Below are 60,948 nucleotides of genomic sequence, written 5' to 3'. Positions count from 1 at the left end.
TAGGAAAAGAAGTGAAAATAGCTGGGGCTGCAGCATGAGCAACTCAGGATAGACTTTAGGAAGCACTGCTGACAGAGAAGACTGCCAAGGAAGGGTTTGAGTTTTTCTTCTCCGGAGGCAGGCCCTGTTCCCTTCTGCAGGGATGGGATTGTGTGCTGGTCAGTGGGATCGCCTGGATGCCTCTTTGGCCTGTCTAGCTCAAGGAGCCTGGATGGATGGGTCTTAAGCCTCCTGTGCCATTCTTGGGGCTCACTTCCTCTGGGTTGGCTGCTATTTTGCCTTCCATTAAGTCTTTGTGGTCCAGATGCCTCTATCATGGGGATCTCTACTTCCCCCTCTGGATGGCTCAGATCCCCAAGTTATTTCCCGTTGCTTAGGTGACACCTCTAATTGGATGCCTTTTAATCTTCCCTTCTTTTAAAGGAATAAACCTGACACTGTCTCTAGGTCCTGTGAGAGGGCCCTGCCCTAGAGAATGTGTGCCTCCTCAAGCATGCAGTCCCTTCAGTGTGACTGCAGCCATTGCCCAGATGGGGGCGGGGGTGGTCCCCGAGCAGACCTGACTGACAGTCACCATGGATCCGAGAAGTGTGGCTCTCTAGAATCCCACCCTTCAGAATTTAGCAAGACTGACCTCTCTCCAGGCCAGCTCTGCCTCACTGGCTTCACCCCCAGATTAGGGCCTGCTTTTACAATCGAATCCCAACCCGAAGTAGAAATTAACCCCCACTGCCCAAAAAAGAAATGATCCAAAGTAGCTGGAGGGTCACTCAGATCCCAACCCATTTTTTCCCTCCTGCCATGAACTGGAAGGGGAAAGGGGAGGCTGACATTCAAGCCTGACTCGTAACGCTGTGTGTGCGCGCGTGTATATGTTCCAGGCACATTTCCTTCCCTGCCAGGGAGGGGGATTTCACGGCTCTCCATGCCTCTCGGGCAGACCGTGTGAGGTGTCTGGTGCTTTTCTAGACTTCCCGTCAGAAGCTGCGTAGATTGGTGGGTCACACAGTGTATGACTAGACTCTGGCATTTGTCCTTGGGATTGTCATCTTTTTGGAAAAGGAAACTGGGCCCAAAGAGTGTTCCTTTACAGACCAAGACCCCCATCCTTTCAATTAAGGCGGCGTCTGGCCTTCTTCCAGGTCAGTGACCCCTACGCTGCAGAGGGCGTCTGGGAGAACCTGTCCCTCAGCTGGAGGATCATCCAGAGCAAAACTTGAATCCTCAAATTGCTTCCATCCACCAGTTCCCCCAGCTCCCACCCTCCTGCCTCCCTCCACCTCCAGCACAGACTGTGTGTGGAAGAAACAAATTCACTTGATTCTCAGCGGGGACCAAACAGGGTTTAGAATGGGATGTGTCCCAAACACATCACGGGCTCTGCAGCCAAATGCTCTGACATTTGCAGGATGGCTGCTTTGGGTTCCTGGCGCTACAGGGCCTGGTGCCCCAAGGGCGTAGCTGGCAGAGCCCTGACGCAGGGGAGGAGGAGGGGAGGCTGTGGGGGAGTGGGCTTCACTCTGCTCCCTCAGTTCTCTAAAAGAGGAAAAAGTTGAACTGATTAGCAGGAGTTAAGAAAAAAAAAATCCACACTGCCACCAACAAAAAGTCTCGTCTGAGAAGATTCAGACATTCCTGATTAATAATAAAATGCATTCCCGTGGATGACGCTGGTGAAAGAAAGGAGGGTTGGGGGATCCAGAGATGTGCCCCAGTCTCAGAGATCAGCCCGCTGAAGAGCAGGGCTCCCACAACGGAGTGCTCCCCTGCCTGCAGGCCCCCCTGGGCTTTCCCTCCTTAAAAGTAGCTGCCCTGTGTGCTGTGCTAAGCAGACTAACTCCAGGCTGAGAAAGGCCAGCTAAGCCCCTTACCACTGCAATTTCCAGATCTGGGGGAAATGCCACAGTCCGTAAGTTGGTGCCATGTTTCATCTCATTGCATAATACTACACCCTTCTCAGTGTGTAGCGGCTGTTCTATATATATGCATCGGGAGGCGACATATGGCTCTCCCCACCCCCACCTGTCAAAACTGTGACTATATCACTTCTGACGACCAGAAGGAAGCTGCTAGGCTGGGCCAGGATTCTAAATGCTGCGGAGGTAATTCAGAGCCATGAAAAGTTGCACCATATGCTTTGGGGTTGCCGGTGGCTTATGTGCATGGAGAGGGGGTTTAGTGCCAGTCTACAAAACCCAGGGGAGGCACTCTCTTCACTGCGGTATGCACGGGGTGAGGGTCTGGGGTGCCACTTTTTCTCTCCCGGGAGGAGAATCTGCTGGGGCCACGGTTCTCCAAGAGGGGACCCACAAAGAAAACAGGCTCCCTCAAAACCTGCCCTTGATAACATCAGGCCTGGCCAAATAGTGTTTCTTTAAAAAAATTTTTTTTTGGTTTCATTTTATTGGATAAAGATTAAGAAAGCGCCAGCGTCTGAGAGAAGGAAAGCAAACCACGCCCAGCGGCACGCCGGCCTGGTGAGGGTCCCTGGCGCGGCCGGGCGGGCGGGCGCGCGTCTACCTGGAGGCGCTGGTCTCGGCCAGGCGGTTGTTCATGATGCCCAGCGCGCCCACGCCGCCCGAGAAGCCGTTCTGGCGCGTGTTGACGCACACGCTGCGCGGGTAGCCGTTGGCCGTCTCGGATAGCTGCTTCTGCAGCAGCGCCAGCGACACCTTGTTGGAGGCCGTGAGGTCGCGCATGGAGATGAGCTCGCCCGACAGGCGGCGGCCCTCGGCGTCGCTGTCGCGGGCCCCGGGGTCGGCGCCGAGCGCGGCCAGGCGGCGGCGCAGCCGGGAGCCCGGGGTGATGGCGTTGCGCCGAGCCAGGGGCGCGCCGGGCGCCGGGCAGCAGCGCGCGCAGCAGCGGCAGCTCAGCTTGCGCAGCATCCAGTTGAGCACCTGCTTGATGAGGATGGAGATGACGTTGAAGAGCGAGTAGATGCAGCACACGCCGAGCAGGATGAAGAGGAAGTTGCCCAGGCGGTAGAGCCCCTGGTTCCGGTAGGCGGCGTGCTGGCTGCTCACCAGGTCCCCGAAGCCGATGGTGCTGAAGGTGACGAAGCAGAAGTAGAGCGAGTCCACGTAGTCCCAGCCCTCCACGCTGGTGTACATGGCCGAGGCGCAGCACGACAGCAGCACGGCGAACAGGCCCAGGATCAGCAGCACGTGGTACACCGAGGGCTTCCAGCCCGCCAGGCAGTCGGCCTCCGAGAGCGCCGAGCCGCGGCGGAAAGTGGCGGGCAGCAGGCCACTGCGGCGCAGCTGGCGCTCCCGGCAGGCGCGCATGATGAAGGCCAGCAGCGAGATGATGCGCTCCAGGAAGAGGTTGAAGAACAGGATGGTCCCGGCACAGCCGAACAGCCCGTAGGCGATGAGGAAGGCCTTCCCGCCCACCGTCGCGGGGGTGGTCATGCCGAAACCTGTGGAGACAGGGCAAGGGTCAGCGAGGTCCTGACAGGGCAGGTGGCTCCTACCGGGCGGGGAGGTGGGGAGGGCAGGCGTATGCAGGTGCTGAGATGGCTCCTCTCCTGAGTGGCATCACTCAGTGAGATAGTACATAGACATATCTCCCGCTTGGTGTGCTAGACATGGTTCCTGTTCTTGGCAACCCCTAAACTGACAGGAGACGCGGCCCCTCGTCTTGGGGATCTAGAAATCAATATGGGTGGGGCAGGATGGTCACTAGGAAGGACCCATCAAGACATGAAACAGAAACCCGCTGCACAGGGGCAAACCACTGAGACCCACAAAGCAAAGTGTCACCTGCTCTCCTGCCGCTCAAATCGGTTTTTATGTACCAGTGGCACACCTGGGCCTTGTGAGGACAGTATTCCATCAAGGCTTCGTTTTATCCGGGATCAGGTGGTGTGTGTTCATCCAGGTGGCTATATTTAATGGTCTCTGAAAAGGGCTTGCTGAAACTGACAAAAGGATTATTTGGGAATGAGTCCACAACCCTCCCAGAGTGAGCATGGCTCTGCCATTGAGTGTGGGCTTCTTCTCACCCAAGGACCACCATCACCCTTCCTCAGACTTGTGGCCACGGAAAGGTTTTGGCCCAGCTGTGTCCTCTGCTGCCGTGTGTCTGGGTCACTTTTATCCTAGGAGGTCTGCTCTCTGGGCAGCAGCCTATGCTTTGAACTCATAATTAATTCTTAACTTTCCCACTTGTTCAATGCACAGTCTTTAAGGGAGATTTTTTTTTTAATTTTTTGTTTATTGCAGTAACATTGGTTTATAACATTGTATAAATTTCAGGTGTACATCATCATACTTCTATTTCTGCGTAGATTACATCATGTTCACCACCCAAATACTAATTACAACCCATCACCACACACATGTGCCGAATTATCCCTTTTGCTCTCCCTCCCCCATTCCCCTCTGGTAACCACCAATCCAATCTCTGTCTCCATGTGTTTGTTTATTGTTGTTATTATCTACTACTTAATGAAGGAAATCATACGGTATTTGACCTTCTAAGGGAGATTCTTTATCAACTGATTTCTGCAGAAGGCTTGTCTTCCTGCCTAGTGTGCCCGGCCCATGCCATCCAGGGCAGCACCACTCTGTCCCTCCAATGGGAGCTCTCAGCCTGCTGCTGGCTGTGGCGTCTTTGTGGGGCCACGGTTGCCTGACTCTGGTTATGGGAGGAGATTTAATATCCTGGCAGGAAGAATTTCTGCTGCTTGGAGTCTGAGCTGAAAATGGATCATGTGTCTGAGCAGCACCACGGCACCTTTCAACACCTCTGCAGCAAAAGTTCAGGGGTGTCCCTGTGTCATTCATGCCCAGTGGCAGGATGGTTACCTGTGTGCTGCCAGTGGGGTGGGGCCAGCCCTGGGAAAGCAGTGGCTGTTTCCCTAAAAAAGCCAGAGGAAATATTTTTTCAGAGTAATTCTTTAAATTTGCATGCTAATCATTTTCTGGATTCCCTGGAGGAAGTCCCCAATTGCCTGACATGGTCTTCATCTTATGCTTAATGACTGAAGTTAGGAGAAAATCTTATGACAATACCTATGTGGAGGAAGATTCAGAATTTGGCCACAAGAGTGTGAAAAAACTAAGCTAACAGTGTCACCAGGAACTCAGTAGAGGGATTTTGCTATACTTTAAAGCCAAAGTCAAGTTCTTGAGTTCATAAAGAAATCAGCTCTGAATCTACATGGCTATATGTGGAGTGGGAGAGTGTGTGTGTGTGTGTGTGTGTGTATATTTATAAAAAGTCCTAGACTGATAACCCAAGTGTCCAGCAGCCTAATTCATGGTCTCTTCCTACAAGGAATTACTAAACAAGAACGAAAAGCATGAACCACCGCTACTTGCAACAACAGGGATGAATCTCACAAAAAGAATGTTAAACAAAAGAAGCTGGATGCAGAAGAATACACTATGTTATTTCATTCACATAAAACTCAAAACCAGGCAAAACCAAACTATGGTAATTTTTTTAGGGATGCATACTTGGTAAAATTGTAAGGAAAAGTGAGGAGGTGATTTTGATAAAAGTCAGAATTGGGGGTTCCTCTGGGGGTGGCTGGGGGTAGTGACTGGGAGGGGACATGGGGGGCCTCCGGGGTGCTGGAAATGTTCTGTTGAGCTGGGTGGTGGTTACATGGGTGTTAGTTGTATAATAACTTGTCAAACTGTGTGTTTTATGGTTTTTTTGTACTCTCATGATAAGAAAAGATTTTTAAAAATTCCTAGACTGTTAGAACTATAAGGGACCTTAATTCCTTTTTTTTTTTTTTTTTTGCTGAGGAAGATTCGCCCTGAGCTAACATCTGCTGCCAATCTTCCTCTTTTTTTGGTATGTGAGCTGCCACCACACCATGGCCACTGACAGACGAGTGGTGTAGGTCAGTGCCCGGGAACTGAACCTGGGCCACCAAAGCAGAGCGTGCCGAACTTAACCACCAGGCTACTGGGGCTGGCCTGGGGACCTTAATTCTGATCTACCCCTCACTGTGAAGGTGAGGGAGCAGGGGCAGAGGGGACATGACCACTAGCTTGTTGGGGGCAGACACCATACCTGTGTCCTGGCTTCTGGCTGGTGCTTAGACCATTATACACAACACTGCTTCTACTCATGTAGGGAAACAAAATCTCTACTAGGGGGATCATTTTGCTAAATTCCTAAAGAAATGGAAAAGCCTAAGCCTGGAAATTAATACTTTGCCTAAGAAAGTATTGAATGGGATTTCCCTATTGAGGATTTTCAGCTAAAGTCTCAAAACTAAGAGTGACATGTGGTATGTTATCCCCTATTCTAGACAGAAGTTCTGGATACATCTATGCTGGATTACTAAAACAGCAAAATGGGTCCGGCAACTAGCAACACCCACTATCCACCTCCAGGCTGTTCTGAAAGGCTAGAAATTATCCAGGGCTAATGGAAGAATGTCATGGAGTTGGAGAGCTGTTGTAGTGGAGGGTGCTGTGGCATCCCCCATCCACCCTCAGGCCAAGTGATGGGGGAGGTCGTCAAGAGAACTCAGGCTGCAGCAAGAGCAGAGCAGGCAGCTCATTCCCCGGCTGGATGCTGGCTGAGCTGCAGACACTCGCAGGCCCACCCAGGGCCACTGGATTAGAGCATGGTGAGAGCTCCAGGAGAGCCAGGGGTGTCTCCTGGAGTCTGAAGCTGTGCTGGAAAGTTCTCTGGGTGGGAGGCTGACTGGAGCAGCCACACAGGCAGGGGTGGGACGAGGACAGCAGTGGGAGCAGCTTGTACTTCTAGGGCTTGCTGCATCAAGGGTGTGCGAGAGTGACAGGGGTCCAGTGGACACTGCAGAAAGCAGCTAGATCTGAAGAGACTCTGCCCCAAGAGGGCTGCCTGCTGGGTGGAGCAGCCCTAGCAATAAGAGGCTGAGGGGTGGAGGGCTAGGGACAGCATGCGAGGTAGTCACGGGGCTACGATGGCGAGGGCACCACCCACTCAAGGAATGGTGCAGAGCAGTGGTCCCTGTGGGGGGTCTCCAAAGACCCACAAATGGGCCCCATGAAAGGGCATGTCTGTCCCAACAGTGGGCACTGCAGCCCCACCAGCAACAGCTAAGAAAGGGTGACAGTGGCACCAGTGATGTCAGACCAAGGGCAAAGAGACAGAGTCCCCCTCTGGCACCATAGGTCCCTGAGCCTCGGGGCAGGCTAGAGCCAGAGGAGAGGCTGAGCTTTGATTAGAAGTGAATGTGATTAGATTTTGATTTAGATTGGATTGGACACCTGAGAATGCGTCTCTATTTTAAAACTGCTGTTACTTTCTCTTTTTAAAAAAAAAAAAAAACTATTTGGAAAACCCTATCCAAGATGCTGTTAAGGGATCCAAATGGGAGTTCTTCAAGAAAATAGAAGACAAAGCCATTTCCTGTGTTAGCACATTTAATAGACTGGTTCCACCTGGATTCGCTCTCCGCTGTGGTGAAGGTCCACACCTAACAGTGCCAGCCCGCACGTGCCATCTCGCTTCATTCCCACAACAACCTGTGAGGGAGGCATGCCCCCATTCAACAGATGAGGAAACCCCGGGTCAAGGGGTTAAGCAGTTGCCTAGGCCCCACAGCCTAGAAATGGTGGAGCTGAGACTGAAACCCAGGTCTGCTGGCATCTAACATCCATGTTCTTTCCGCCACCCCAGACTGTCTTCCGAGAGCACAACAGGGCCTCCATTGCTCTTAGAAAACCAAATTACCATCCTCCAGGGCGGGCAGCCAGGAGAGCACTTTCACGTGGGCAGGGTGGCCGAACCTTAGTCATGACTCCTGTGCCCAAGAGTCCTCTGTCTTCTTGTGGCTCTCTTTCCACTGACCATTGCTGGGAGAGGGGCCACTGCTCTTCCCTGAACGTGAGCCCATGGTGGACTCATCCCCCTTCCCATAGCACAGCTAAGACAAGCAAGGCTATTTAAACCAGACTTGACTCAGAGCTTGGGGACAGCAGGAAGAATGAGACACAGAGGGGACCACTGCTGTTGCCTGACAGTCTGGCTGGTTGCCCAGAGGCAGGGTATGCATCTGCCCTTTGGGGTTCCCCCAGAACTGCCCCTGCCTAACCTACCCCTCTGAGTCAACGGCCATGTCCTCCACTTTCTGGCATCCTCAGATTCTACCCAACTCCTCTATGTTCCAACTCCTGGCTTCTGCCCAAGGCCCTCCTTTGGAGTCTGAATTTCATACTGAGGATCTGCCTCTCTCTTGATGATGGACCCCAGAACGAGACCTGTTTCCCCATCTACCGTTCTCCTTCCCCACAGGGCTGTGGCCTCATCCTATGGCCTCTATAAGGCAGCATCACCAGGTATGCAGCTGGAAGCCCAACATCCACCCATTCATTCCCTCAGCAAACATTTTCTGAGGACCTAGTTTGGCAGGCCTCGTGCTAGGATCAGGGATATGGTGGGAAACCAGACAGTCATAGTTCCTGTTCTCAGCGAGTATCTGGGCTGCCTTTTCAGAGGTTTTGTGTGGACCCCCGTCTCTCTGCTGCCAGCAGACTCACTCCTGGGCCAGGGCACAGCTTCTCCCCGCTGCCCCCACATAGAGGCTGGGCCAGAACGTGTCCTGGGGCCTCCTCGTGGCCGTGACTGCAAGCCCAAAATGACGCCGAATGCTTGACCGGCTGTGGCACTATCTGCGCAGAACGAAGGGGACTGGCAGGTCAGCAGGTTCTCTGACAGCACAGCGGGCACCTGATGCAGGTGTCCCTCTCACCGCCCTGCTTCCTGAGGTCTGACTCCTGTGCCCGCTTCACCTCCCTTTGCCTTCAGATCGCACTGTCAGCTCAGCTCGGGAGACAAGGCGGAGGGGGCACGGTCTACCCTCCTTCCCCATCAACACCAGCAGGCTTAGGGCTCTGGGGTGCGCTGAGGCCCTGGGGTCCGGCCTCTTGCTGAGGGCAGGGGGGGCTGCTGTGCCTGGCGCCGCTGCCTAGCCAGATGCTTCCCAGAGTGAAGAAGCAGTCCCCAAGCTCCAGCAATCTGCGGGGAGCCAGGCTGGCTCCGGAGAGGGGCCTTGAAGCTTCAGCCAGAGAAAAGGCAAACCCTGCTACCCTGAGAATCCCCTCCTCCCCCACTCACACCCTGCAGAGGCGTAATCTGTCCCCAGGTTCGCACCAAGCTTGCTATTTTGTTTATGCCACAATTGATCTGCCATCCCAGTTTGCAAAGAGCAGACACTTGGGGCTTTATTATGCCACTTCGACAAAAGCTGTGAAGCTTGTTCCCACAGCCTGTCTGGTGCCGCCTTCGCAAATGGGGCCCTGGTGACAGGGCCTCTGGAGTTCAGCTCAAAGAGCCTGGAAGCGAGAGGGGGAGGCCAGCATCGATCTGTATCAGGCGGCCCTGGGTGCAGCCTCTGTGCCCGACACTGGACACTCCAATCCCCCCAACCACCCTGTGAGGGAAGCACCCTCAACCCCAACAATGCAGGCAAGGACCTGGGCGAGGGAGGTGAAGGTACTCAGCTGAGTTACCATTTGTAAGTGGCTGAGCTGACTCTGACGCCTTTTCCACTGTGCCAGACAGATGGGGATTCTTGGCTCATCACCTCTGGGACCTTTTCCGGCTGGCTCTGCAGTGTCAACTCAGAGGAGGGGAAATATAATTTATAGTCCAATCCGGGATACTTTTGAGAGTAAAAGAGGCATTACTAATAATTACCCCAGGACAGCACGTATAAACCAGGGTGAGCCAAGCAACTGGGATGTGATTAAATGCAGATTCCAAGGCAGGTCCCACTTCAGAAGTTTATTTAGTGGGTCAAGAGAGGAGCCCAGGAATCTGCATTTTAACAAATGTCCCCTGACGATTCTGACCCAAATAGGCAAAAACCCTTCCTTTAAGAAATAATGTTATAATGTATCCCTGATGACCCTACTGGTTGGAATCTGCCCAATTTCAAATATTTTGGTTTAAATTTCAAGCGACCTAAAACCCTGGTGGTGGATATTGTACCTGTCTCCTCAACGAACTCACACACACACACACACACACACACACACACACACACACACACAGTGTAGCAGCCAAGCCTTTTGGAAAACTGACCCAACTCCAGGGGTGGGCTTCATAGTCTAAGCCAATCAGGATAATCCAGTCCCTTACTATGATTGGCCCAAGGGTGGGTAGGCCTAAGCCAATCAGTGCAGGGCATTTCCGTGGCTACAGAGATTGGCTCAGGAATGGGCATGTGACTCCATTCAGGCCAATCAGATGAGAGAAGAGTTTCTCTGATAGTTTTTGGGTTAAAAGGTTCTCACTCTTAATTAAAAGAGCTGTCTTGGATGTGGAGGGAGCAGGAGGTGGCACCAGGGGTGGCTGGCAGCCATCTGTGGTCATGAGGAGGAACCAGCCTTAGGATGAAGCTGACACTACAGACGACTGAGTGGAGATAGCTTGAAAGAAATGAGGTCTTGATGGCCCTAATGAGCCGTCAGGTCAAGTTGGCCATGCTGCCCCATCTCTCTTTGGACTTCCGGGTGCCTGAGCCCATAAATCCTTTTTCTTGCTTATGCCTTCAGTGACATGCAACCAAACACACTGCAACTGGTGCCGATGGTGAAGGGCCTGGTTAAGCAGCCCAGTGTCCAGGAAATAGTACCAGACTTGAACTCAAAGCTTTGACTTCTGCTGTGGCCTCTATCAGCAAGTGATTGAAGGAAGTCACTGTCACTAACTTCTCTGAGCCTCGATTTCTTCATCTGTAAAATGTAAACCTCCCAATGTGAACCCACTTTGTAACTCTAACATGCTGTGCTAGAGCGTGCTCCTCAAGATGAGAAAATAGACTTAATGGAGGGTGGGGAGAATTCCCAAGATTAAAAAAAAAATGAGTTAAAGTGGAACAAGCTGATTTACTGTGGGACTTTTCAGAGTGTTTCCTGTGTTAATGTGATGTATGAATCCAAGGGGCCTATGCCAACACTGTCCAGTGTTCCCCAAACTAATTTGACCACAGATTGTATTTAATCACCTCGGGTGACTTGAGTGTTTCAAAGAATAATCTTTGGGAAATGCTGCACTCTACCCTCATGATGAATTATGGATGGGACATTTTAAAAAATGCTTGAGGATTTCCTACATTTTTCAGTAGTCACCATGACACTGCAGTGCCTAGAACACTGCCTGGTATGTAGAACGTGCTCGGGCCAAGTTTGCTGAGTGAATGAACAGACTCACACTGTATTTGTTTGGAGTGGTGATTCTCAGATGAGATTGCCTAGGACCCACCTGGGGATCTTGTTTGACTCTGGGGCAGGGCTCCCAAGTCTGCATTTCTAACCTGGTCCCAGGTGATGCCACTGCAGCTGGTCAGGGAACCTTAGTTTGAGTAGCAAGCACAGATGACTTTGAGTATTAATTACCTTTTGGGGCTTGTCTCTAAATGAGATTGGGAATCCCCTATAAGTTGGGGCCACATCATATTGACTATTTGGGAACTAGGCTGCTCAGGTCTGAATCTTAGCTCCACCACTCCCTAGCTGTGTGTCTTTGAGCAAATTAATTAAGCTCTCTGCGCCTCAATTTCCTCATTTCCTGTAAAATGGAAATAATATATACCTACCTCAATAATTTTTGTATTAAATTGAGTTAATATATGCAAAATACTTAGAACAGTGCCTAGCACATTAATAAACCCTTATTAAAAGTTTATTATTATTATTAATCTTTCTATTCTCTAGAGTGAACAAGGGAATCTTGTATAAAGTAGGCACTGATGGTTATTTTTTGACTGAATGACTGAAAGGAAAAATTTCAAGAACTTCTCAAGGGTGAGAGTTAAATACCAGAGAGGATGGGAAAGCCGAGGTGCGGGGTCAGTGGGCAGGGAATGGGAAAGGACTCATTAGGACTCAGCAGATAAAATACAGGACGCCCAGATATATCTGGATTTCAGATAAACAATGAATCATTTTTCAGTTATAAGTATGTCCCAAACATTGCATGGGACATACACTAAAAAATGATTTGTCGTTGGGCCTGGCCTGGTGGCATAGTGGTTAAGTTCACGCACTCTGCTATGGCATCCCAGGGTTCGCAGGTTCAGATCCCGGCGCGGATCTACGCACTGCTTATCAAGCAATGCCATGGCAGGCATCCCACATACAAAGTAGAGGAAGATGGGTACGGATGTTAGCCCAGGGCCAATCTTCCTCAGCAAAAAAAGAGGAGGATTGGCAATAGATGGTAATTCAGGGCTAATCTTCCTCATCAAAAAAAAAAGGGATTCGCTGTTTATCTGAAATTCAAATATAACTGGGCATCTTGTATTTTTATTTGCTAGATCTGGCAACCCTGCCCATGACTCCTTTCCTAACATCTCATCTGATCCTTCCTGACTGGCTGCAGGAGGGACTGACAGCTTCACTTTAATAATCAAGGAGCTTGAAGCTCACATGAGGCTGGGCCCTTCCCTCTCCGAACAGGGAACAGTGGGAGATGTGGGGTGTGCTGTGGGGTGGAGGGTGGGGCTGCCATCGGGCTGTCTGTGGCTGGAGCCGAGACACTGACTCTCGGGGAGAAGGCAGGCAGCTCCTGACCATGCTCCATGGAGGAGGGCTGGACACTTGAGAGGGCATCTGGCCAGAGAGACTTCCCTGGGACATGAGCCCAACCCCGAAACCTCACCATGTCATCCTTCTCCAACCACCCCTGGGGAGGACATCCAGCCAGCCTGGATAAGCCCCGAACTTTGGGAGAGCTGGGGCTGAAAGAATGGCTGGGAAAAGTCATTAAATCATGCAGTGAGAAATGGAAACATGGAGGGGCTAATAATAGCTGACATGTACTGAGCCCTCGCTGCTCCAGGCACTGCGCCAAGGCTTCATGCGTATCGGTGCATTTCAGCCTCACAACTCTACGAGGCACTGGGTGTCATTCATTCTAAGTCACAGCTTCTTTCCTCGAATTTTAACATCCCTGAAATCAGGATGCATCTTACAATCAATGGCCTGACATAATTTATTTGGCAGCATTTCAAATTCTTAATGGTACACTATAACGGTGCATTTGTAATCGATGGTATCTTAGATTTGATGAACTACAGTGGGAACGATTATCATCCCCATTTGTGAGATTAGTAAGTGGAGCTACATTTAATAGATAAAAGACACTGAAGTTAAATAACTCGCCCAGATCACAGAACAAGCAAGCGGTGGAGCCTGGATTTGAAGGTGGGGGAAGGAGCTTGCAACGTGATAAGGGAGACAGTCAAATGCACACGAGTTCAGAAGAAAGAGAGGTAGGTTGCTTTTGGCTGGAGCAGCAGTTCTTCACTCTGGCTGCACATTAGAATCACCTGGGAAACATAAAACTGTCCCCAAGGTCCAGGCGCACCCAAACCAGCTTAGGTCAGAATCAGGGCTGAGATCCCCCTGGTGGAGTGACTGGGAAACTTCTGAGGAAGAGGTATCGGTGTTCAGTCTTGAAGGGTGGGTGGGATTTCGAGAGGGAGGAAGTAGAGGCCCGGGTTTGAGAAAGGCGTGCCCCACTGGGAGAGTGCTGTGCACAGGGCCGGGGCGTGTGAGGGGCTCAGCCTGGCTGGTCCCCACATGCAGCTCCGTGCCTGGCCCATAGACAGCGTCCAGTAACTCTTGCTCATGGAGGGGTGAACCTGTGGAAGAAGTAAAGGACAAGGCTCCCATCCACCTTGTACTCGGGCTGAACTTACGGCTTTGTGGGAGTCAGAGTATCACTGGCACCTCTAGAAGCTTCTCCAGCATCTGAGCCTGGCATCCGGCAACATGCCCTGCCTTGTAGAAACTTACAAGCTGTGGAAACCTCAAGCTGCATAAGATACACTCAGCGAGTCTCTGTTCCCGCAGGCTTGGGAAGGGCCAACATCGCTTTTCTTGGAGAGGTGAGAGCAGAGGCTGGGAGCAGGGGCTGTAGCGTCAGGCTCTGGGGCCTCCACTTGCTAATGGGTGACACGGACATGTTACTGCTCCCTCTGAGTTGGCCTGATGACTGCCTACCCTGTAAGGTTGTTGTGGGGAGTAAATGAGGTGGTTCCCACATGGTTCCCAGAGTGCCTAGGACGTGGTAAGTGCTCAAAAAGGAGCAAGTTGGAAAACACCAGGGGCGAGGCCTGGCCCTTACATCACAGCTGAAGTGCATCAGTGAACATGCCAGGGATGGGCAGCCATGACTAGGAATGTCAGCGGCAAGGAAAAGCATCCGTGTACACACTCGAGACCGACTCTACCCTTGACTCGCTGTCCTTTCACCTCGCTGGGCCTCAGTTTCCTCCGCGGTTCCAGGTGAGTGGCAACCTCCCCTCTGGGCTCACTTCAGGCTCTGGCCCCGGAGCTGGGTGGGAGGCCCCACCTTCTCCAATCCCAAAGTCGAGTGCGGCCGCGGGGCGGGATACTGGGAAATGGGGCTGTTGTGGCAAAGCTGAGACTGTGGGCTGCTCTATTTGTGGCACTTGTGGATTTGTCTACATCGCAAACTAGGGGGACAGCACCCCGGGAGTGGCAGCTCTGGGTTTCCTCCTCTCCACAGCCAGGTGCGGGTGGGCTCACACTGGGGGCTCGATGACCAAGGACAAAGAGGCACTGCCTAGCGGGACACACGGAGAAAGTGGGCCCTCCCCGTACTCCTGTTTGCTTTTGACTTTTCTGTGGGGGTCTTTGGGATGGTCCTCTTTGTTTGATGAGAGCAGGAGGGCAGGTGGGGGTGGCTGAGAGGGCAGGGGGCCTAGAAAAAGACTGAACCCCACAGGCTGCAGGCTGGTGATTTTTTTTTTTTAATAATTTTATTTATTTATTTTTTCCCCCAAAGCCCCAGTAGACAGTTGTATGTCATAGCTGCACATCCTTCTAGCTGCTGTATGTGGGACGCAGCCCCAGCATGGCCGGAGAAGTGGTGCGTCGGTGCGCGTCCGGGATCCGAACCCGGGCAGCCAGCAGCGGAGCGCGTGCACTTAACCGCTAAGCCACGGGGCCGGCCAGGCTGGTGATTTTTAACATTGGAAAAGTTTGGGTAAATTCTGAGCAACGGGCAAGTGGCCCCAAGAATCGGCTCTGAACCTCTCCTTGCCTGCGGGACGGGGGAGGTGCTGGTTGAACCTCCCCCACTTGCGCTTCATTTGTGAGATGAAGGTTTTCTCTCCTCACCAGAAGTCATTCAGCAAAATGAGTTATTAAAAGCCGGTTAACTACTCCTGCCTCGGGGTAGCTCCCGCTGAACAACCTCTCCTGGGGAGCAGCTGTCAAGCTCAGGCCCTGAGGAGCTGGAGGGAAGATGACTCATTTACATAGAGCCCGTCCTCCATCCTGCACCCCCAGATCCCTCCCTGTCTCTCTGATGACTAATCCTTCTCAGGGATGAGATCACCGCCCCTCCTGACCCCCACAAAAAGAGCCGAGCCCTAGCCTCAGCCCAGAACTGTGGGAGAAGACTGAATGAATCCAAGCCAGGGAAGGCAGGGACAGTCCTGAGGGGACAAAGCCCTGGCTAACAAGAGCTGGAGTCGGGGCAGCGAGAGGAGAAAAGCCCTGATGCCCGCCCTGGCCCCGCTCCTTGCTCCTCCCACCTCAGGGTCCCCACACAGGGCTGTGGTGCGGAACATGCCACCTCTCGGAAGGGCAGACAGATCTTGGAAGTGTCACTACAATGTCAATTGCATCAATTTCACCTCAAATGCTATATCACACAGGAGCGGATTTTTTAAAGGAAACCTGTGGTGGTTCCTATAAAGCTAAGACTCCCGTTCTCGGGTGGACAGTTCCACCTCCTCTCAGTCGATTCAGTTTTCACACACCCGGAGAAGCACGCCCTCATCTCAGCCCCTGTAGCTACAAGCCACATTTGAAGGTGGCCCTCTGTGCCCAGGCAGAGGGGAGACAGAGGGAAAGGGGCCAAGCCCCTAAGAAGCTAGGTTCTGAGCCCTGGGGGACCACTCATTCATGCACAGAGGCCACTCCTCAAGGCTCTAGGTCTATCCGAGGAGCTGTCCCCATGTCCCCGGCACTTGGCCTCCTCCCCCGACCTCTTCTCATAGAAGGCAGCCTGATTGGCTGCTCCAGAGAAGTGACAAGATGAGAAGGCATGATGAAAACAAACCCACCGTTTAAACTGCAGCCAGGGGAGTACTCTAGAGGGTCCTCATAGAACCCTGGGTGGGCCCTGCTGGCCCACTGACATGTCCCCTGCCCTACAGGCTGGTAAACAAGCACAAGGGGCTCAGTTAAGGCCTGGGCTAGGTCAGGAGGGACTGGACTTGTGGCCCCTGGACTGAAGTTAAGGGGTCAAGGGTGCCCCCTTCTCCAAATGGGGTGGGGGCTGGTTCCTACTGCACATCGGGCTCTCAGCCGCCTGCAGGGAAGGGAGGGATGGAGGGGCTGGATTTATGGAGCCCCCACCCCCTGCCCAGACTCTGCTGGTGCTTTCATGGATGTAGCCCCAGAGCAACTCCTGGAGGGGGGAGGTGCTTCTGGTCACTGTTGAGGTAAGGAAGCCCAGGCTCAGAGGTAAAGGAAAGAGTGAAAGACCACTACCAGCACGCGGGTCCCAACCCCCACACCCACAGCTCCTTCCATCCGACTCTTGAGGCCTGACTCAGCCGTTGGTTCAGAAAATGCAACTGTGATTTTGCTCTGAAACATGCAAACGATGGTACCATTCCGGGGGACTTGCTGTGGCCAAAGTGCCTGCTCCAGGTCTGTGGCTTGAGTCTGCACCAGATCCTGGGTGAAAGGAGATGGAGGCTGGGGCTCAGCGACGTTAAGGACTTTGTCCAGGGTCCCAGAAAACAGCACACCTGGGATTCCAACTCAGGTCTGCCCAACTCCAAATCCCTCATCCTTCCACCTCACCCCCTGGCCTTTGGCCCCTTGCCCCATTTGCACAGAGAGGCCCTCCTTCTGGTCTGTTCTGGACATTGTCTCTTCCAGATCGACTGCACTGAAGCACAGCTCTGCCGGGATCACTCTCCTGCTCAAGCCACAAGGAACTCCCAATTGACAGGAGGATCTGGAATTTCTTAGACTGGCGTTCAAGACCCTGACCCACTTTCTAGGGTCATCCCCCCTCCTTGAACGTTCTTCAGGCCCTCGGCTCCCCTGACTTCTTCACACACACATGTTCATCCGCCAGGTGTGTACTGAATGCCCGCTCTGTGTTAGGCACAGTGGGGATAGGGGGTGAGCAGATGCACACAATCCCAGCCTGACAGAACCTGGTGTCCAGCAAATGTACCACAAACATTCCCCCTTCCATGCCTTTGCACCTGCCGTTCCCCCACCTTCCAAGGTCAGCAACCACTTATTTCCTTTTCTCTTCACCGAGCTGAATCCCATCAGCACCTGGAAGCCCTTTCAGCTCATCTGGCATTTAGTTACGAGCTGCTTGTGACAGCCCCTGTACCACTGACTACTGCCCCAGAGCATCACTTAGCCCTCTGTGTTCCTCTGCGTTGCCCAGCCAGTGAGGGCACGGCCCATGTCTTAGCTTTCCTCTCACCTCTCTCTATAAAGCAGGTGTGCAGGGAACAGCTGCTAAATTCCTGATGGAACTGGCAGTTTGTCTAATGATCCCAGCAGGGACCGTACCAGAAACATGGTTTCCATCTTAGTTTTAGTTAATTCATCTTACATGTTTTTGAGACCTGGTGTGTGCCAGGCATGGGGCAGGGGAGGGAATACTGTGATATAATACTGTCCATGCCCGACAGCCAAAGGCCACCAGGAACACATCTGCAGCTGAACAAAATCAAGTTTATTGACTCATTGTGACAAAGGAGACTGCACACCATGGGGGAGCTCAGGGGCATTTCAGCCAGGGGGTATCAGAGAGGACTTAGGATTTGGGCTTGAGTTAGGTGATTGGGGGGCAGGGGCTCAAGGAAGCAGGGCTTTGCACTGGATTGGATGCTGCCAGGGAGCAGGGATAATTCTAGGATTGAGTATTTTAACAACTCTTACTAGAAGGTGGGAATAACGAAGGAAGGCCACAATTGCGATTGGTAAAGAAGCAGTGGTTGCTCATGTTAACCAGATGGGGGTGTTGGGTCATTTCTGTGGTTTGGGTGATGTTCTAATTTGGTCTGTGTTCAGACATGATTATGGACGAGTGGTCTTGTTTTCTCTCACTCCTTTGTGGTCATAAACTGGCCTTGTCTGATGTGTGTCCTGTGGAATTACTTCTGTTCCACATCAGAACACCCCAACCCAGCTGCGAGTGCCAGGCCAGCTCCTGGCTCTCACGGGCTGCTTTTGTCTTTCTCAAAATGGTTCTGTGCTCAGCGGGCCATGACAGCATTTTATTGGATGCCATTCATCATTATTATTATTTTTTTAAAGAAATTCCCTCCAAGTCTTCCAATTTATTTATAATAACTGGCTATATACATACGTATGCATGTGTAAGTGTACACACATGTATTTAATTCCATAAGTGGAGCACACCTCTAGGTTGTAGAAATAGGAGTGATTTTTATTTTATTTTTCTTCTGTATGCTTTTACAGATATTTCACATTTCCTATGGTACAAATGGGGTCATTACTACTTTTGAAACTATAACTTTTCTGCCAACAAGCATTGTTTTTAAAAAATTTATGGATAAATGAATAAGATAAGGCCCCTGTTCTCAAGAGAATGAGCATGAAACCCTATGAAAATGGGAGATGTCACAGGAAGCCAGGAAATGAGAAAAGGCCTAGGAGGGCTTTCCAGAGGAGGTGCCGCTGGCTGAGAAGTAAAGATGCATTAGCCCAGCAGGCAGACATAGTAGGGGAGAGACTGGGAGGGCTGGGTTGGGACATGGGTTCAGGGGGCCTGTGGATAAGACTTCCCAGGGAGGGGCGGCCCCATGGCTTAGTGGTTAAGTGCACGCGCTCTGCTGCTGGCGGCCCGGGTTCGGGTCCCGGGCGTGCACCGACGCACCGCTTCTCCGGCTATGCTGAGGCCGCGTCCCACATAGAGCAACTAGAAGGATGTGAAACTATGGCATATGACTATGTACTGGGACTTTGGGGAGAAAAAGAGGAAAAAAAAAAGACTTCCCAGGGAGCGGGTGTAGTATGAGGATGAGGGCCCCTGGGGAACGCCAGCATTTAAAGGGCAGAAGAGGAGCCTGTGAAAGAGGCCTTCATTCACTCAACAAATATTTACTGAGGGTCTACCACGTGCCAGGCATTGTGCTAGGCCCTCAGGAGTCATCAGTGATCCAAACAGATGTAGTTCCTGGCCCTCATGAGGAGATGGATAATGAACTACAAACATCATACACAAGTAAACTATGTGGGAAGTTAGAAAGTGGTATGTGCTATGGAAGAAAGAAAAAAAAGTTAGCTAAGGGGGTGGGGCGTATCGTGGGGTGGGAGGAGGCACTTGCGGCACTGAGTCGGGGGGGTCAGGGCCTCGTTAAGGAAGTAACATTTGATGAAGGACTGGGAAGAGGTCTCGTCTGGGGTGAGAGTGTTCCAGGCCAGTCAACAGCCAGAGCAAAGGCCCTGAGGCAGGGGAGCTGGAGGCAGAGGAGAAGAGAAGAGGGAAAAAGAAAGAAAACACGGAACAAAGAGATTAGTCAGCAAATCTCTCATGGACACTCTCAGGGCAAAGTTTAAATTGCACAAATGGCCCATTTATCCCTCTCATTTGATTTTAGCATGAGACATAAACAGATGAGCCAGTGGTTTTATAAAAAGAGGAAGAAATATAATAAATATTCAAGTAGATTTCAAGGGACAATGGAGATGCTGAATATAATTGATAACTGTCTTTTTTCTCTATCAGCAGACTCTCATGCCATTTTAGAAAGAATTAAGATTATAAGAACAACCATCAACATTTTAAATAGTTCTGGACAGTGTGTAGAGCACATTTTTATGTCTTATCATATTTAGTCATCTCTATAACCCAGGAAAGAGAGTGTCATCATTGTCCCCATCTTATAGACGAGGAAATTGAATCCATTGGAAAGAATGTGACATATATGGCATCTGACTTCCTCAAATCTGAGCCAGAATTTGTACCTCCTATCTCTCAGCCTCATCTCTCAAGCCTATAATCTTTTAACTATAACAAGGGAAATATTTCAGGGCATATGAGTTTGTATTTTGTATATAGTGTTTATATGCTCTCAATCAATGTTTATTAAAATTTTTATGTGACAGTAACAAAAAAAAAGTGTCTCTGGCTGCTGTGTTGAGGACAGTCTGAAGGGGCGGGATCAGGGAGTCAGTTCAGAGGCTGTGGCATCAAACAGGTGGAGGGGGCGCCCAGAGCAGGGTGGTAGCTGGAAGGGGACTAAGAAAGGGAGGGCACAAAAGCAGGAGAGAACAAAGTCACTGAAGCCAGAGGAGGCAGGTGACCTGAAAAGCACGAATGAGATGGCAACTCATTTCCTTCTAGAAGGAAACATCTAGGAAGATGGAAACCTAACAGCTCCCCTGAGATTTGGCATCTGAGAGGAAGTCGGCTCTAGGCATGAAAGGAGGGGACACAGCCTCATGGATGCCATGTTGTAGGGCGCTATAAAACGTGCTGAAAGGGGAAGAAATGGACACAGGTAGGGGAGGCTGCCTTTGAAGCCGCTTAACCGGGGAAGGCTAGGACACCCATACCTGTCAAGGCTCAGGGCCAAGAGAGGAGCTTCACTTACTCTACCTCAGGGAGTGTTAGGGACTGAACGTTTGTGTCCCCCCAAAATTCGTATTTTGAAGTCCTAACCCACAAGGTAACAGTGTTAGGAGGTGGGGCTTCTGGGAGTTGATTAGGTCATGAGGGTGAAGCCCTCATGAATGGGATTAGTGCCCTTACAAAAGGGATCTCAGAGAGCTCTCTTGCTCTCTTTCTGCGGTGTGAGGACACAGTGAGAAGGCAGCCATCTGGAAACCGGGAGGAGGGTTCTCACCACACACCGAATCTGCTGGTACCTTGATCTTGGACTTCCCAGCCTCCAGAACTGTGAGAAATAAATGCTGTTTAAGTTACTCAGTCTATGGTATATTTGTTATAGCAGCCCGAATGGGCTAAGGCAGGGAGGTTAAGTAACTTGCCCAAGTATCAGAGTATAATAGTTAAAATCTCAGGCCCTGGAGTCAGAGATTGGGGTTGTACCCAGCCCTTATACTCACTCAGAGCTACCTTCCATGCCTCTGTGTCCTCATCTATCAAATGGAAACATTAGATTAGATGGGACAGCCCCTGTACTCAGCAGAGTGCTTGGTGGAGTGAAGACTCAACGTACTCATTATTAAGGTTACACACTCTGCAAAGGGCAGAGAAGGGAGAAAGCCTAGCTGAGCAGACCTCCATCTTGGAGAAAATACAAACGATGGTCCTAAAATTTCATAACAGTGTGTCAAGTGTCAGATCTTGCTTTTAATGCATTTACTCCGTCTTAGTCCATTCAGGCTGTTATAACACAATACCATAGACTGGGTGGTTTATAAACAACAAATTTATTCCTTATAGTTCTGGAGACTGGGAAGTCAAGATCAAGTCACTAGCAGATTTGGTGTTTGTTGAGAGCTCTTTTCCTGGTTCACAGACGGTGCATTTTTGCTGTGTCCTCCCATTATGGAAGGGGCAAGAGAGTTCTCTTAGGGCACCAATCCCATCTATGAGTGCTCTACCCTCATGACTTAATTACCTCCCAAAGGCCCCACCTCCTAATACCATCACCTTGGGAGTTAGGCCTCCACATATGAATTTGGGGGGACACACACTCAGACCATAGCACTCACTCACATGTGCACCTACCTGGTCACTCACGTTTACAACATCATGAAGTGCCCACTACGTGCCAGCCATGAGGTGTGTTTGCTGTGCCAAACAACTTAGAGTCTGGAAGTGGGAGGGCACAGGCTCACCCCATTAGAGGTTTGAATAAGAGCCTGGAGACCCTAAGCAGTGAGTCACCTCTTGTGGGAACTCCAAATGCCATCCCTACGTTAAGTAAGGTCATCAGAAAATAGCAACCATGGACCATATTATCCTTACTCCCGACAGAAATGTCTTCATTGTGGTTTAATGTTTTACCTCTTGCCTTTAGGAAGGGATGGTAGAAAGATCCATTTGAAGACCAGGTGTCTTCTGCAAAACCAAAGAAAAAATATCATTGCCCACGTCCCTTACTTCAAGATCTGGGAGATTGTTTCTCCTTGGAAGCAGGATCTGAAGTACTGGTTTCCTAGGGGCACTTACTGTCTTTTCTTGAACGCTGAGTGCCCGGTTTGCGTGCTCAATGCAAGCGCAGAGCCAATGCAGTCATCAACTGCTGTAGGGCTGCGTCTAGCACTCGGTACCTCGCTCACCTCATTCAATTATTTTTTAGCTTCCTTCATCCCTCCCTCGTCCTCCTCCTCCTCCTGTCCATGAGATCTGCTGAGCAAGTGCCATGCTAGGACACAGCCCTGCCCTCTCAGAGCTTATGTTTAACTTATTCTAGTTTTATCACTTAAATTTCTTCAAATCCTTTGTGGGAGTAAGCTGGCTTTTAATCATATATAATAAGCAACAGCAAGTTCCAGAAATCTTCAAGTCACAGTAGTCCCACAAAATACAAGGAATCTCTTTCACTAAGGTGATCTTTAACATGCAGACAACTCTCCTTCACCCAGGAAGGTTCTGACCTGTTTCAGTCTGAAGGCAGGGGGATGGCCTCAATGACCTCGTCCCCCTAAAATTCACATGTTGAAGTCCTAACCCTCCAGTATCTCAGAATATGACTGTTTTTGTTGATAGGGTCTTTAAAGAGGTAATTAAGGTAAAGTGAGGTCACGTAAGAGGCCCTAAATATGATTGGTGTCCTTATAAGAAGAGGAGATTCGGACATGCACTGAGGAAAGACCATGTGGAGACCCAGGGAGAAGACGGCCACCTCATGTCAAGGAGAGAGGCCTCAAAAGAAACCAAGGCTGCCGACACCTTGGTCTTGCACTTCTGGCCTCCAGAATTGTCTGTGTGACTGTCATGGCAGCCCCAGCAGGCTCACACAGCTCCTGTTCCTGGGCTGCAGAGGCCCTGCAGTGCTGCACCCTTACTCATTCTGCTTCTGCAGCAGCAGCAGGGAGCTCAGATGTAAAGCTGAGTTTCTGAGCCCTGATCAGAAGGCTGTGTTTATATTTATCCTGCTAACCGCAGGGGACTGTTTATACCCAGAGCAATCACCTCCCGGGTGGGATGGGGCAGCCAAGGAACCAGCTGCTTCTGTCAGGCCTCCTGGGTTCCTCCGGCCAGTCCCGCACTCTCAGGCCCCATGCCTCTCCTGTGCCACCCCACCTCAGACTCTCTCTGATGCGGCTTTCCCCACCCCCACTCCAGGCCCGGGCTCCAGGGGTGGAGTCTAGTCTTCCCGCAGCACATGCGGACTGTGAGGGGGCTGACTGCTCTCACAAGCTCTCCGGAACACGCACAGCCCAAGGACTGGCACCTCTGCAACCGAGTCACGATTCTAGTCTCACTCAGATCCAGGTGTTTAGCAGGTGCTCAATAAACAGAATAAGGAGGGGGTTTTGGTTTTAAAAAATTAGTCTAGCCTCATACCTTCATAAACTGTAAAGTGCCTCTGCCACCCGTCTCCCCTTCTTGCTCCCCTTCCTGTGAGCTCTGAGGGGAGGGTCTCCTGGGAGACAGTCCCAGCCACCCTGGGCTTGTTCTGGGGTTTTGCAGCCCAGCTCGGCTTTCAGGAGCCTATGAGAGGTTTCAGCAGGACCCTGGCCACATTACATAGATTCTTGTTTTAGCAGAGAAATCACTGGTGCACTGTGACCCTTGAGGTCTTCAGTAGGGATAGTGTGTGACATGAGAGTACCAAAGCCAGGTGAAGGTGCCCAGGCTTCTACTGCCTGTGAAGAACCCACATGTAGGCAGCCAGTGCAGGTCACAGTGACAGGCAAGAAACACACAGAAAAGTGTACAGGTTTTCAGCGCTGGCTAGTGGAAACCCTTTATACTCCTGAGAGGATGAACACATGGGTCAGTCTACACATTGACATGTGATGTGTTCTCTGTCAAGGAATTATTTGAGGTGGGAACTTTAATTTACTTGAGCAGGAGCAGGTGTGTCACGTAACCATGAAAAAGAGAGCTGCCAGGGTATTCTATCGCAGACCCTGTCACAACCACCACCACCACAAAGAGCAACAACTCCTGCCACAACAAGCACAGATGACAACTACATTGTTTAGCTCCGATCCCTACACCGTGTGACTTTCCTCACTAGGCTTCTGTGGGGTTTTCGAGGTCATTTTCACACACAGTTTATTTACCTTTCCTCCCAACCATCTATGAGGCGAGTCCTATTATCCTCGGTTTTCAGATGCACAATCTGAGGCTCAGAGAGGCATGGTGGAAGGCAAGAAAGTGGCAGAGGTGGTGTCAGAACTCGGGTCAGTGACCCACAGTGGCTGACACTCCAACAACACCGTCCTGCGCTTTCAGAGCAGAAACCCATCGGAAGCTCAGCTGTCCTGCCAGGTGCTCCTGCCCCGTGGCTGGACGGACACCCCAGAAGGCAGTGGAGTGCATTCCCTCAGGCATGTGCTCTCTTGGCTCTTTGGGAGAAAGGACAGAGGGGGCTCAGGATGGTCATGAGGCCCTAGACATTGCCCATGGACTGGTCTTCTGGGAGCCAGGCCAGCAGCCTAGGGGTGGGGATGGGCCACTCTCTCCTTCTCCCCTCTGCCGCTGTCATTCTGGAGATCTGTAAAAGAATGTATAACATCTTTTAAGTCTATTTTCCATCCCTCCACCAATGAGTGAGGTGTCATCCCCCCAGCTTCAATTCTCATACCACATCTGCCACGGATGGGAGGAGGGCATGGGTTCTTTCCACCAAGGAGCCAGGAGGATGCCCCATCACTCTCCTGAGAGCAGGGGCACCCCAGATGTGGCACCGAGTCCCCAGGGCCTGCACTCCCTCAACTTTTGGTGGCAGCAAAAGGCCAAGCAACATTCTAGAAACACCAACACCAATTTCACCTCTCTTTCTTTTGGCCTGACTCCACTGTCTCAGAAGAGAGCAAAGATAGACCTCCACCCTGACGACAGACACACAGACATGCCAGGACCCTGCCTTCACTGTCCCTTCCTCCTGCCTGCCCCTCAACACACACACGGTGTCTCAGGGATAAAACTAGGCAGAGGAATTCTCATTGTATCAATTCTTTGTATAGTCTCAGCCTGTCCTTCAGCAAGGCCTCATAGCCCGGGGAAGCCCTGGCATCTCTGTGCGGGGCCTACACCACGTCAGCTCTGAATGATAGGGATTGCTTACTGAGAACAGCTTCTGGGAGAGCCTTTCTCTTCAAACCCTACCTTCCCAGGCACTGGAGACGGCTAGCACCATTGTTCCTAGTGTTCTTACTAAAACACATCAGTCTTGTGTACTTTCTTATCTGAGTAACTCAGAGATTGCAAAAGCTATAATTTCATGGGATTTGTTTTAAATGCCCTTTGTTGGCAGACGTGGGCTCAGCATGAGCACTCTGTAATTTTCCAGCCTCCTAAATGGCCCCCCTGTAGCTAACAGTACCACGCACCAAACATAACCCACCCTCTTTCCACCCCCTAGACAATCCAATTACTCACACAGTCTTCACCAGGGCCCTCCTGGGGGGGTTCCTGGGCTGAGTCCTGTGGGGGATGCAATCGTGCTTCTGACAAACTAGGGAACATTCTCTCCAAGGAATGCTACACATCCAACTACAGGGGTGCTTAAAAACACTTTAACATGAAGAGTAATATGAAGAGTCCAAAATTTTTGTCCAGAAAGAAACATCTCTGTAGTAGTTCTATTTTAGTCGTGGAATATGGAGATTGTTTTTTTCTTTTGCTTCTTTCTGCTTCTCTCTTTTTCAAATGTAATGAGTATATGTTATTTTAATGAATTAAAGATTATTCATTTTGTCATTATTTTTTAAAGGCAGGGTCTAACAGCCTGGTGGGAAGGGAAGTCATACATGTGTGGTCATATAATCATCGGCAGAAGCAAAAGGACGAAAGAGGGTCAGTGAAGCCTGACTCATCAGGGTGGGATCTGCACAGGAAGAGGCCCTCGAATGCTACCTGGATTTCGGATAAGGGAAAGAGAGAGGACAGGAGAGGTATTCTGGGCAGAGTTAAGGCTCTAATAAAGACCCAGCGGTGCTCGGTACCAGGTGTTGTCTGACTAGAGCTGAGGGTGCAGCAAGGGGAGTGTCAGCCACACTCGGGCTTGGAGAGGCTGGGCCAGTTTGTAGAAGCCTGGAGGACACCAGGGAGGCTGCTGCCAGAGGACAAACCCTTTGGGAGGCCTGGATACGGCTTGATGTCTTTCCCCAATTCAGTCATTTATTAAGTACCTTTTATGTCTCCAAATCCCTCATTCAAGTGGCACCAACTTTGCCAAGGGGGTGGAGGGGTGGGATGGCAGGGGTGGCAGGGACATCTGGGTTAGAATCTCAGTTCTGTCAACTGGCTAGCTCTTTGATCTGAGAAAGCCCTTTAACTTCTCTTTGCCTCAGTTTCCTCATCTGTAGAGTGAGGATGTGAATTGTACCTACTTCCATGGGATGATGATGAGGATTAAATGAGATCAAGTGTGTAAAGCGCTTTGCATAGGGCTAGGAAATGGTGACAATTGGTGCTGTTAGAGAACAAGGAACAGAATTTCTAAAGACAGAGGATAAGGAAGAATGGAGAAGAGGAAGGTGGTAGAATAAAAATCCCAGACTGAGCTTCCTTTGTTTTCTTTGGGTAAACAGTGTGCGCAGGAGGCCAGCTGGCATTACCTACGCATTCTCTTGGGGAAGAACCCACCGCACACTAATCTCCCAGAGAAAGAGACAACTATGGACAGGGAAAAGCTGTAAATGAAGCAGGCATCAAAAAAGAGCCCCTCTCCCATTCAAAAAGTTCCAGTGGTTTCCCAGGGCCTAGAGCTGTGGGTCCCAGTTATCTCGTTTGGAATCCTTTGACTCTGCAATTATTGCAAAGTTGTCTGAATCTATTTGTTCCCTGAGCATTATTCTCAGCCATAATAACTGTCTCCTATGTAATTGTGCTATTAGTCCCCAATATATGTAAATGTAAAACCATTAATGCATTTAAAAGTGGTATTGAATTAATTCAGAGGACTCTGTGTGTCAATATATATTTTCCTATTAATCAATGGATACTGAAAGTATATGTAACTTCTATCATATGGGTTCTGTAAAAATATTTCTAGTATTTAAAGTGATCATCCTCATATTTAAAAAGGTTGGGAGACTTCAGTTTAAGATGGTCATCTAATCACCTGAATTTATCTGCTCTCTCTCTAAGACATGAATAAAATAATGGTAAAGGGATAAAAAGGTGGAAACCAGCAACAACACTGAGAAAGGGGCTGGAGGTTTCCAGGGAATGGGGAATTTCAACACACTTCTGGAAGGTGGCCGGCACGTGAAAGAGTGGTGACTGATGAAGGTGGGTGCAGCTCAGAGAGGGCTGCAGCTGAGGAAGGGAAGAAGAGGAAGTGCCCCAACAGCCCTGGAGAGACTTGGGTCTGGGCAACACCACATAGAGAGTGGCTGGCTGCTCACCCACTGACCCACAGAGAAACTGAGTCCATATGCCCCGTCTAGGCACAAGGAATTTCCAGTCAGATTTTCTTTTTAACTCTTAAGTGTGAATAGACAGCCACAGTTCAGACATTTGAGGAAAGCCTGCCACCTCTCTCTTGGTTCTTCTCCTGGCTTAGCCACTCTTTCACCTTTCAGACCACCAAGACTCGGTCTTTGGATCCTGTCTCTTCTGCGTCCCATAATCACTCAGTGGTTCCAGTGTTGGATATATACTGGAGTTACCTGAGGAGTTACAAAATACCAATTCCTAAGCCCCACCCCCAGAGAGTATGATGCAATTGGATGTGGGGGCAATCTGGGCATTAAGACTTTTAAAACCTCCCCAGGTAATTTTAATATGCAGCCAGGGTTGAGAACCACTGCCCTTGTTGATCTTTGGTAGGGCTTTAAATAACACTTATAAGAGTGGTTTTCACCCCTACCTGCAGGTTAGAATCATCTGGAGAACTTTAAAAACTATCAATTCCCGGGTCTGATCCCCAGAGATTCTGATTGAAGTGGCTTAGAGTCAAGTCTGAACACTGATTTTTTTCTTTTTGAAGTTTCTTAAATGATTTTAATAACACTATACTCAAGGTTGAGAACCAGTGGTCTATAGGCTCACAAATTCCAAATTTGTGTCTCAGCCCCAACCTCTCCCTTGAGTTCTAGACTTGTGTATCTAACTCCCTAATGGCCATCCACCTTGAAGTCTAAGAGACATCTCAAAATTAATATTTTCAAAACTGAGCTCTTGATTCTCTTCTCCCTCCCAACCACCCCCCTCCTCGATTCCACCACAGCCTTGCTTATCTCAGTAAATGGCAAACTCATCCTTCTAGTTGCTAAGGTAAAAAGTCTTAGAGTCCTCTCTGATTCTTTTCTCTCTCTCACACCCTATATCTGATCCATTAGCCAATCCTGCCACTCTACCTTCAAAACGTATCCAGAATCTAACCACCAACTTTTGCTTCAGGCCATGACACAGTAGCTAGATCAAGGCTTCCCTCCCACCATAAACAACTAGGAAACTGGACAGAATCTATGAAACAACTATTTTCAGACACTGCAAAACAGGTAGTACAGGATTATAATCCTGAGAGAAGAGAAACAAGGTGAGACCTTTGATTGCCCTGGTTTTCTGTCTGGAGGCAATTTTCAGACAGCAACAGAGGGAGAGGGGATCCAAACAGCCCAGCAGTCTCACTGAATTGAGGGGACAAAGATTTGAGTTCAGGGAGGACAAGGCAGCTATAACAAAGGCAAGACTTGCAGGTTAGCACGCTGAAGAAGAAGGAACTACCAAGAGAAAGAGCCCCAGAAATCTACATAGAGGGTCCCTTGAATCTTTGGCTGAATAAAAATCCTTGCAAGTATAGGGTGAAACTCCTCAAGACCAAGAAAAAAACTTCCACGAAAGAATAACTGCCAGAGATCTGTAAGCCAAACAATTCGCAGAGCTCTCACAGAGCCAGGAATCACCTGAGTTTCCACCAGCCGGGGTGCAAAAGTTTCACTGAATACACAAGGCATTCAGCAGAGACCCCAGAAAGGTTATGCCTTAATAGTGCAGCTACACGAGTCCCAGAGAGAAGGCTCCTGTAGATCAGCCTTTAAAAAGCTTAAAAACAAGCCTAGAAGAGATCAGACTTATCTATAAGTAATTTACCCGTCTGCAACAACAAAGTCCAACCCTTTTTAAAGGAATACAACAAAATCAAGCATCAAAAAATGTAAAATTCACAATGTCTCTAATAAAAAATTATCAGATATGCAAAGATGCAGGAAGATGTAATCCACAAACAAGAGAAAAATCGGTTAACAGACCCAGAAATGCTAGAGATCTGGGAATTAAAGACATTTAAACAGCTGTTATAAATAGTCAAATATGCTCAAGGATTTAAAGGAAAAGATGAACATAATGAGAAGAGAAATGGAAAAAAAAACTAAGTGGAACTTCTAGAGATAAAATATATAATACTGGAATGAAAATTTCACTGGATAGGATTAAGAGTAGATTAGATTAGACACTGCAGGAAAAAGAGGTTGAACTTAAAGACACAGCAATAGAAACTATCCACAATGAAGCACCGTGAGGAAAAGAAGACTAAAAAACAAAAGAGAAAGCAAAGACAGGAGCCTCAGTTACCTGTGAGACACTATTAGGTGGCCTAACATATGTGTAATTGGAGTCCAAAAAGAGATGGTGGGGGTAACAAAAAGAATTTTTTTGCGTGTGTGTGAGGAAGACTAGCCCTGAGCTAACATCTGTCACCAATCCTCCTCTTTTTGCTGAGGAAGACTGGCCCTGGGCTAACATCTGTGCCCATCTTCCTCCACTTTATATGGGACGCCACCACAGCACTGCTTGACAAGCAGTGCATTGGTGTGCACCCAGGATCTGAACCCCAGGCTGCCGCAGCAGAGCACGCACGCTTAATCACTATGCCACCAGGCTGGCCCCCAAAAAGAATTTTTGAAGAAGTAACAGTCAAAAATTTTCCAAAGTTGATAAAATTTATAAACACAGAGATCCAAGATGTTTAATAAGCCCCAAGTAGGATAAACACAAAGAAAACTATACCAAGGCACATCAAAATCAAATTGCTGAAAATCAGGGATGAAGAGAAAATCTTAAAAGCAGCCAGAGGAAAAAAGGCACATTACTTACATATAAACAAAGATAAAAATCACAGACTTCTTGTCAGAAACTATGCAAGTGAGGAAATAATCTTTAAAATGCTGAAAGAAAAAAACCAACCCTTCAATCTAGATTTCTATCCCCAGTGAATATATCTTTTCTGAAAGATATTTATTCTGCAAGATCTGATCACTTCTCCCTGGCTCTGCCAATTACAGCCTGATCCAAGTCACCATCATCTCTCACCTGGAGTATTTCAAAAGCCTCCTAACTGGTTTCCATGCTTCTACACTTGCTCCCCTACAGTTTTTTCCTGAACAGTAGCCAGAGTGGTCTTAAAATGTGTCAGATCATCTTACTACTCTTCTCAAAACCCTCCAGTAACTCCACATCTCATTCAGAGTAAAATCCAAAGGCCTTGCCATGGCCCATAGTCCCTACATGATCTAGTCCTTGACTATTGTTCTGACTCCACATTCTAACACTCTCCCACTTGACCTTCCTCCAAACACTGTTCCAGCCACACTGGCCTCCTTACTGCTCCTCCAGCAAACCATGCAAGCTCCTGCTTAAGGACCTTGGCACTTGCTGGAATAATCTTCCTCCAGGTAGCCACGTGGCTCACTCCCTTGCTTCACTCCATGTCCTTGCTCTAGGGCCATGTCATCAGAGACTCTTTTAGACCACCCTATCAAAAACAGGACCCCCACTTCCATCACTCTCCATTCTCTTACCTTGCTTTTTCTTTTTGTAGCATTTATCACCATCTGACACTTGCTTGTTTGTTTATTGACTGTCTCCCCCAACTAGGATGTTAGCCCCATATGGTGAGGACTCTTGTCTACTTGTTTACTGCTGTACGCAGAATGTGAAATCAGTCACACACACACACACATACACACACACACACACACACACACACACACACACACTGCATCCATACCACATGTTTTTCTGGAGCTCTCCAGTTCTGGACTTCTTGATGCATAAAAACATTTTGGTGCCCTGTGCATAGCTCAAGGGGCTGGGAGGAGCTCTAAATGACATGTGTTTTACTACAGTGGCACAACTCTGGGGTTGGAAACATTACAAGGCGCAAGAGCCAGGGCCTTGCAGATGCTGGCTCATTTGATCATATTGCATAGAGAAGTGGGGCCTTCCCTGCAGGGTCTACATCACCTCCTTCCTCCCTTCTCAGCCCTGGGAAAGAGGGCAGGGTCAGGAACTGAGATGGAACCAATCAGAGTATTCAGCTCTGAGTCTGCAGCTAGGTGTCTTTCAGCCATAAACAGCTGTAAAAGAAGAATTTTTACAGAAAAACATTAAAAAAGAAAGAAAGCAGGGATTTAGTCAGAGGTGAAGGTGATTCTAGGAGCAAAGATGCCATGAATTAAGGTCACTGCTACACAGCAACCTCTGTTGCATTCTTGCCACCCTCCCCCAGTGCCTTTCTCACCTGCAGGGCACAGGAGGCTGCCCTCAGCAATCTCAGAGCAGGGAGGGGAGGGCTGTCTTGCAGAGCCCAGCTTTGGAGGAGGCGCTTTCTCCTGCGGCCTCAGCCTGACTTCACTCCTCACCTCCTGTGCAGCTGCAGCATCCTGAACTGCCTTCCTTTATTAGACATGCACACAAATCTCTGGCCATCAGAGAGATGGCCAGGCCCACAGTCAGCCTCTTTCCCTGGATCTTCATGTGTGGCCTTGATGTCAAGAAATAATGGAGGAACAGAGAGCAAGAAGACCCAAGATTAGTGGAGGTTGTGTTCAGTCATGTTGAGAGCCAATCACTAGATCCTGCCATTTGGCTCCTGAAAACATCTCTTGCAACTTCTCTTCTGTTCCTTTCCAAAGGCCACAGGATCCCCGGCCTCTATCCTTAGCCCTTCAATCCAATTCACTCTGCATTCAAACATTCAGTATCCTGAGTTGCCACATAAACAAACGAACAAATATTTATTGACCGTTGGCCTATTATGTGAGGGTCCTCCCCACAACCCTGTGGGGCAGACTTCATCGTGAGAAAGATATGCATATAGCTGCTAAGTCTAATGTGCCAAATTCTGCTAACTCTCTGTTCAAAGTGTGTATCCAGTAGCTATAAAATAAAATTATAGCTATAATAGATCATGAGCCACTTAGAGCTCATGAAGAAATAACACTCACTGGCAATCCTTTTGAATGAGTTTGGAATCACAGTGCAGTTCAGAGCTGAATATATAAACTAAGCACCCACTCCTCAAGGATTTACCACCCATGGAGACACATAAGCTCCCCATAAAGTGAAAAGGACAGCTGGTAGTAGCTGATTTAATGTTTGAGGTGATCAGCCAAAACAAGGGACTTCACAATTATCTGGTTGTTTCAGGCAGTCTAGAGACCAACAATTTAGACTAACTAGATTGCCTGATTTAATGGCATAACTATATAGTGACTAATCAGCCAGAATGCTCTTCTAAAACACTCATCATCACGTTACACTCTTGCTCAAGAACATATAATGGCTCCTATTGCCCCCTGTGCCAAATCTAAACGTTTCTGCCTGGCTTTCAAGGCCCTCTGATATGACCTGACCCTATTAAAGCAGTTTTACCTGTCATTGTCCCTTAACATGCCTAAGGTAGGCTGGTCCTCACCTCAGTCACACTGTTCCCCCAGGCCTACCTACCCTGCAACCCGAGAGGTGGCATCAGACACGTAGGAATGAGCAAACGATCAGGGGTCAGAGACTTCAGCTCAGGGTCCAGCTTTGCCACTCACTGTGTGACATCAGCCAATTATTTATTAATAAAAACGACCAGCTCACACTAGAGTGCTTATTAAATGCCAATGCTAGACTAAGAACCTACATTCAGTGTCTCATGTAATTCTCTCAACACCCATGTGAGATAGGTACTATTATTGTTCCCATTTTATAGATGTTAAAACTGAAGCTTTGGAAGTTCATTCATTTGTTCAACAAACACTAGGTGCTGTGCTACGCGATAGGAATATAACAGTGGATGAGAGAGACAAGAGCGCTGCGCTCATGGAGCAGGGAGTGGCCACAGGTTAGGCAACAAACAAGTAAGCAAATACATGAGCCAGATGATTTATGAAAGAGGTACATGCTCTAAGAAGACAGGGGAGTGCGATGGACAGTGGCTGGGGGTGAGTGACGGACACTACTGTTCCGCCACTGTGGTCAGGGAAGGCTCCTTAAGGGGTAACATTTTAGCTTTAGGCATTGAGGCTTGAATGTGGTTGAGAAGTCAATCATGCTAAGACTCAGGAAGTAATGCTCCAAACAGCAAAAACAGCAAGTGCAAATGCCCTGAGGCCTAGTAAGTCCAGTTTGGCTATAGTGAGTGGAGCAAGGGGAGAGCAGTACCAGTGAGGCCAAGAGCGGGCAGGGCCAGATCACGCCGGGGGTCCTTGCAGGTTCTGGTGAGGAGTCAGATTTCCTGCAATGGGAAGTCATTGAATGGTTTCAAGCAAGGGAAGGACTTGATCTGATTGATACCTTTAAAGATCTCTTTCACTACTGTGTGCAGTAGTGCAGAGAGGAAGCTGGAGGTTGGTTAGGAAACTGATTTAGTTGCCCCAGTGACAGATGATGGTGGTGGTAGGAGCAGACCAGTAGTGATGGGCATGGAGACAAGTGGATGGAGTCAGACTGTATTTTGCAGATTGAACTGCAGGATTTGGTGATGGCTTGGACGTGGAGGGTTAGGGAGAGAGAGGAATCAGGACAGCTCCTCATGTTGGTGCCATTTATTGAGATGAGGAAGGCCGGGATCGGGCAGGAATCAAGAGTTCTATTTTGGTCTTTTTAAGTTTTGATACATATTAGACATCCACATGGAGATGTCAAGTAGGCAGTTGGACCTGTGGTCTTGAAGCTTAGCTTGGAAGATTGGGGTTATTCATCTGGAAGTCATCAGTAGATAGATGGGGTTTAAAGCCGTGGGGTGTGAAGGGATCCGAGTATGCCAACAAAATGTGTGACTTTGGCATAAGGGTTATTTTGAGTTGAAGGCAAAGGAGAAACAGAAGACGCAGGAAAAGCTCTCTACCCTTCTCCTATCTGCCTAAATGTAGTGTATAAATTTCCTTTTGTGAGGGTATCTCCCTCCCCTCAACTGTACCAGAAAGAGAAGAACAACTCAATCACTAGAAACACTCATCACCCTGAGACCACATGAGATTGAGTCTGCGTCACAAACCTTACAAAAATAACTCTTATCTTCCATTAGTTTCCCCATACATTCACCTTCCCACCTTTACCACTCTGAGAAGCCCAAACCCCTTTTCTTTTATCTTATAACTTCTCCACAACTTATCACTCTTTGTTAGGATGTTATATAAGCCCATGGCCTCACAGCTTCTTTGGGTATTCAGTTCTTTTCTATAAAGGCCTCCATATGCATACATAGTAAGCCCTTTCTCCTGTTGATCTGTCTTTTGTCAATTTAATTTGCAGGACCCCAGAAAATGAACATAACAAGGTAGAGGAAAAAAGTTTTTTCTCCCCACAGGTGAAATGAGATGATCTGAAGAGAGTCTCAAGAAAAGGGTCTGAGGAATGAGCATGGGGCCCTCCAACAATGAGAGGTCACACAGGGGAGGGGATCCAGCAAAGGAAACTGAGGACACCAGCCAGTGAGGATTAAGAAGAATGTGGTGTTCCAGAAGCCAAGAGAAAAGAGGATTTCAAGAATAAGGAATGGTCATCCATGTCAAATGTTGCTGAGATGATGAGTAAGACGAGGACAAGGAAGGCATCACTGGATTTGCAGGAAGGAGGCCACTGGGGACCTTACAAGAGCAGACTCAGTGGAAAGGTGGGGTGGACTCTTGATTGATGTGGATCCAGGAGAGAAAGGAGAGGAGAAAGAAAGATGTTGACTACTTTTTTGAGTTTTCCTACAAAGGGGAACAGAGAAATGGGGAGATAGATGGAAGGCGATGCTGGGGTCAGGAGGGGGTCTATGAAGAAGGAATAAAATACAGCATGTTGGCATACTGTTGGAGGATAAACTGACAAAGCACGAGGGTGGGTAATGGCAGGAACAGAGTCCTTGAGAAAGTTAGAGGAGATGGGACCCAGTGAGGCAGGCCTCTGAAAGTGGCCAATTCATCTGCTGTCATAAGAGCAAAAGCAGCTCCACATAATGAGTGGATTTGAGGGTGTGAAGGTAAGAGTCTCTGTCTGATTACTTTTATTTTCTCAATGAAGTGTGAGCAGAGAGTGAGGGATATGGGGGGCTGGAGGTGGGGAGAGGGGGGTAAGCGGTGAACTGACTCAGTAGGAAGGTAGTAGGAGGGCCTGCCGGTTGGAGTGTCCAGCTGGTACCCAGGGTCACTGATTTAAAGTTGGGCCAGTCAGCATCTTTGCATGGTGTTCTCCAGCTACATTCAGCTGCTTGGGTGCAGGTGAAGACTAGGTGGAAAGCTGGCATTTTGATGGTGGCAGAGTGAGGACAGGGGTACAGCATAGGGAGAGAGGGGCAAGGAAGTTAAGGGTCCTTGCAGAAGGAGTAAATCTAAGCTGGATTAGAAAAGAAGTGAGGGCCCAAACAAGATGATGGAAACATAAGAGTAGGAGACTACAGGTCTTGAGGTCCCAGAATTATTATATTGGGGCAGTAGAGGAGGAGAGCTAGAAAGATAGGAGACGGTGGTCAGAAGGAGAGATGTTTGGAGTCAAAAACTTTGAGGGTAGTGCAGTTACTGGTCATAGCAAGGACAGAGGTAGAACAGAGTACCTGCTGGAGTGGGATGGAGAAAAATATTGTTGTGGATGAGATGGTCAAGGAATGTGAGCCCCGGGGTCTTGGATGGGCCATGCATGGGAGACTGAAGAGGGCTGGAGAGGAAGGCAGCGAGCCAGACTTCTTCAGTGAATAAGCAGGAGACGTGCCTTAGCAACCGTGTTAGGAATGACAGAACTGAAATTCAAACCCAGAACCAGGGCCCTCAGCACCTTTCCCTAACCACAGTACTGCACTGCAAACAGTCTCCTGGTGATGCAGATTTCTTCAAATGGAGACATGAACGATACCCACCTGCCCAGCTGAACGGTGCATATCCAGCAGCTCTGTAAGGCACTTTCTGTACGTTAGGCATACAGCCAGTCTGCTGGACTGTTCCCGCAGCCCATACAACCCCAGTCAGTACAGGCGCACTTCCCACTTCAGCTCTTGTCATATTCGCTTCTGAATTGCCCACTGGGTCGTGTGCATTGCTCACTAATTTGACCACGATCCCTTGACATTAGGGACTGTGCTGCCTTAGGGATTGAGGCTTGTGTGAAAGTGGCAACGGCAGTAAAGGGGACTTTATGCAGCTGCTGGGTTCCTGACACAAGGGCTGCATGTTGCATCTCACTTTAATGCACTGGGGTGCCTGGCTACTTACAGAAGCCCCGGAGCGAATCCCTTAGCACACTGAAGCTTTCTTTTAGCAGGTGAATCATCATCTGATTTGTAAGTGGGAATTTTCATATTTTACTTTTTCTTAAACTGGTGCCTAGGTGGAGTTGAGAATCTTGGAAACAGCCATTCATTCCACAAATATTCCTGCAGCCCCTCCCATGTGCCAAGCCCTGTGGCAGGCACTGGGAGATATGGAGAGAACAGAAGAGGGAGGTTCCTGGGTGCAGGGAGGGTCAGGCCCTGCAGCTCCACTCCGGTGCTGACAAAGGCAGGGTCCTCTTCCCTGCCTGCCGCCCAGGGCCTCCAGACCTCGCTCAGAACTGGCTCAGTGCCACCTCAGCCTTCCTTTCTCGCCCTCCACTTGAAAATAGAATCCAACAATCGAAAACTGCATGGTCTCCCAGATGCGCCCTGCCCCATAGGAGATGCCAACAAACTCAACACGGGCAGAGTTTTGCGTTTTCCTTTCCCTCTCGGCCCAGGCTGTCCCTGCAGCGTTTCTGGCAGGTCCTGGTTTGAGCAGCTCACCACAAGGCACTCAGAATTCAGAACACTGGGCAGCAGGCAATGAGATCGTGGCCATTTGGAAAGGATTAGGAAGAAGTCACACGGAGTGTGATTTGGGGTTTGTGTTTATCTCAACTGTAACTTGCCAGAAAGCTGGGACACCCAATTCCAATAAAAGCCTCCCCAGGTATTTTTGGAGACAATGTGATAGTGCTGGGCTGTGTGGGTAGGGGTGGCTTTTCCTGGTTTATGGAATTGCATTTAGTTGCTGATAAAACTTATGTCCAATTTGTGAACTAACATCTGGTTTCTAAGAGGTATGCCATGCGCAGGTGAGGGAGAAGGTGGCACCACTGGGCTAAGAGGTAGAATGCAGCATGGCCTCCCTATGGCCCCGGGCTGCAGCTAAAGCCGGGGCCAGATGGGGAATCTGAGTCTGTGGGAGAGCTGGGACCAGAAGCCTGGCCTGCCTACGTAGGACTGAACTTTCCCCACCACTCCTGGGGCGACAGCAGCTGAGGCTCAGAATCATCGGGTGTTGTTTCATGCCAAGGATTCTGCTGGGCCCCAGGCAGGGTAGGAAAAGGACCAAGCTGACTCAGAGAGCCACGGAGACAGCGCTCTCAGCCAGGGGAGCCCCAGCCAGAATGAGCTGGCTGCCGGCCGCACACCTGCCAGCCGCTAAGCGGTCGTTAAACCATTGGCCCAGCAGAGGGGCCAGCGCACAGCCAACCCCTCCGGCTCCAGGGACAGGGAGGGAGAGGGAGGCGCTGGTAGGTTCCTGGAGCCCAGCCTGGGCCCAGGTTTTTCCATTCTTTTTATATTATTTCCAGCAGTCCAAGGTTTTCAGTTACTCACACTCATTTATTTATTCCATCCACTCAATATACATTGATTAATCACTTACTTTGTGCCAAGCATTATGCTCCATGATTTATAGAAACTACTTTTTTGCTTTAATTATCTCCATCTCCAGACACAGTGCCCACTTCATAGTAGTCATTCAACGCATGGCTGCTGCCTTTATGGCTATTATTGTTATTAATTGTAGCAGTGACAAACACCACTAAGACAGCTCCTGACCCGGAAGAAGAAGAAAGGAATTTCTGATACCTACTGTGTGCTGGGTCCTGCGCCAGCTTTTGACAGACCTTACCCCACTGAACAGAGCTTGCATTATTACCAGGGAAACTGGCATAGACACCAATAATGACCACACATCCGGGGACAGTAAGAGGGACTTCTTAGAGGGTCTCGCCCTAGTGGCCCCGTTTGAGCTGGGCCTTGAAGACCCAGTTCACTCGGTAGAAAATGGAGAGAAAGAGAAGGGCCTTCCAAGTGGAGAGAAGATGAGCAATGGCCTGGAAGCTTGAAGTGCCTGGAGTTCAGGGGTGGCAGTGGGGGAGGGTGGGAGGGGCTGGGGTGGAAGGGGGATGGCCAGAAGAAGCGAAAAGTGGCTAGAGAGCGGGTGCACTGGCAGGTGCTGGTTTCATGCATTCCCCTAATATCTGGGCAGGTTTGCCTCCAGGACGTGACCTCGGGCAGAGGCTCTTGCAAACAAACTGGCCCTCAGGAGGCCCTGTCCCAAGTTGGCCAGGTCCCCAGACTTTCCTGGCTGGTGTGCTCAAGTGCAGACCTTCTGGTTATTTGGTTTTCTGTTCCTGTCTCTCTGTGTCCACTGCTGCTTTCCCAAGTGCAAGGCTGAGGGCCTTCAGGTCATGGGTCCCGTTTCTGGGCAGGAGCTTGGTGCAATGGGCCTCCACAGCCCCTTCAATACAAGCTCCCCAAGTTGTAGTGAGCTCTGCACACAGCACCATGCTCGTCTACCCTCTCTCATCTGCCTGGCAGCCTCCCTCACAGGCCAGGGCTGTGAAGGATGGAAAGCAGGCAGCCCTTGGTTCAGTGTGGCCACTGGGGCTGCAAGGAGCACAGCACAGCCAAATCTAAGTCCCTCAACTGTGCTTCAGCCCTTGCTGACACCTCCTCATATTCTCTTCCTCCGCCCCCACCACCCAGCAGACCCCAGCCTGGGCCGTGATGCTCCCCCTCTGTGGTAGTGCACAGCTTGGGTAGCAGAGAGGATGCTGGGCAGTCAGGAGCCCTGAATCCTCTGTCCTGCCATTGACTCACTTGCTATATGACCCCAGGCAAGTTGCTTAACCTCTCTGAGCCTCTCTCTTCATCTATGAAATGGGTTAATAGCATCCTCTTTGCTGTCCTAGGGTTTTGGGGAGATTCCTGAGTAAACCTGCATGAAAACACAGTAAACTGGCAAGCACGACACGTGTGTGTGGGGAAGACAATCAGTGAGACCAGTGATGCTTCAGTTATCCCTCTTGCTCCCATGAACAAAGGCCCTGGCTGCTCGCATGGTAGAGTCTGGACAGGGGAGATGCTGGTGGGCCCTGCACCACCCCTGTCCTGCCCCAGGAGGCCTCTCACCGGGAATGCTTCTTCCACCTGTCACAGGAGCTGTGGTAGTCCCAAGGCGGAGGGTGGAGGGTGAAGTTTGGACCTGGGGCCCTGGAGCAGCACCCGGGCTCCCACCCACAATGGGGCTGTTTGCCGCAGTGCCATCCTCCAGCAGCCTCCACCTGCAGTCCCAACACCAGACCCGCCTCACAGAAGTGTGGCAGGCCTGGCCTCAGCCACCTCTGGCCTCTCTGCTGGTCTCAGCTCCATGACCCCCCCTAAGCCCAAGCACTGCCAAGGAGGCCCCAGCCCACCTGGGAAAGCAGGAGCGGGGGCGGGAGGTGGCTTCCTAGGGCTCTGTTCTGGGAGTGGGGAACAGAGAAGCACCAGATAGACACTGGTCTATCCCAGCACTTAGTCACATGATTAATTATTCGCCAAATATGTTCTTTAAAAAGATTAAAGAGCACACATACGTGAGGAATTATTAAGACATCCTAGTTGAGGGACCAATGAAAATACATTTAAAAAGCACCCTCTCGGGCTAGTTATCTAACAGTGCAGGACAGCAACACACCCCAGAGACAGAAGCCAATGACAGTGTGGCAGATGCCGCACTGCAGGGGTGGCTGAGACCCAGTGGGCTGTGCACAGAGTGGTGTGGCCGGGGGAGCTGCAGGGGACGAGCAGTGCCTCGGTTTCCCTCCTGTCCGGTGAGGCAGTGCAGGGCCTGCCAATGGGGCTGGCCCAGCTCCGGGCAGCTGATGCTTACCGAGGGCTTCCCAGCCACGGGAGTCAGCTCACTCAGTCCTTAAAGTAACCCCGTGGGGCAGGAACCTTCGTTACCCTCGCTTTACAGAGGAAACCGAGGCACAGAGAGGAACATCTGCTCACTAGGAGCACACGGCTTGTCAGTGGCAGAACCAGAACTTGAACCCAAGCAAGCAGGCTGCAGAGCTGGTGTGTTCAGTCTACACTCAACTGCGCTGGGAGAACGTGAGCCGACAGTCCCCCCGGACACAAGAACATCAGAGCTGGAAGTGACCCCAGGGACTCTGGGAACTCCCTCCTTTCAGGAATGGAGAAACTGAGGTACCAGGTGGTGACGTGTCTTGCCCAAAGCCACGCAGCCCGTGAGTGGCAGAGCTGGGTCTAGGCCACCAGTCCCTGATTTGCCACTGCTCCTCTACACCTTGGCTACTGGGAACCCATGACGTGGGTATCACTGAGAGATTGTGAGGGATGCAGAGGCTCAGGTCCCGCCCACACCTACTGAACAGAAAGCTGCATTCTGACAAGAGCCCGGTGATTCACAGGCACTTTACAGTTTGAGAAGCACCGCTCTGTTCTACCCTCCCTTCCTGGTCTGCTCTGTCTGTTACTATGAGTATAACGACATGGTATCCAGACACCATAAAACTTGAAATCACAAGATTCTGGAAGTTCCATCCCAGGGTCACCTGGGATGAATCCTCTGGGATCTGGGGGAAGCTGATGGAGTGAGTCCCCCAGAGCTGGATCCTTCAAGGGCCCAGGCACACCAGTCACCCCTGACCTGCTAATGAGCTAGTACATAGCTGTGAGCTGGGGTTGCCCAAGCCCAGGGAGGAGGTGACACTCACAGACAGGGTCCAGAGCATCCTCCACCGTAGCCACCAGTGGCTGGAAGAGGAGGCCTAGATCCCTGAGGAAGAACTAGACCTAGAGGTTGGCTAGGGATGGCAGGGTTTAGGATAGCACTTCCTGGGGCCAGAGCCTGACAGCAGTGGTGGTAGCCAAGAGCTGGCTTGGGGTGAGGGCCAAAGGGCTCCAGTTCTCTCTCCACTCTCTCCCAGCACCTCCCCTGTACTGTGCAAAGGCTTTTCTCAATCCCATGGAAAGTCCTACGTCTTCCTAGCCTCAAGATCCTCCACTTCCCCAGACTTCCCAGCATAGAAATCCTGTCACTGCCCCCAGGTGGGGTCAGAGGCTGAGACTGCCCAGCGGGCCCACCTCAGCCCCACACACATTCTGGTTTGCTGGCTGGCAGCCCCTGTCCCAGCCCTTGATCCTGGGCAAGTCAGTGGAGCTGGGCAGGAGCAAGGGCAGGGCTGGGAGACTAGGGGAAGACCTGGGGCTGGGGGTGACCACAGGAACATAACGGCCTTTTCCTCTGTCTCCTGGCTCCTCTGAACCTGAGGCAGCCATGCAAGGACAAGGAGAGGCCGACTGCAGCTGATGGGGGTGGGGGCCCTGAACTCCACCTTCAAACACGGGCCTAACACTCCACCACCACCGTCAGATCGAGCAGGCACTTTTCCCTGGAGGACACCTCCAAGGCAATGGACTTCCGTGCTGCCCTTCAGATGCTCTACCCTCCTCTCCACAAGCTCGTCCCTCTTCTCCTTCATGTACAGCTTACCGCTTACCCTTCTGGGAAGCCTGGTACCTGCTCAGAAGAACCACGGCTGGTTCTGGTTCTCTACTTGTCCCATCATTTGGGCTGTGTGTGTGTGTGTGTGTGTGTGTGTGTGTGTGTGTGTCTAAGAGAGAGAAAGAGAGAGAGAGCGAGCGAGCTTCAGCAGTATTCAGGAAACTCTTCCAGGCAGGGTGACAGCTCAAGCCTTGAGGTCAAGAACCTCAGAATCCACACAGGGAGGTTCTGAGTGAGCTCCAGCTCTCTGCAAATGCCCCTCTGACTTGCTGTGTAACCTCGGGCAACCTCTCTCCCTCTCTGAACCTTATGTAAAAGGAAGAACAAGGCTAAGTTATCCATCATCAGTTGGTCTTGGAGGAGCTCTAGGGCTCCTCAGAGAAGCCTTTGGAGAGTGCATGGCATCCAAGGGGAGGCCCACTGGGCAGGGCTCCAGCTCCTACCCTCAGTTAGAGTGGCTCTGCTACTGTCTGTTTCTAAAATGGGCTGCTTGTTGGCTTTTGTTGACAAAATGGTTTATGTGCTTAGGGAAAGTTCTGGAGGATTTTTATGGTGCTATCCAGCTGGAATACTTTAGGGGCAGATCTTTGCTCCATGTGGCATAGTTCTGGGCTGTTCCAGGCTGGGGCCCTTGGGCACAGTCAGGACCAAGGGGAAAAATGCTCTCCTCCAGCTGGCTGGGCCCAGGAGTGGCGGCAGACCATCCCTGGGAGTGTAGGGCATAGGAGGGAAGACGGTCCAGGTACTCCCTCACACCCTCAGTTTTTGATGGCCTGGCGGCTACTTCCATCTCTTTCTTCTTCCTGCCCTTCTCCACTCACCCAAAACTTCCCAAAGGAAGCGTCTCTCAGTAAAGCAAGGGAGGCTGAAGACGCTGAGGCCACAGCCTTGTTCAGGGGGCGGCTCAGTCTCTGGGACTGAGTGCAATCCTGGAGAAAACCAAGTGGATCTGTGGCCTGTTTCCATGGAACACTTAGCTGGATAGCTGTCCAATCTCTGCTAGACTTTGTAGAGGTGGAGGCTCAGCTCGGGAGAGACCAGACAGTCCCTCACTCCCAAGGGGCCAGCCACAAGAGCCATGAAGACAGCAGTATCCACTGACTCAGCAAGTTCACCACTGGGAATTCAACCCAAGGAGATATTACAGAAAGAAAAGGCCATCTGCATAAAAATGATCACTGTGGCATTACTCAAAATAGCCCCAAACAGGGAACCACCCAGCTACCCAGCAACAGGGGTAGTTAATTATAGAACATCAACTAGATGGAATATTATGCACCCACTAAAATTGGTATGTGAAGGCTACGTGGAAACAACATTGAAGATAAAATGTTAACAAAAGGGAAGCAGCTCAGCACAGATCAGTTAGTTCCCTTTCTTTTCTCTACAACAGGTAGGACAAAGAACTGCAGGGGAACCTGAACAAATGAAGAGTTGTGTTAGGGCAGTTGTATTATGAGTGACTTATATTCACTGGATAAATAGTCACTGAGTGTTTACTGTGTGCTGGGTTCAGCGCTGGGCGCTGAGGACGGAGCAATGAATGAGAATGCATTTCCAGCTCGCCATCTAGAGCTTCAAATCTAATGCTGTATTTTTTTCCTAAATATCCTTCAAAGTTGTCCTAGCATCATCTTTCAGGGAGGGAAATAAGTGAGGGAAATAAGTGAGGAAGGGTGCTCCTCTCCTTCTGGGCAATGCATTTCACTCCTGGTATCAGAACCACTCCAGCCGGATTACATATATGTTAGAAGAAAACTGAGTGTAAATGTGGTAGCGACATTTTGGTCTTATAATGTCTTAGTTTCCTTTGAAGTAGGAACATTTTAAAAAATCTATGTTAAAAAAGAGGAAAAAGTTAGGACTTGTTACTAATCTCGCAGTTGAATAATTAAGTGTGCCTAATTCTGAAAGTAGCAGGCTAAATTATGCAGTGCCAAAAGTGACAACTCGCATACCTACACCATCCCGTCTATAGCGGCATGGTTTTAGCTTTATAGCTAAAATACGCTGCCAGAAAACCTAATAAAAGGAAGCAAAAATATTTCTGTTTATATCAAGCTGCCATTTGAGAAAGATTTTTAAATATGTTCTTCCCTATGTGTAAATCTGACAGCAGTTGCATAATTAAAGCCCCAGTGGAGAGTCTCCTTTTAATCTTTTCAAAGAAAACCAATAAAACGTCCTTTAGGATGTGAAATGATGGATTAATACTCTTTGGATTGTTTGAATATCTTTGAGCTAGACCACTGCCTCCAAGTATTAAAAGAGCACAAGCCACTGTCTTTATCTTTAGGAGTTCATGTAATCACAGGAGATGCAGATAATGACATGCCAAAGCCACATATGCATCTATGCTGAGTTATGCTTGTCTCAGATTCTGTTAAATGGAAGAATGAATAAACGGATGCATTCACATTAAAGCAAACTTGATTTCAACCCCTTGGGAATACGTCACATAGCATAAATGGGAGAAATAATAATTACCCAGGATTTCAGTTCAGTGTAAGCAATCAATATGAATAATTTAGACCACAAAGTGGATTTTTATTTTGCCTGAGCTATTCAGATTGACTTTCTATACAGCCTCAACCACGGCTGAACCATCACTGGCAAATTTTTCTGCTGGGTCTGTGTCGTGTGGACACACATGTGTGTCTACACAATTGCAAACTGCCTAGTTCTGGATATGGGGCCCTGTTCAAGCCAAATGTCAGGACAAACATTCCATCTCCTCATCATGTTCCATCTCACCCTGAGTACACACAGCCACGCTTGAACTTTTCTTCTATGTCTCCCTCTAGCTGAAGGCCTATTCCTGCCCCCTCTCCCCCTCCCCTACACGCGTGCACACACACACACAGGTGCAAAAGAAGGTGGAGAGCAAGTGGCTTCTGTCGTTGGACCAGAGTTTACCAGAATGTCTCCTACTTGCTAGTGCTCCTGTCTCTGACCTTCTTGGTACTGGCTCTTGCCTTCCCAGCCGTCTAAGACCTGCCAGATGCTTCTAGTCTGTATGACCTCTAAGATATGCCTGATCCTTCAAGCTTTCTCTGGACTTAATCAGTTGTTGGCCTGACCAACAGACCAGTCCTCCTGCCCAACCCTGCCCTGGTGTCACACACACACACTCAGACAGACAGGCACACACCCATTATTAAATACCTCAATCTCAAACAAGAAAGTGTCCACCAATTATATGCAAAAAATTGGTAGAACAAACATTGCATAACTTGGATTCTGGGCCTGGCTGAACACATAATTAACTGTGACCTGAGACAAGTCCCTTAACACTCTGTGCCACATGGTATTGGACCAAGGGTCCCCTTCTTGTTCTAATCATCTTTAGTGAGGACAGCCAAGATGTGGTGCCCATAAATGCTGCAATCCAACTGCCCATGTTGGAATATGCTTTAACCTTTCAAAATATAGCACTGGGCCTGACATACACAACACATCATATTTATGGAATGAATGGAGGAAGGGTTTTCTATATTAAAGTCTAGATGAATCTTTTAGCTTGGTCTACACAGCACAAAAAAGAAATGTCTACACTGCTGTATAGACCATACACACTGTGATAGTCACTGATCAAAAAAAACTGAGCGCATGCTAATTTTCCTCTTCACTGGATGAAGTAGCAGATAGACAACCCTGACTGCCCATTTTGGACAGAGTTTTGGCTCCCTGAGCTGCTGAATCCATAAAAGCACCAATAATAATAATAATAATAATTGTCCTGAAGACTCAGGACATTTGAGGGAAAGGAACTATGTAAGCAGAAGAGAAACTGACATATGTAGGTCTTTACTGAAATTTCATCCAAGTATATTTTGCAAGAGAAGGCTGAAATGACAATCATGCTACTTGGGGATTCAGCAGAACTTATCTGACTGACAAAAGTGACCAATTTGAACCACTGCCCGAGACCACAATAGCAGGTGGATAACTGACAGAGACTCCTCTACTCATGTGGCTGTCTTGGCACCCCTGCAAAGGGCGAGTTCTGGCCCCTGAGTGCAGCTCCCCTCAGAGATGAATGTCTCCCTGCAGCAGATCTTGGAAACAATCTGTTGGATCATTTGCAACACAGCCACACACTTCAGTGTAGCCCTCCTACACTGCTTGCCCACATCCGAAAACACAAATCAAGAGAGAGAACATAGTTTCTTTCCACTTGACTAAAGAATGACCAATCCTGTCAGTAGATTAAAGGCTAGGGCTTGTAACAATTTGCCAACACGCTGACTTGATTTTGTGCAAAGAGCTGAGAGCTTTAGAAGCGAAGGCTGGGTAGTGAATGAAGAAACTGATGGGAGCTCATCAGAGAGGCATGGAGACCACAGGTCAATGGAATGGGGCCCCATCTGGATGGACTCATGGACTGTAGGGGAAGAGGACATTGCTCACATCTTCCCCGTTAGCCTGCGGGTTCCACCAGGAAGCCAAACCCAGAGCACGTCACAGGGAGACAAATGCTGTGGCTGCCCAATATATGCTCAGGTGTGCCTCTAGGTGGAAGAGAGCAAAAGGGTGTGTTTTCAAGAGGAAGAGCACAAATCAATAATGAGCTATGAATACATGATGTCATCCTCCAGGACTAAGCATCCTTAGTACTTTTAATGCACTTAAAAAAAACTCTAGTTGCTATGGCAACTTGATGCAGTTCTTAAAAGGGGATTTTTTGAGGGGGTCATTTTATATCTTCAATCACCATAACAACATGATATAGCTTTTACAGCGTATTTTTATCCAATTTGTGTGTACTTTGGACTTGGGCCATATTTGCCTTTTCTATTTAAAATAATCAGATCAAGCATGACACATGAAAAATCACTGAAGGAAAGCAAGCCCTTTCGTAGACTATACATATGCACTCAGAAAGACATCTCTAGCTGCTCATATCCTGCACATAGATGCAGTCTTTCTCTCTGCCTCCCAGCAGCCATCTGCAATGGCTTACACTGATCAGCTAGTCCATGCTCCTGTCTCTAAGCTGGCATACCAAACCAGTCCAGAACCCACCCACAGAAGGTGTGACATCCCTCACTTCTCAGCCCAGTGAATCCAACCCCCTCCTCCAAAACTACCACCAGGGAACAGTGCCTTGGGTTGACGAGAGGTATGACCAGCCAAGTGCCTTCTCCCACCCTGAGAGTTGAAGCAGGAGTGGATGGGACACACACAAAGTCTTGCCAAAGTGAAAATCTTGTATTTATTGTGTACTCTGTACAGTAACTGGGGAGGAGGTCTGTTTCACATGACACCCAGGGCCCAGGGAAAGGGTGGGATGGGGAAAATGGGTGAGAGGAAAAGAAGAGAGGGAAGGGGTGGAGTGGGGAGCAGTGGTGGCTCCAGAATCTCTACAGGAGAGGCTCAGAGGAGGGGTGAAGGTGGGAGAAGTGGGGGGCTTCAAGGAGTATTTACACAGCATTTTTGGTAAGGTTGCAAAACCATGAACTGTTTATACCAAAAATAGGGAGAAGGGACGATGGAAAGTATAGAGAAACTACACTCCACTCCCCCAAGCTACCCCTTGGTGCCCCACTATTGGCTGGAAAAGATGGCAAAGTAACAAAGAAGAAAGGTCAAAAAATTGGAAGGCTAGTTGGGAGGGGAGTAGGGGGAGAAGGGGAAGAAAACCAAGGAGGGCCCAGAACAAGAGCGCCTGAAGTCCTGGCCTCCAAGTCTAACGAGATTTTCTTTGGGGAGGGGACAGTGTAGACTGTGGAAGAAGAGGGTGGAAAGGAGATCTAGGAAAGAGATTCTGGGGAAAGTGGTCGCCCTTCCCAGTGTAAAAGCGCTAGGGGACGCTGAGGGGAAATGCGTGGTAAAAAAAGAAGAGAGCAAAAGAAGGAGAGAAGAACGCTGTGAGTGGAGGGGAAGAAGACTTTCCAAATTATCTGGATGAGGAAACTGAGGCCCAGGGGGTCGTGGGGAATAGGAAGGAAGCAGTAGGCCCTTGACACATATTCTCACAAGTACTGTTATAGAGGAGAAAACGGAGGCGCACAGAGGTTAGGTCATGGAGCTGGCAGGTGGAGCGCGGGCGACCCCGGGGCTGCCCAGCGCCTGGTTAGGGTTCTCCCCATTCTGCCTCACTGCCAGGCGACTCATCGCGGGGTGAGCGCCAGAGATGGGCCTCTCAGGTCTGCTCCCGCGCCCAAAGCCAGTTAAGAGAAGGGGCAGGAGGACGAGGACGGGCGGAGAGGAGAGGGCGAGACGAAAGTAGGCAACGGGGCATTAGAAGGAAAGCGGGGAGCGGACGGACGCGGGCCGAGCCGCCCAGCAGTGGAAAGGGCGGCAGATGAAAGGCGCGGAGAGGAAAGACGCGCGGGGCGCGCCGCTCACCTATAGTCGACACCACGGTGCCCACGAAGTAGAAGGCGCCGGGGAAGTCCCAGCGCGGGCGCAGCGCGTCGGCCCGGACGCCGGCGGCCAGCGCGGCCTCGTAGTGCCGGAGGAAGGCGCGCAGCTCCGGCTCGGCCACGCCGTGCGCGGCGCTGAAGTTGCGCAGCGTGGCGCCCCAGCGCGCCCGCGCCTCCGCCTCGCCCGGGCTCTCGAGCGCCGAGAAGACTGTGGCGCCCGCCACCAGGTAGAGGCCGATGAGCGCCGCCAGCAGCACGAAGCGGCCCGTGTCCTCGTTGAGGTGCGAGCGGCGGCAGCAGCAGCAGCAGCAGGAGGGGCGCGGCAGGCGGCGGCGGCAGCGGCGGGGCGGGGGCCGGGGGCTGCGGGAGGACATGGTCCGGAGCTCAGCCCCGGGGCCGGGGTGGCGCTCGGAGCCTGGGCCGCGACATCCCCCCCGCGGGAGCAGAAGCGTGAGGATGGTGGCCAGGGGTCGGGGGCCGCCGCGGAGCCCCTCGCCGCCTTCGCCAGAGCCCGACGGCGGGGCGCCTCGGCCTCCTCGTCGGCGCTCAGGCCGCACACGGGTCCCGCGGCCCTTCGGGCGCCCGGGCTGGGGCGGTCCTCTTCGCGCCCCGACGCCTCGCTGGCTCCCGCGGCTCCTCACCCGCCGCCCTCGGGCGCAGGGGTCTGAAGCTAGGCCCCTGCCGCCCTACGGCCGGCGTCCGCGGGGCCCCGGGCCTCATACTCCTCTCCAGACAGGCCGCGGGCTGCGGGCAGGGCGGGCTGTGAAGCCCGGGCGCCTAGGACTGGGACGCGGCAGCAGGGCATGAAGAGAGCCCCCGGGGGCGTCCCATGAGGCGTTCCCGGCTCGGCGGCTCCCAGGCGCAGGCTGCGCGGGCAGTCCAGCTCCCGCCCCCGGGCCTGAGCTAGCGGCGTCGGCTTCGGAGCCTCAGAACCGAGCCGAGTCCAGGGAAGCGCTCCCTTTCCAGCTCCAGCCGGAGAGCCGCCCTGCACGGGGAGGCGGAGTCACCGGCGCCCGGGGCGGGGTATTGGCGAGGGGGAGTAAGGAAGGGAGGGAAGGGGTGGGGAGTTGGCTCCTGCGACGCCTCCCAGTCGTTCTAGCGGCACTAATGCGGGCCGCCCAAGCAGGTGTCCGGATTGCGGTGCTGGCTACCACCCCGCTGGGGAACCGGGTCCGGCCTCTTCCTGTGCTTCGGCTCCGGAATCCCTCCCTAATCTTCAAGCTGCCGCCAAACTTTGCTCAACTTTGGTGCCTTGCGGTCTCCGGGTCTGGGGGCCGTAGGACGCGGGTCCCCCGCCACCGGGTTCTTGCTCCAGTACGAAGTTTTAAGTTCCCTCTCGCTCGCTTCCTTTTTCTGGATCCAGATCTCACAGCGCCAGGTCTCGGAGGGTTCCTTTGGGGAAACGATCCCGCTTGGGAAGGAGTGGGGGTGGGGTCACACGGCTCGGGGCGACCGCGGAATGAGGGCGTCTCCTCCCCCTCCCGCCTGAGCGGGCGGCCGGCGTCAGCACCGCGGACAGCGCATCGGTGCCGCAGCCGCGGGGCGGGCGGCTGCTATGGCTGCGGGGGTCCACCGCGCGGCGAGGCCGGTCGCCTTGCTGCACTGTGCTCCCCAAACCCTCTCTGTTTCCCTTTCTACCTCCTGTGTGCACCCCTCTACCCCCTCAGTCGGAGGCAGGTGCGATCGCTGAAGCAGCGTGCTGACTGGGCGGGGATGCTGCGGAATAGAGACAGGGGAGGAGTCAAGCGCTAGTAGGGGACCGAGCTGCCACCGGAGAAAGGAGCGTCCAGGCCCACCCGGCTGCTAGGTCTCCTCTCGCCACCCAGTTCCCTGACCCCTCCAGCCCCGGGTTGGGGAGCCTGGGTAAGAAACTGGCTGCGGCAAGGTGGATAGAGGAGGTGTGGGAGGAGCTCACTAGCTGTCTCCTTCGATGCCCGCGGTGGGGGAGGGTGTGCTCTTGAGCGCCGGGGGGAAATTGTCGGCCCCTCCGCCCTGCTGCGACCGGGAAACACCGCGGGTGCTCCGCGCTACCGCGGGCGCTTTTCCACCGGACGCAGGCCAGCTTGACCTGGGCCACAAAGTTCTTTGGCGAGGAAGGCTCTTGGTACAGACGGAAAACGGTCCTCATCCGGGTGCCAGCCCCTTCTCTGTCCGTCCCCTTTTCACAGGAGAGGCGGACCTTGATGATGATGAGACGACACAGATGACAGAAAATAAAAGATAATGATGGTGACTGTGCTTAGATATCCTGGGTGGGTGAACTGTGGCAACATGCAGAACTCGCCCCTCACCCCAAACCCCTGGGTGTCTGGCCTCCACAATAGAAAACACTCAAGCTAGGGTCGACCCAAAGTGGCGGCAGTAGCATGGGTGCCCTAAGGGTCAGGGTGCTCAAAGTGGTTCCTGAAGGAGCCTCCACCACTCACTGAGCCCTGCACTGCCTGGAAACTAGGACCCTCTGACCCCATGCCCCGACGTGGAGACTAGGGGATGGGGGTGGGGCAGGAGAGCTATTGGAAAGCTGAAAGGCATCTGACTTGGGACATGGATTTTCCCAAACCAGGGCACGTTGGAGTCTTGGATCTTCCTAGAAATGCTGCTCCAGTTTGTAGATGGAGCCAGCTGCACTCCCCTCTGTGTTAGGGAGGGGACGGGTGGGGAGAGACTCTACTGCCACCATAGTCAGAATCAGGCTTCCTGGCACTGGGTGGCATGTGGCTAGTTTTGCAGCCATTTTATTAGAAAGGGGCTGGAGAACCTTTGTCTGAAGGGGAAAACATCTCATCCACGGAGAAAGCAGAGCCCCCTCCTCCTTTTTCTAGAGCACAGTGGGAGCCTTACACAAACACAAATTATTGCCATTGCAGACTATTATTATTATTGGCAAAATGTACTTCAAGCACTCTCTCTCCAAGTCTTTGCCTCCCCTGGGCTCTCCACTGGTGTCACCCCAACCAATTCCCCTATCCCTATAATACCCCCATCTCTGCAAGCTCCTGCTGGCAGGATAACCCAGGCACGGACCTCCAGGGCTGGATTCCACTTTATTGGTCAGCTCTGACAGAAGCCCTGAGAAGTGTCATTCCAGGAGTTGGCTCTGGATTCTCCAGATGCAGCTGAAGGACATTGCTAGACCTCTCAGTGGCTTTCTTCACCCAGACTCCCAGGGCAGGGACAGAGTGCTTTGCTGCAGTGTTCTGTGCCTCTGGACAAGCTCCTTGTCCAGTTGGCAGAGGGCCTGCCTTGTCCTCCAGCTTGTTATTCTAGCTTGATTAGCAGCAAACCCGTGGTGTCAATCTCAACTCTGAATGACCTAATCAATTTATATAATAGGGAAATGATGAGTTCCCTGCACATAGGCATGGGTCATTTGGGGAACCAGCCCCATGATGAATGGCACTTTTTCCCACTGAATCACTATATAAGTCACTGACTTTTAGCTGGCTATCCTCAAAGCCTTTACCTCAGCTCTGAATTGCCACAACAGCTTCCTAAGGATGGGAGCTTGCTATCTCACATGTCTACCCGCTTAGGTCCCTCCTGCCTGCACCTGCCAGTCGTTGCTGTGATCATGCCCATTTGATCTGATCCATATGACTAATGTCCGTAGACTACAGTCTCCAATGGCTCCACCAAAGCTATAAAAATTTAATGTTTAAACCCTTGAGGCTGTGGTGCCCAACAGATCATTCTAGCTTCACCTTCTACTACCTCCTACTTATCCCTCAAGTACTCCATAGGCAGCCTGATCACCAGTCCTTTGCTTGTGCCATGGCCCCTGCAGGAGTGCCATCTTCTATCTCCTCCTCTCTAGCTCTTCAAATATACAGTTTACCTCAGGTTAGACCTTTTTTTCCAGTAAACTTTTCCTTTGTAGGATGTCTTGACCCAATCACTTTGATGCCCCATCATTTCAACCCAAAGATCATTTGATTCTGCCATGCCCTTGAGAACTTCAGACAAGACATTGAGCAGGTACAGCCTCTTTCTTTCTCTCTTTCTGTGTCTCTCTGCATGTCTTTATGTCTTTTATGAAAGGAAACACAATGGCAGGAGTGTTAACCAGGAAAATTAGGTAAGGTCAAACGCAATCAATGGGCAATTCCACTCCTACATATATACCCAAGATAAATGAAAACATACATCCACACAAAAACTTGTACATGGATGTTCATAGCAGCATTATTCATAGTAGCCAAAAAGTGGAAACAACCCAAATGTCCACCAACTGATGAGTGGATAAGTTCAATGTGGTTTATACATACAATGAAATATTTGGCAATAAAACGAATGACGTGCTGAAACACGCTACAACATGAATGAATCTTGAAAGCATTATACTAAGTGAAGGAAGCCGGTCACAAAAGGTGACATATGGTATGATTTCATTTGAGTGAAATGTCCAGAATAAGAAAATCCATAATGACAGAAGTAACTTAGTGGTTGCTAAAAGCTAGAGGATTGAGGGGCAATGGGAGTGACTGCTAATGGGTGTGAGATTTCTTTTGAGGGTGATAAAAATGTTCTAAAATTGATTGTGGTGGTGATTGCACAGTTCTGTGAATATGCTAAAAAGCTTCAAATTGTATATGATAAATGGGTGAATTGTATGGTACGGGAATTAAATCTCAATAAAGTTCTTAACAAATGCACATGCAACTAATTGAGCAAATCTTTATTGGAAAAAAATGGAAATAAGAAAGAATTTATCCCAAAGAAAATGATTTCTTTAAAATTAAAAAATAGGAAAAATTGGAAACAGTTTAGCTGTGCTAAAGACAAAATTGATTATGAAATTAAAAGAGTTTGCTCCAGAAAATACTTTCTCTTAAAAGTTAATCTGTGTTGGTAAAAATTTGATGAAAAACTCTGCATTCCAAGTAGCAGATTCAAAATGTCCTGTGTGCTTCCAAATCTCTTTGATCTTCCTGACCTGAGAACTCCACAAATACTCATTGTCTGCATTACTCATTGGCAATTAGTTGTGTAACAGGATACTTAAAAATATATATAGAGAGATAATATATAAAAATATATAGGTAAATATATATATGTAAAATAATCTGGAGAAGCTGATGTCTCTAACCTGTGAAGAGTCACTTGAGTTGCCTTCTTAGTTGTACAAATGCAGAAACCCTCCTTCTGCATTCTCCTGAAATTAGGGTTTCATAAGACCTTTTATGTTTTATGTGATTTGGCAAAAATTTCCTCACACTATGTTTTATAGAGCTGGTGGCTGAGAAGTGAGCCAGTTTCACACAGGCCTTCTAGGATGGAAGGGAAAGATGTCTGATTTGTCTTCTCTGAATTTGAGGTTAGAGAGCCTTGTTGAAGGAAAGCCAAGGGGCAGTGTCTAACCACAGCCCAGAAGCTGGGAGAAAGGCCCCTAGAAATGAAATTATTCTGAGGAAGAGGAGTCTGACTGGAGGCTAGGCTCAGACAAGTGTCTCACGCTTTGATGGTACAGGATAGAACTGATGCGGGGTGCCTCATAATCCATCTCCCTGGCACTGTGTGGGATTTGAAGACAAGGGTTGAGTCTGGACTTGTGACCTGAAAGGGAGGGCAGCCTTGGTGCCCAAGGCAGCATTTCATGGTAAAGTACATCTGAACAGGGATAGATAAACAATGCCACAAATAGTGCAGAGGTGCTTACAATAACGGGGGGAGGGGGCCTTGCTCCTTTTCTTTCCAATTGGCATTTGAAGGAGAGGGTTCCTTTTGGACTGAATAAGCCTCTATTTCCTTACTGATCTTCTATCTAGATGTTCCATCCATTACTAAAAGGGAGTATTGAAGTCTCCAACTATAATTGTAAAACCATATATTTCTCCCTTTAAATCTCTCAGTGTTTGCTTCTATATTTTGGGGGCTCTGCTGTTTGGTACATATACTTTTACAATTGTTATAGCTTCTTGATGGATTTATCCTGTTATCAATACGTAATGTCATTTTTTGTCTCTTGTAATGTCATTTTTTGTCTCTTGTAACAATTTTTTATTTAAAGTCTGTTTTGTCTGATATTAGTATAACTGCTCCAACTCTCTTTTGGTTACTGTTTGCATGCAATATCTTTTTCCTTTTTTTCCCTCTCTTTATTTTTTTTTTAATTGAAGTAACATTGGTGGACCGGCCCCCTGGCTTAGCAGTTAAGTGCACGCGCTCCGCTGCTGGCGGCCCAGGTACGGATCCCAGGCGCCCACTGACGCACTGCTTCTCTGGCCATGCTGAGGCCACGTCCCACATACAGCAACTAGAAGGCTGTGCAACTATGACATACAACTATCTACTGGGGCTTTGGGGGAAAAAATAAATAAATAAAAATTAAAAAAAAATCATTAAAAAAAAGAAATAACGTTGGTTTATGTAATACCTTTTTCCATCTTTTCACTTTCAATCTATTTGTGTCTCTGGATCTTAAGTGAGTCTGTTGTAGACAGCATATAGTTAGATCATGAGACTCTGTGTCTTGCAACTGAACTTGTTAAGAATTCCTGATAAACAAACACATGGATAAGGAGAATAGATTAGTGGTTACCAGAAGGTAAGGGGGTGCGGGAGGGTGAAAAGGGTAAAGGGGCACATATGTATAGTGACAGATAAAAACTAGACTATTGGTGGTGAGCACGATGCAGTCTATAGAGAAACTGATATATAATAATGTACACCTGAAATTACACAATATTATAAACCAATATGACCTCAATAAAATAATTAAAAAAAAAAGAATTCCTATGGTTGTTCAGCTGCCTCCTGGTATATTTACAAATAATCAATGATTAGATATTTATTGAGAACCTGAGGTACAAAACAGTGTGCTATAAACTCTGTGTGTGTGTGTGTGTGTGTGTGTGTGTGTGTGTGTGTGTGTGTGTGTGTGTGATGAGCTCTGTTCTCCCTACAAAAGCTTAAATCCTGGTTGGGGAGACAAGATACGCATAGATGAAGCAGTAAGGACTACGACGTAGCAGATACAGTTTGGAGCTGACTGTGTGGTGCGGATCATGGGAGGTCAGAAAAAAGGGCGTGTGGGGAGGGCTGCAGGAGTTAGAAGAAGCTTTGGGTAGCAAGCAGGGTGTGGGCTGGTCCTGAAGGATGAGTAGGGTTCAGATGGACTGGAAGAGAGGAAACATCCCAGCCAGGAGAATTGACCTGGGTGAGAGTGTGGAAGCATATTGTGTTCAGGAAACTGTGGCAAGCGGTGAGTGGATGTGGGGAGAGGAGAGGGAAGTCTCTGTCATTTATAATCCATAACCTCATTGGATGGCCTCTCAGCCTCTCAATACGACTTTAATGCATGCAATAACTGACTCCATGAAACCCGAAGGTGAGTGTTTTCCTTCTAGAGTGAGAGTTAGATATCTAACATAGGTGGATTTTGGCTTAATGAAGCCAATTTTATGGCAAACTTTCAGTTTCCCATGTACCCACCACACTGAGGGGACCAGCTTTGTCTGCAGAGGAAAAGAGGGACAAATGAGGAACATATCGGGTGTAGAGTCAGGGGCTCTAGTGTTAAAACTTCCCTGGACTCCCATGTCTGTCTTTGTAAAGAATGCACTATGTTATCTTTATGTCACCATAATGCTTGAGGATTAGTAAAGCCACTGATGCCTGTCCGTTTACAAGGAGCTTGGAAATGAAGCCCAGAATTCTACAGTGAGGAGTTGCCATGAGACTGTTGGGGACCACTCCTTGACTCCTAATTCTCTTTCCCAGAAAGCTGTGGGTTCCTTGTCTAAACGTCTCCATGAGCTCTCTCTTCCAATGCCAAATCACTCTTTATTAAGAAGTGATTTCTAAATGTCTATTTCAACTCTTATTTTAAAATCTGATCCAGATTTTTTGTTCTATAGGTAAGGCCATACGTGTATTGATTTTGTCCCGAATGGATTTTGATATAACTTTTTAAAGACTATATAAGTAATGTATAATTAACTTAAAATTATTGGAAAATTCAAAAAAGCAAAAAATAGGGCTGGCCCCGTGGCTTAGCGGTTAAGTGCGCACGCTCTGCTGCTGGCGGCCTGCGTTCGGATCCCGGGCGCGCACCAACACACCGCTTCTCTGGCCATGGCCGCGTCCTACATACAGCAACTAGAGGGATGTGCAGCTATGACATGCAACTATCTACTGGGGCTTTGGGGGAAAAATCAATAAATAAACAAAAATTATAAAAAAAAAACTTCAAAAAAGCAAAAAAGAAGAAAACAAAAATTACCCTGAATTCCATCCTATTATCCAGAGAGAATTACTGTTATCAGTAATTTTAATGACTTTTCTGCCTGGCTGGCTGGCTGGCTCTATCTATCTATCTATCTATCTATCTATCTATCTATCTATCTACCTACACACACGTAATTTTATTAAAATTATGGGATATTTTACATGCCACTTTAAACTTACTTTTTATTTAACATTATAGGTCATTCAAAAATATTTCAAATATTTCAATTCAAACATATTTGTTGAGTACCTACTGTGTGCCAAGAACTGTTCCAGGTACCTGGAATTGATTAGTGATCCTGGAGCTCACATTACTTTTATGACAATAAATATATATATATACATACACACACACACACATATATATATACAGAGAGAGAGACTATCATTTGTTGGCATAGTGCCCTCTCAAATAAAGAGTTAGCTGAATTTCACATTGGCAGGTATTCCTGGATTTTTTAGGTTCCTCCTCTTCCTTCTCCTCTGTCTTGTTTGATCACTCTTTCATTTCCCATTAAAATATCAGTAAATGTTTGGGTTTGGCTTCTCAGTGAGATTTCTAGTTCCCCCTCAAATCCATTCTCCACCTATTTTTCAGCAACAGAACATCCATTTTATTTGGGGTGTCAACGTGCACAATTAAAAGACTACATTTTCCAACCTCCCTGGTAGTTAGGTGAGACTGTATTTTTAAGTTCTAGTAAAATATTATGTGGGACTTTCAGGAAGGCTGAATAAAAGAAGCTAAGTTCCATAGGAAGGGTGCCTTTTTTTTTTATTTGCTAACTGTCAGTGTATATATATTTTTATTATTATTTTATTGAGGTCATAATGGTTTATAACATGTGAAATTCCAGGTGTACACTATTATTTATCAGTTTCTGTATAGACTGCATCGTGCTCACCACCAATAATCTAATTTGTTTTTTTTGGTAAGGAAGATTGGCCCTGAGCTAACATCTGTGCCAATCTTCCTCTATTTTGTATATGGGTCACTGCCACAGCATGGCTTGATGTGTGGTGTAGTTCCCCGCCTGGGATCCAAACCCACAACCCCCAGGCCCCCGAAGTGGAGTGCACCAAATTTAACAACTACGCCACTGGGCCAGCCCCCTAATAGTCTAATTTTTAACCATCACCATACATATGTGCCCCTTTACCCCTTTTGCCCACCCTCCAACCTGGAAGCGGTGCCCTTTTGCCATTCCACCATTTCTCCTTACTCAGTCATGCTTCCTAGAATGTGGATGTGAAGGGCCGGCTCCGTGGCTTAACGGTTGAGTGCGTGCGCTCTGCTGCTGGTGGCCCGGGTTCAGATCCTGGGTGCACACCGACGCACTGCTTCTCCGGCCATGCTGAGGCCGCGTCCCACATACAGCAACTAGAGGGACGTGTGGCTATGACATACAACTATCTATTGGGGCTTTGGGGGAAAAAATAAATAAATAAAATTAAAAAAGAAAAAAGAATGTGGATGTGATGGCTGGAGCTCCAGTGGCCATCTTGAATGGTGAGATGACTTTGAGGATGGAAGCCAGATTGTGGAGGAGCATGATGATGAAATGAGCTTGTGTAACAGAGGAATACCTACCTCCAGTCTTCTTATATGGGAGAGAATTAACTTTTGTGTGTTTAACTCAATTTGTTAATTGAATATTCTGAATACTCAAAAGTTTCTGCTTGAAATCAGTCTGAGATGAGAATTTAGACCTTCAAATATTGTGAGACAATCAACAGACCTCACTCCTTCATCTGCTTTAAATTTTCCCTCTCATTCCCCAATTTCCCTTCTTCTCTCTGCTATCTTGTACCTCGTGGTCTCATGACGGTTGACTTTCCTGTGGGTTTTTTTTGTTTGTTTTTTCACTTGATTTCTAAATATTCTTGCAATTGAGAGAAGTGAAATGTCAGCAGCTTTTCTAACTGAAAAACACTAGGTTACAAAAACCAAGAACAAAGCAGAGGAGGAAGGCACAAGAAGAAAGATGCTTTGAGGTTGCCATAGCTAGTATCTCATTGTTTGAATGAGTCAGAGGTCTAAGAATATTGAGCTGATCTTTAGAGATTAGAGCATTTGTTTCATCTGGGAAACTCTAAAAAACGAGGGTTGAGCCCAAGAGGAGAGGGGAATAGAAGGCCACACTGGGGAGCGGGCAGTTTTTGGAAGCAATTGTTCTTACAACCAAAGCATTCTTCATATTATTAACTTGGCTGCAGGTCGTGAAACCTATGCAAAGACAAGAGATCTGTTCATTGGACATCAATGAAAAAATCCAGTGCTGAAGGTGGATCACAGCACAGAACATCACACTCAACTTACAGAATTGAGAGGGAAACGGGTTAACTGTGTCCCTTGCTAACAGCCCAGTCTTGGTGTGTAGGGACATTGGAGGAGGGGTGTGGGAGTGGGGGTGGTGTCTGAAGGTAGGACTGATGGAGGTAGATGTGGGGATGGGGTGGGGAGAAGAGTCTTGGGGACCCCTTTCCAGGTATTACATACGTGAATAGGGCTTCTGGGGGAAGCAGTATTCCCTGTGGATGGAAGGTCTTCTCCACAGATGAACACGTGTGTAAGATCAGCCTGCCTTCATTCCTCCCTCCCCCTTTCCCTCCCTCCCTTCTTTCCTTCTTTCCTTCCATCTATAGAACAAATATTTCCAAACCTCTACTCTGTGCCAGGCACTGTGCTATTACGGATTCTGACTCATTACAAATCGTCTTTATTTTAGGACAGGGTAGGAAGGAGGGTGGGAGTGCCATTGGGGGCAGTTGGGATCACAGATAAGGAAGCCAAGGCCCAGAGGGGCAGTCAGAGGTACTCACGTCCCCAGTGCATTTGCAATCTCCATCAATCCAAATGCCCACTGGACTGGCCCCAGGGCCCCAGCCCAGACCTGCAGAATCCCAATATCTGGGCACGGGGGCTGGGAACTTCCATGCTCACAGACTCTCCCAGGGAGCCTCCTGCAGCCTGGCATTTGTAGAAGTTGGCCTTGGGCCAACTTGATTCAATTGAATCAATTGAAATGGACCTTACAGGGTCAGAGTCTGAAAAAGTACTTGGCCATAATTCCCGCATCATGAGGAAAGGTAAAAGAAATGCAAAGCAAGCTCCAGGGCCAGCTTTGCCCCTCACTTGCTATGTGACCTTGGCTTGTCTCCTGTGGCCCTCTCGTCCTTCTTGACACCTATGGGTTATTATTTGAGCCAGACCCACCAACAAACATCCCCTTCCTTGCAGCAGAATTGTAATTGTGTCCAGGTATCCTGGATCCTCAGCCCAGGGGCAAAGAGGTGATGTCATTAAAACCTTTCTTATGAGTGACTCTTAGGAGGCCTAGGAACCCAGACTTAGGCTCTCCCAGGAGCACAGGCATAAGATGTGTCTATTATCCAGGGCCTCTGAGGTGGTCAGGCCAGAAGCCCCAGGGAGGGAGCCTCTCCTTTCAGTGACAGTTTGCAGACCCTTCTATCCAGCAACGCACACCCTTGTAGTAGAACGACTGGAGGAGAATTGTCAGACAGAGAGATGAGGGAGAATGAAAAGGGAGACAAGAGAGACCAGCTCCTGAAACATTTTCGGGGAAAGTTCCACTCTCCTCTCGGCTTAGTGAGCAGGGGGACAGTGCTGAATAAGTGCCCTCTTGGAGCTTGATCACAACTGGAGAGGTGTTTTCTCATCATATGAGCCCTCATTATCTTATATGTAAAAAGCATAATATACTGTAACTTGAGGGTAATAAGTCAGAGAAGCACTGGCTGGATACACCCTGGGAGCTGTGGCTTCCATGTCAGCAGATTTTATCAGGAGAAAACCCAGGCAGAGTAGGGGGGGACCCCAGTGAAAATGCCAGGATTCTAGTGACCTCTCCTCTCTTCCCACTGCCCCGAAGAGAAACTACATCTCAAAGGGCCCTGGGTTTATGGGAAAGATCCCAGGATCACTTCTCATTTATTTTTCTAGCAAGTATTATGGGCCACGAACTACATGCCAGATGTGCTGCTGGGTACTGGATACAAGAGCCAAAATCGACTTTACCCCCACCTTCACAGAGCTTTAGGCCACTGGGGAATCGAAAATCACAAAAGTAAGTGAGAAACGAACGTGTGACAATAGCCAGGAGGGAGAACTGCATGGTTCTGTGAAAATGCATATATGGAGATTTGACCAAAGCAGGACTGAGATGTGCAGGCTTTGACCAGAGAGGGGGTGTGGGTGCCAGAGAGCAGCCATGCAGAGGAACAGCATGTGCAAAGGCCCCTTGGCAAGAGGGAAGAACTGAAGAAGGCCATTCTGGGGTGTGTGAGGCTGGGAAGAGGCCCAACTGTGCAGGGCTTTGGAAGCCCTATAAGAGTGCCAACGAGAAAGGGGAAGCCATCGTCGTATTCTAAGCAGAGGGCGCTGGATTCACAGGCTGCCTCTGATTCTCCGAAGGTCTCATTGT

The 60,948-nt window shown here is 49.4% G+C and overlaps 1 protein-coding gene across 1 annotated transcript; it reads right to left on the bottom strand.

Moving 5' to 3' along the window:
- Positions 1–2,379: 2,379 nt before the first annotated feature.
- Positions 2,380–49,232, bottom strand: KCNK12 (potassium two pore domain channel subfamily K member 12). The gene is made up of 2 exons (XM_058551291.1): positions 48,261–49,232; positions 2,380–3,418 (listed from the first exon to the last, which is right to left on the bottom strand). The coding sequence occupies exons 1-2, from the start codon at positions 48,649–48,651 to the stop codon at positions 2,517–2,519; spliced, it is 1,293 nt and encodes a 430-aa protein (XP_058407274.1). The 5' UTR covers positions 48,652–49,232; the 3' UTR covers positions 2,380–2,516.
- Between the last annotated feature and the right edge of the window lie 11,716 nt (positions 49,233–60,948).

The sequence above is a fragment of the Diceros bicornis genome, chromosome 12 (assembly GCF_020826845.1).
Source record: "Diceros bicornis minor isolate mBicDic1 chromosome 12, mDicBic1.mat.cur, whole genome shotgun sequence".
NCBI classification, from domain to species: Eukaryota; Metazoa; Chordata; class Mammalia; order Perissodactyla; family Rhinocerotidae; genus Diceros; species Diceros bicornis.
The sequence above is the reverse complement of the archived record's forward strand: the minus strand, read 5'-3'. Positions and strand labels throughout refer to the sequence as shown.

Excerpts from the sequence above, each read along its gene's own strand:
- KCNK12 (XM_058551291.1), bottom strand. The coding sequence starts at position 48,651 with ATGTCCTCCCGCAGCCCCCGGCCCCCGCCCCGCCGCTGCCGCCGCCGC. Across the intron at positions 3,419-48,260 it reads CACCGTGGTGTCGACTATAG|GTTTCGGCATGACCACCCCC; the intron begins GTGAGCGGCGCG and ends CTGTCTCCACAG.